Below are 53,284 nucleotides of genomic sequence, written 5' to 3' on the forward strand. Positions count from 1 at the left end.
TTGACTTTCCTCTCCCAAAGCATTTTATTAGGCACCTCCTTCATGTGTGAATTCTTCTAAGTGGTAAACTTGACAACTGCAGTGATGGTATTGTGATGTGCTGGTTTGTGCCAAAATGAAATGCAAATTACTTCAGTCTATAGGTAGTTTATTATAATTCTTAGCTATGATATGTACCATTACAGATACTGGTAAAAATCTGTTATCTTAAAATTATTTGTTAAGGTTGGGATGCTGCTTTCATGTTAGGTTTTTTTTTGTGGGTTTGTTGTTATGTGTTGTGTTTTTTTTTTTATGATGTAAGGGTTTTGCTCTGGTGTTTCTGTCCTTTTGGTCATGTAGATAGATTGTAGCAGCCCTTGTCTTCAATCAGCCTATTTCTGTTGACCTTTGAATGTAAGATAATCAGCTATATATTGTAAGTGGGTCGAGGATAACAGGTATGTTTTGTTGTACTAAAGGTTGATGTGGTTGTATGTAAACTATGGATGGCAAATCTTAATTAGGCTTTAACATAATGCCTCATTAAGAAGACTGGTTTGAACCCTTTGATACGTGTGAATCAGTTGCCTAGACTAATACTCCTGAGACCAGTAGCAGGAATCTGTAGGCTTGCTTTACGTGTGCACTCTTTAGATATGCTTCAAAACAAGTGATGGCTTTAAAAATGGTTAATCAAACATTTCTTGTTCTTTTACAGTAGTGTTGAGGAAGGGTCTAGCTGAGAAACATGGAAGTCTTGGTATTAGAGGTATGCTGGCGTTTTTTAAAGTCTAAGGGATTGGTGTTTGTTTACTTCAGTGCAACTCTGGAAGTCAGATTTACAAATGGTGCCTCTATTTCCGTTCAGCAGCAATTTCTTACGTGTGTGGGGTCATATATGGACTATACATGTTTTGCCATTTCTTTTAGGTGTTTATATTGGTTTCCTCTCAAAGAGGTCAATAGGGATGCAGTCAAAATCTAAAATGGAAAATGTGCAATGTAATCTTTAATAGTGTGGTATAGTACTAGATTCTACTGAATTCCACAAGAGGTCATGGAAGAATCATTCTCCCAGCCAGGCAGGACAGCTGACCCCAACTGACCAGAAGGTTATTCCATACCAAATGGTGTCATGCTCTGTAATAAAAGCTGCAGGGAGGGACCAGGAAAGGGGAACACCTGCAGTTACTGAATTTGTCTTCCCCAGTGAGCGTTATGTGTGATAAAGCCCTTTTTTCCTAGAAATGGCTAAACATCTGCCTGCCAACGAGAAACAGTGAATGCATTCCTTCTTTTGCTTTGTTTGCAGGTGCAGCTTTTGCTTTACCCATTCAGCTGGTTTTATATCAACCCATGAGTTTCCTCACTTTTACCCTTCCAGTTCTTTCAATCATCCCACTGCAGGGGAGTGAGGGAGCAGCTGTGTGGTGTTTAGCTGCCTGGTGGGATTAACCCACAACAACTGGCAGCCCAGATCAGCCGGAAGACTGGGATATAAAGGTTTACAAAGGCTGAGCAGAAAGCTATGACCCCATTTTAAAGAAAGTTGTCGTCATGAAGAAAAGTCCATTGTTGAGATTTGTTGTGTGTTTTGGGTTTTTTATACATACTTCTGGAAGACCATATGGAAATAAAAAGCTTTATGTCTTTGCACTTTACCCACTGTTTGGTTTAACCAACTTTTTAGATAATGCTTCTATCTTTTAAACTACACATGCCATTAAGTGCAGTGCTAAAAAAACTTGCAAGTCATTTAACTTACTAATGGTCTGAAGTTGAAAGTTTTGCTTGTTAACATTCTGTATGCTTAGTATCAATCCCCTTAATTTTTAAGGTGCCTTGCTGAAGTTTAAGTTTTCACATTTGCTGCTCAGACGTTCTTAAATATATAATTTTAGCAGGAGTTAATAGTGTTTGTTCTTGTTATCTACCCCTTGCCCCAGATTGAAGATCCAGGTTGCTTTTGGGTTACTATGAAAGGATGTGGGCCTTACGTAGTTGATGAAATAGAATATAAAAACCTGAATGCTGAAATGAATCAGTTCTATGACAAATCTTATAAAGATGTGGATGCAGTAAAACCACTAACGGTAAAAGAAGGCCAGGTAAAATCATTGCTGTATTGTGTAGATAGAGTAATCTGTTATTTGCATTAGTTTGGGGGTGAAGTATCCAGGATATGCATTAATCTTTTTAGTATCGCTATGTAGAAAAGTAGATAATGTCTTCTATGTGGGTTATCTGTAAACTTCGTAACTACATAAGCTGCAATGCTAGCATTTAAAAAAAAAAAAAGAGGGCTGTATAATAAATAGTATATTCTTTCCTCTAACAAAAACTTTGAGTGTAATTCGATCTATTTACAAGAACCTGCTGTCTTGTTCATTCTCTTTCAGATTTATGTGGTTTTCAGTGAGGAACTCAAATGCTGGTGTAGAGCGGTTATTAAGTCAATCAAGTACTGTACAGATCATTATCAAACAGAATGTTTTCTTGTGGATTATGCCAAATACACTTTTGTTAAATCAAAGGAGTAAGTGTTTGGATTTTTTGACTCTCTCGCAGAAATGTATTTGTTACCTAATGCATGCAAATACAATTTATTTACTTAGACTGATAGTGGCAAGGCTTTGGTTTAACGGACATGTGGGTTGGGTCCACAGGAAACTGCTTGCCATGTGATAGGCCCTTGCAAGCGTGGATACAATCCAGTCTGTTTTGTGAAATTTTAAAGATGCTTTCTATTGTAGGTTTTGGTTTTTTAAAGATTAGAAATTGAAATAATGGCACTTCGTTATGTCTGGAATTTACAATTGCCAGTCGTCCCTTATTAAGTGATTATATACTAAAAAATAAAAAAATATATAGCCAGTGAAGATCATTCACAAATACATGGAGGCAGGCTTCACTTGCTGAACCAGCTTTTGACATCTAGACACAAATATGTGGGTTTTTTTTCCCACTGCAGTCTACTAGCTTGTTTACGAAGAGCTGACAGTCTGTCTTGGTTGGTGCAAAAAGAGGTGAGCTTTCACAGGTTCACAGTTTTTAATAACCCCACTATGAAACCTACTGTTTCTGAAATCTTGAAAAATGTGTTTCAAGAAATAATTGTTCTGGCCCTTAGCTAGATTTAAAGTTCATTTCTCTAATAAAATATGCAACTATGAGTACGAGAAGCTTTACCAAATTTTTTTTCAGTATTCCACAAAATTAAGAAAGCTTATTTAAAATACTTTAAATCTTAAATTAAATAATGCTTTTAAATTGCATGTTTCTTTATTGGAAAACAACTTGATAATGCCCTGAGTTTAAAATATGTTCAACTAGAAGTAATGTGTGATTTACTGCTTTTTCACTGTAAAGTAAAAATTTGAACAAAAGCAATAAATATATGAATCTTAAAAGCTTGCTATATACAGTGTCTTGCTGGTTATTAAAAGATAAAGATAAGATAAATGCTCCAGTGATAGCTTTATAAAGAATAAATTCTTTTTTGGAAAATAAGTACAAATGCAAAGTAGTGCATTTATTTGATTTCCTTATTGCTAATGTTAATCATATCTGGTTTCTCACACAGAAGTGATAACTGCAAAATGGAATATGCAGTGCCAGGTGGTATATGTGGTAGTATGAGGGCTAAATATCATGAAAAAACCAAGCTGTAGTGGAAAAAGATCAGAAAGATTTCGAGTGAATAGGAAGCGTATTCATATTTGGAGCTCATCTGCTCACTAATTGCTCCTGGTAGCACCTCTCTTGGAGAGAAAAGTAGTGCAGCGGTTCCAGGGTATTCCACAGTGGGACCCAAATTTCTTTAAGAAGTGTGTTGACAGATACAGGGTAACAGAAGGATGTGTTTGACACCAATGACTTCTGAAGAATAAAATCTGATCAGTAAAATGAGATGATTTCTGCTTTGTTTTTAAGCATTCGAGTTGCACTGGAAGCATTTATGCAGATCCCATATAGAGCAAAAAAGTGTAGACTGTATCGCACAAAGCCAGTGACATTGCGTATCAACTTTTGTGAAGATACTGCAAAAATAGTGTAAGTAGAGTTTAATAAATGTATTCTATCTATAAATTTCTTCAGTGTAAAGTTTTATTGCAGAATTTTTTTTTAGAAGAGATTATGTTTCAAGAAGAACATAGGAAATCAGATTGGGAAAGCTGTTTCTGTTTCAGAGGAGCAGTTGTTAAATGGAAATGCTTCCTTAACGATTTCTTCTTAAAGATTTGGGTTTTATTATTCACCTGTTTGAATCTTTTGATATGTATTTAAAAACCTTAAGTTTAGACAAGTTTCTGGCAGTTTTTGTCTTTTGTCTGTCATCCCAGAGCTGTGCTTCTTGATTCCTAGCACATGAATTTATTTGCTAATCTATCCTTATGTGCTGTCTTAACAGGTGCTCATCTTACTCTTGATACTCTCTTTTTCTTTTTTTTTTTTGTGGTAGTTTTATGTTTAGCTGAACTGAAGTTCTATAGCTGTTTATAGGTAGCTTTGTTTTTCCCCAATGTGTCTTTTTCTTGCCATGTTTTGGATTCGTGTTGTGCTTTCCTTCTATTCATGTCAGTTTTTTCTCACTGCAATTTTGAAGGACTTGAATAAGGTTTTCACTGGGGTTTGGTGTAAGGAGAAATGTTTTTGTATCCTTGAGTTCCAGGATGCTATTGTCAAAGATCCTGCCAACTTGAGAGGGACATGATTAGATCATTGGGGAATGCAGCTCCACAGCAAGAAAGCCACTTGGTTTGTGTCATTAAGCAATATTCAAAACTGTATGTGGTCAAGCAGTTTATGTTTTAATATTCTTGTTTGGAAGAATAAATTAGTATTTTGACTTCTGTCATTCTGGCAGAACAAATATTAGCATAGTTTGAATAGGAATAGTGTACATCTTGAGTGGGCTGTCGTGAATTATCACAAAAGTAGTAGATTGTCACATTTTGTTTACAGTGCTCTTCATTTGATTCTTTTTTATTTTATACTTAAAAGTTTGTACTTGAATTTGCAGAAGATGGTGAAGAGTGAACTTGATTTTCTGCTACAGACATTTTGGTCTTCAGCACTTCACTGTTTAAGTGCTTGTTCAAAATTGCTCAATACCTACTTAATTAATATGTTCTGCAAGTGGATTCTTGCTTTATTTTTGTTTATTGTATTTAATTTCTAACCATTGTATTTTATGTTGGAGGTAAGCCATTATACCTTGACAAAGTAATATCCAGTAATTTTTGATCAGTTTATTTTATTGATGAGCTGAAACAATGTTATCAAGACTTGACATTACATTGTAAGTAGTAAGATTCTGCGGTTGTGTCTAGTTGGTGCACTTCCTTAGATTTGTCATGACTTAAATGATTTCTTTACGTGCATTCCAAGTTTTTTCCGAAATTACCATGGTGTGGGATAACTGGTTGTGTTTATTTTCCTAGACCAGCCAAAAGATGGGATAGTGCTGCTACTCGGTATTTTCAGAACCTTCTCAAAGGTAAATAAAATATATTCCCAAAATCCTAATTCCTCTAGTCTTCTATTTTGGGGAAAAATACTGTTAGAGAAATATCATACTTGTGTTTATATATTTAATTATATTTAAGAATGTTGTATATTAAAAATAAAGGAGCTGCATAAGATTTTATTGTATGGACTGACTAAGGCAGAAATATTTGTGGAGCTGCATCCTTAGTACTGTGGGCTTCCATGCTGCATAAATTTCAGTAGTTGACCAGATGGTATCTGGCTCTTTGACAGGCTAAATAAGGTAGCACTTGTGTAACTTCTGTTTTTAACAGTGGAGCCTTTCCTTGTGTTTAAAGTAGTTTAAATGGTTTAAATCTTTGAATAGTTTAAATCTTTGAATTGACATCAGAGCTGCATTTTCATAGTTTCGTACAGAGTTGGCAAGATCTGGCTTATGTGTTTACCTTTTCATTTGTTGCTTGACAAGGTTGTAAGCACCAGCTCAGAAGAGGAATATCTCTATTATAGCTCATGAAAGCAATAAAATGTCTTTAGCCTGATAATTTTGCACACTGACTGGGATGTAGCACTTAAAGAATCATAGAATGGTTTGGGTTGGAGGGAACCTTAACGATCATCTAGTTCCACCCCCCTGCCCTGGTCAGGGACACCTCCCACCAGCCCAGGTTGCTCCAAGCCCTGTCCAACCTGGCCTTGAACACTTCCAGGGATGGAGCAGCCACAGCTTCTCTCGGCAACCTCGGCCAGTGCCTCACCACCCTCACAGTCAAGAGATTAGATATCAGTAAGAAATTAAGTCTACCCTCTTCCAGTTTGAAGCCATTACCCCTTGTCCTATCACATGCCCTTGTAAAAAGTCCCTCACTACTTCTCATGGTTTACTCTTTTGTTTGTTTTTTTTTTTTTTTTCTCCACACATTTGTCACTATGCAAAATAAAGGTTAGTAGGGAGCAATAATAACATTGAATTTAATTTCATAGATATTCCCAGACTGTACCATAAGTGCTAATACATACTTTTTTAATTACTAACATATCATTAGTGTCTGTAGAAGTGCTTCAGAATTTACTAACGGACTTTACCAGCTATGTTTGCCTGAATGAAGAGCCTAACCAGGCTATGCAAATGTGCAAATACAACTTCTTTCAAGAAAAGTAATTGTCAAGTTTGGAAAGTACGCGTTTGTGTTACAGATTGTCAGAGGCTAAAAGTTAAACTAAGATTTTTAGTGTAGTCCTAAAACGAGTTTTTGTGGAGAGGTCATTAATCTGTTTCAGCTCTCAATCTTCCTTCAAAGACTAAAGAAAACTTTATTTTTGCAACTTCAGGTTTTTATTGCCTTGTTACTTTCTAGTTTAATTCAAAATTTAATAGGTTACATGTCTAATTGTAATTTCTATTTTTGTCTCTCTAAAAGTACGAGTGAAAAATATTGATAATTTGATAAGGGTTTAATCTTTTTACTTGTTCTTGTGTTTATTACTATATTTAGCAACTACCCAAATGAAAGCCAAGTTATGTGCTGTAGAAGATAACATATTTGATGTATTTCTTTATGTGACAATAAAAGATGAAAAGGTGAGATACTTTTATATGTACAAACCTGTTCGTGCACTTTGCTATGTAAGTTACAACTTTGCAATTAGTTTAAAAACTGAAAAGCATTACTTGCAGGTGAGTTGTAATTTCTGTCAGATACAGTAGAAGCTGTATCATATACTTATTAGAGGTTTTGTTGTAGATTTCTCTTCCTTGTAAACTTCCAGAGGAATTCCAAGAGGCAGAAATCCCATTTTTCTTTGTGTGAACCTCTTATTGGAAGATATTGACAAGCAAGTGAAGTCCAGCATGTACTTCAAATGGACAACTATGTGAATTATTTAAGTGCACTTTTGCACCCTTTTGTGGTATCATACTTAAAGATGTTTCAATAAGGCAGTTGCATAATATTATAAAAATAAATAGAAGTTCACACTTGTGCTAAATCTCTGCTGTAGATACTGTCAGACTTAAGCAGCTGTATGGTAGATACAAATCGATGTATTTGAATGCTGTTTCAACTTGGGACTGTTTTACCCAGGATTTTAGCACTGGAGCTGTGGTCTTTGCCATAGTCTATAACTTTGAAGGTACATGCTAGTATGAATATCTTCTCTCAGTTCAGAGTCCCAATTGGCGATAGCGTCGCTGATCTCTGAGCTAATGGCGTTTAAGAAGTTTTAGGTTTAGTACTACTTTTTTCTGCCAGCTTTTGATGCACACCGAATCAAGAAGTAAACCAACTTGACTTACTAACAGGGTTTTTTTAAATTTTTTGAGGCTCATAGAAAAATCTATTTGAGAGCAGAATTTTAGGCAGAAGCATGAAACTGACAACTAATTAACACCTGTTTAGAGAACATACAGGAAGATACGACTGACTTTCTGTTCTGGACTTAATAATCTTCATAAAGCATTCGCTGATACTGCTTCTATCTTATTGTTGTTTGAAGCTTCAAATAAATTCTAAACAAGTATGTGGTGGTATAGTTTATTGCTTATTGATACTGGTCAGTAAAGATCTTGTTTTCTTAGGTGTGCGTTAATGACGATCTTGTCTCAAAGAACTTTGCTCGTTTTGAGGAAGCTAAAGAGGCCACAGGGGGTTCTGCAGATTATCAGGAGAACCAGACATCGTTAAATATTGAATCTCTTCCAGTGAAAATTGTTAATCCCGCGCTTACTTTCAGGCCAGTGGTGTTTCAGGAGAAGGTACCAACAAATCTGGAAACAGGTGGGAACCATGTTTCTCAGAAACAGTCATACATGCAATGCGTCACGTGTCCTTAATTGCATATATTGAACATGAACCTGTTGTCTCAGTTCGAGTTCAACAATTGGATCAAATTGTATCCTTCTAACAAACGATCATGATCTATCAGACTTTACAAAGACCAATCAAATTATCAGATGCAGGAATATGGTGAAGCTTTCTGTACTAAGACGAAGGCTGAGGGTAAGTTATACAGGCATTTGTTGATATGCTTAATAGCATTAGATATTGTTGAAATTACTTGTGGTGTTGATCAGTGATGTATTACTGGTTTTTTGAGTTGGGAGGGTTTTTTTTGAACAGAGGTACTTTTAAAACTAGCGTTTAGGATGAATTGCCTCATTTATAGTGATTCCAGTCTGTCTTTTCTGGATAGTAGTTATAGAATGGTTTGGGTTGGAAGGGGCCTTAAAGATCATCTAGTTCCAACCCCCCTGCCCTGGGCAGGGTCACCTACCACTAGACCAGATTGCTCTTTTGTTTTGCCATTGGGAAATTATACAAGCAACTAAACAAGTCAGTTGCAACCCACTGTAAATAAAAGTACTGGCTTTTTATGTGTTCAGATAATTAAAGATGTGTTTATGCACTTTTTACTTATCTTTCTAGATCCTGCTGTTTCCAGTTCCTGTCTTGAAGAGACTTACCAAAGGCCAAGCACAGGTCTAAATGAGAATACTGCATCTGTAAGTATTGCGTTTTGAATTAAATTGTCAGAGATGAACTAAATTAAACATATGTAGGACAGATTAGGAATACTGTAGTCATCCAGCTTGTTCTTCTGTGTAACGTAGGTCTGGGGGACTGCACTAATTCTTGATAAATGTACTACAGGCCTTGAAAAGGTTGTGCCTCCTTTTACACTCCTTTGCCATAGTTTTATAAAGGTGACAGCTGTCTACACTACGCAGTTTTCTGAGTATATTAAAATGTAAATTTTAATGTTTCCCTGAAAACAAAGTAGTCCTTATGCTGTACCACAGTAAACATTCATTGGAGTCTCTTCTTGTTTCTTTAATCATCTAATACTTTAAATGTCTCATCTGGTTTCTTACAATTTTCTCTTTTTTTTGCTTACTGTTCTCTTCTGAAACATTTTTGGAAGGTCAGCACTCATTCTTGAGTGTTGAGTTGTGTACTGAATTGCACAATTGGCGCTATTACAATTTCCATGGGAGAAAAGAAAAATGAACCGGTAGATTCTAGTAATAGTTACCGCTGAGTGTATCCAATCTCAGTTCTTTTAAAGACACCATGTGCTGTTCCGTGTCCTCTTTTTTTGCTTTAAAGGAGAAGTTTGCTTCTATGATAGCAGTGGAACTACTTCTTCTGTCAGGTCAGGGAAAAAAGGGAGTTTTACAAAAGCTATTTTTCAGTTCTGCTGAGAGTTGAAGGATGATAACCGCTCCTGAACTTAAATTGTAATACCTTACTAAAATATTTTTGAAAGTATGATCATGAAAGCAGAGCAGCACTACCTTTATACCCTTCTGCAAACAGTCAGCTGAATTACCTGATGCAAGTCTTTGACCAGGTCATCATGTTTGTTGACTGGTGGTGACTAATGATGAACACTAGAAAATCCCCTGTTCAGAACCAGACATCTTTGGGGTAACTTGGTATCTGCTACTGGTTACTCCCTTGAGGATTTGCAGTGTTGTTCAATTTAAGTTCATGTGCTTTGTTGTGGTAAGTTTGCAGCTGGGTAACCTGGTGTTGTTTTTACTCCTGTCTGTGGTGTGCAGCCTTTCCATCATTTTTCTTAATTTTGTTTTAAAAAGGAAAAAGTTTAAAAACTGGTCAGTATATGTTCGTACTACCTCACATCCCCTGTTACAGCTATAGCTTGAGATTTGACCATGAGCTAATTATTCTTTTGTGGGGGCAATATTCTTGTTTCATGCTTGATTCTCAGTAAAGAAAATACTGTTCTGTAACAAGTTAGACAGTTTACTGAAGTTTGTTTCATCAAAATTATTGCCTTATTCAGACAAACTTACAATTTGTAGAAAAATTCTCCAAAATGTTAGGAGAATCCCAGAGTAAGGTAAGAAAACCACTTCCAACTCAGTGGACTCAAAAAATTATTTTTCTAAAATGTTGCTCTTGAACAGTATTTTAGCACTAAAAATGTGTTTGTCTTTTCTTGATAGATTGTCAAAGCAATTCCAGGTTTGCCTTTCAAGGAAAATATAGCAGTTCACACAGACAGGTATGATGCAGTGTGTTAAATATTTCAAATGCTTGTGTAATCAGATAATTAGGAGCTGTAGTATGTTTCCAGTTACTGTTCTTAAGCAGATAAAAGGGCAGAGAGTAAGGAGATGCATACACATCCTTTTTGGGAAGAAGGGAATTTGAAGCTGCTGATATTTACCCAGACTACAATAAAAATAGCAGTTCTTAAAAAATAGCTTGGCAACAAGAATGTGATGGGGGAATATTTCTTCTGCACACTAAATGTGTTAAGTTGCTTTGTTTTATTCTTAGTGTGATTTATAAAATTTTCAAATGTAATGAAATATGACTAGAATTGATTTGTGCAACACATCTACTATGCTGCCTGTCAGTTGATGCATATGTAATAAACCCAAGGAGTGTTTTTTAATTCAGTCTCTAACTGCTGCAAAGATATATTGTTTCATTTTTTGAAACTTTAAGAAACCTTTTTTCTACAGTCCAGTCTGATTTTTTTATTTTTTTTTTTTTAAAGTTGAAGAACCTACCAATTGTCTCTGTTAAATGTTTTCCTTGGAATTATTTTCAAATACTTAAAAGCTAATACTAAGTTTTATTTTCAAAATGGTACTTTTTGATATTTTCTTTCATGTTTGAGGATTTTCTTCCTTGCCATAGGCAATACATCAGAAATATTTTGTGAGTGAATTGCTTCATGACACTTCAGAAATATTGCTGATATTTCTAAATTACAATTTACTTTTGCATTTATGTTGGATTTAATATTTGTATGTTTCTCAGGCTTCAGCAGTTCTTAAATTCTGATCCTCTGAAGACTCGAGTAATTAAAGATGACCAACAGGTATTTCAAGCATTAACTTCCATTTAACTTCTCTTGTGCCAACATATTGTGCGTATGTGGAAGGTTTTGGTAGTGTTGGGGCTGCAGAGGTGGTGGTCTTTGTGGAAGGAGATCAGGGGCTGATTCCAGCCGCGTTGGCAACAAGACCTACTGCAGGCCAAAGCTGAGCCAACCAGCAAGGTTGGTGGTGCCTCTGTGAAAACATATTTAAGAAAGGACAAAAAATACATGGGAGTGAACAAAAAAAAAAAAAAAGAGAAATGGTGGCGATGCCAAGGTCAGAGGAGTAGGAGGTGTTCCATGCCAGAGGGACTGCAGTCTGTAGAGAACCCACAGTAGATCAAAAGAAAGAAGTGAGAGGGAAGGAGCAACAGAGAGAAACTGCTATGTTCTGACTGCAGTCCCTGCCTTGTGCTGCTCATTGCCTGGGACTGAGGATAACTTGTATTGATTATAAGGGAAGAGGAGGGGAGTTTGGAGTGAGGTTGAGCCTGGGAAGGGGGGAGTAAAGGTGTTTTTCTGAAGTGTTTGTTTCTTTGTTTTTGTTTCCCAATAAGCAAATCAGCACTTGTATATATTAATTGGCAACAAATAAAGTTAACCTAAAATTGAGTCTGATTTGCCTGGGTCAGACAACAGCCCTGTCTCTTTTGACCCATGAATCTCCTTGCTCACTGTCGCTGTCTTTCTCCCCCATCCCTCTGGAAAGGGAGAGCGAGTGAGCAAGTAGCTGTGTAGGTGCTTGGTGGTGTGCCAAGGCCAACCCACCACAGCAAATCTTGACTAGTCATCTTTTAAATTTGTATTTATTTTTTTTTATAGCTGAGTGATAGCTGTACGCAGAACATCAAGTGCGTTCTCTTGAGTGGTATAAGACAGTTGTGTTAAGGCAATCTTGGTAAATCTTTCTTTAAGAAATACTGAGTATTTGTCTCACCACTGGTCTGTGTAAATTAGCATTACATATGAGTAATAACTAAAATGTATTTATGATTGATTTGGCTATTTTTCATCAAAATACTATATTTTTTTTTTAGATACCATAAATTCTTGTTGTATGTAAGCTAATACCCTTTTACTAAGTATTGCCTTTGTTGTCTATTTGTCATACGGTTTCAGAGTGTGCAAAGTCTTAGTGAAGAAAGAAATTTTGTCTTTCTTAGCAACAAAATTGAGCCATCGTCAATTCTGCAAACAGCACCGCTTTTTGATGATCTGAAAAAGGTAATGCTAATGCAGTACATTATGCTGAGTATAAATAGTATTATAATATAATAACGTTCATGTGGTTGAATAAATGAAGCTTCAGAGAGATGCTGTAAAAATTGTACACTTTTCTTCTGGTATATCAACCATTGCCACAAGTCATGGGATTTGAATTTTAATATAATAAATTAATTCCTCAGCCCAGAAGAAGTTTTTTTATATTGCATGTTGAGGACATTTATTATGTAATGGGTCAAAAGCTTTCAAATCGCTCAATATTGTGTTTTGTCTTGTTTTGTTAGTGTGTTTAAGTACACAGTTTTCACGTGGAACTCCTTATTTCTCTTTCTGTAGGAACTTACTCGGAAAAAATTTTTAGGCCCTAACTTCACAGAATCTTACTGTTGGCCGCCAGTAGCTCGAGGATGTGATGTAGTTGCCATCTCATATGAGGGAAATAATCCTTTTTTATATATTCCACCAGTTCTTACATTTTTGCAGTCGGGAAGTTGCTACAAAGCCTTGCCAAACAGGAATGGAGTATGTATATATTAGAGTAGTAACAAGTTTTCTGTTCTAAAGAGCAGATGTAGAATAATGATCCAAAAGATAGTGGATGTTTAGAATGTATACGTTTAATATGATCTTGGTGTATGCCAGTTTAAATAAACCTTCTGCTTAGATGCTTACAGAGATGGACTGCGTGAATTTGGGAGTCTAAAACTTGTTTATCAAGTAATGTAACAAGTGGTTAATGTCATATCATTGATACTTAATGAGGCTTTGTTTTTAAGGTGATAGTATGTAGTCATTAAATAGAAATTTGTATTAGCTGTTTTAAATACTGTAATTCATTTTCTAACTTGTATTAGATCACAGAAACATAGAATTATTTGAATTGTAAGTTACAACCCGAAGTAAGACAATATCCTTCTGTTGAATTTTTGGACCTCTTACTGTATGTTGCTGCATGCATTTTTTCTTTGTCTCCAGGTAGCCTGGTGTATGGTTCATTTGGTCTGTAACATCTGCATTTAGGAGGTGATATAGTACTAAAGCTTCAGTTTGGAAGTACTTAAAGGCTTGTACTGCAGATTTTGTTTTTGCCCTAGATACTGAAGTAGTACAATTCTTAAGATTCTGAACTCTTGTCTAATACTATGGTGTAAAATTCTGTACATGTATATATAGCCACTAGCACTTATTTTATGTCCTGGGTGGAAGAAGGCACAACTTGTTTTTGAGCTACTGAAAACGTACGAGAGATGCTCCAGACAGCTTCATCCAATGTTGATAATACTTGGGCAGAACAAAGAAGAAACCAGAAGTGTGAAAATCCAAGGATGTAAGAATACTTTGTTGTCTTAATTATGCTTGAAAACAATGTGGGCTGCCTTAATTCCAGGAAATTGTGAAAGAAGCACTTTATACTTAAGTTTTTTGTTCTATGAAGTGATAATTCCATTCCTTTAATGCTGTAGAATCATAGAATGGTTTAGGTTGGAAAGGACCTTGAAGATCACCGAGTTCCAACCCCTCTGCCATAGACAGGGACACTTCCCACCAGCCCAGGTTGCCCAAGGCCACGTCCAGCCTGGCTTTGAATACCTCCAGGGATGGGGCCTCAACAACCTCTCTGGGCAACCTCTTCCAGTGCCTCACCACCCTCACAGTGAAAAACTTCCTAATGTTCAATCTGCACCTGCCCTCTTCCAGTTTAAAGCCGTTCCCTCTTGTCCTATCACTACATGCCCTGGTAAAAAGTCCTTCCCCAGCTCTCCTGTAGGCCCCCTTTAGGGACAGGAAGGCCGCAGTAAGATCTCCTTGGAGCCTTCATTAGTGCTATTTAACAGTAAATGGTATTAAAGTTGTTCAAATATCTACAAGTTCAGCATCTCTTTTGTAAGTTCCGTAACAATTATTTTTGAGCCAAATTAGCAGTAGAAGTTTGCTGAAGATCATGCTGAATTAGAATTAATTGTGGTCTTCCTTGATTTAGAACCAGGTTTTACAATACTTTTTTTGATATGTGAGCATCCATTGCTGGGCAGTGGTACTGGGTCTGTCAGGGAGGGAGTTAATTCTCTTCATAGTCTGTGTGGTGGCGTGCTTTGGATTAGTAGCTGGAACAGAGTGGATAACACACCAGTGTTTTAGCTCTTGTTGGGTATCACTTGCATGGCATCAGCAATTCTTTTTCCCAATCTGCCACCCACTGAGTAGGCAGTGGGTGGGCAAGAAGCTGGGAGGTGACACAGCCTGGTCAGCTGACCCAAACTGACCAAAGTGATATACCGTATTGTATAATGTCACACTCAGCAATAGAAACTTGAGGGCTGGGGATGGTCTGATGAGTGGCTGTGCATCTGCTTGTTGGGATGTTGTCAGTGTTGCCTCTACACTGCTTCACCCCTCCTGCCTTCACTTATTACACTGTCTTTTTCTTGACCCATGAGTTTTCTCAGTCTGGCAGTTCCTGTCCTCTCCCCTGTTCCACTGGGGGTGGCGGAAGTGAGTGAGCATCCGTGTGCCTCTTAGTTGTTGGCCACACTCAGCCCACCACAGTAATGCATATGTATATGTTCTTAAAAAATATTTTTAACAAATATGTAAGTATTTCAGGTGCATGGATTTTATTTTTTAGAATGGGCAAATATTTAGGGCACGTCTCGTGCCTCTTTGCTGCTTATATACGCTTAACACAACTCTTCTCTATTCTTAATATTAAAATAATATTGGAAAAGTGAAGGATTGAAAAGGTTGTGGTAGTTCTCTGCAGACAAAGTTGCATAAATGTCCAACTTAAATGTTAGTTTGAAGTATTTTTTTTTTAATGGTGGTTTCCAATTTTCTTGTTGCAATAAATTCTAAGTAATTTTTGCATAAAACTTCAGTTGTATAGAGAGAATACTCCATAGAGAAGAGGACAAGTAGTACAAGTAGCAAAAGACCTGTTGGGAGACTTGAGCTACTTCAGCGTATTTACTTAAAACACTTAGTTTTATTACTCTTGTTTGGTCTTTTTGTTAAGCCCTAATTGATAACTGCATCTTTAAAAGTGGCTGTTTTTGTCAAGGAAGCAAGAAATACGGATAAATCTATGAAGGGCTGTGTAAAACTTCTTTGGTTTCAGCAGTTTATATTCTTGTGTCCATCATTCAAGTTTAAGAGCCTGGTGGATGAATTCAGATCTTTTATTAGTAGAGCTGTTGGTATATTTTCATTTTTATGGATATAATAGTGCACACGCATACATGTGTGTAGATGGCTACAATGTGTGCGTTATTTCATTTTTGAAACTGAACTTTTCTAAAGGCTGCTCTTGCACGTATTTAAATATTTATCTTCTGTCTAACTGGTTCAGAAGGTCTTATCTCTACTTCCATTACCTTATTGGAAAATGAAATGGCATCCTGCTTTGTAAACTTGTTAGTGTTCAGACCTTTCACTCTTTCAAAAACTCGGAATTTTATCCACTCAGGTCTTGAAGACATGCAGGGGTAGAAAAATACAAGCAAATTAAAAATGACTTGGCCAGAAGTCAGAAAATGGAGTTCAGTGTTCTCTATTTAAAAAACAAAACAAAACAAAGCTAGCCCCCAACTTCAGGATGATGCATCTGAAATGCAAATGTGGCCTTTTTAATAAAACTACCATGTTGTATTGTGGCTTATTAATATTCTTATTAATATTCATAAGGTAATGTTAACAGTCTTTTCTTCCTCCTTGTAGGTGAAGTAATTGTGACTACACCATATAGCCTCCTGAGACTGTTTGAACATCACAATTTATTGTTTTGTAGACTTTGCCATCTTATTCTTGATGAGATTGAGGTACTGTTCTCTGATGCTATTGAACAGGTAGGTGGCTTATACGTTCATACAGTAAAATGCCATTCCAGTTGTGCACCTGTCTTGAAAACAGTGGCACCTACTGTTAAAAAACAACCTTCCTGAAGCCCGGAAGGAGAGTTGAGAAGAGAACAGAATTAAAAAAAATCACATCTCTCTACTTCTGGCAGAATGAAACACTGGAGAAGTGGAGCTGTAATCTATTAAATCGGACTTTCCCTGCTGCTTTTTTTTTTTTTTTTCTAATCTGAGAGGTCTGTTTTGTGAGCTCTGTCTTGTCCTGTTCTATGCTACTGCTCCATTATGCTGTCGTCTTTTGCTGTGGATGGTTTCCCAAGGACTTGCATTTTTTTCAATAGTAGCAGTAGTTTCAGTGTAAGGGGTCTTTAATCTACTTTAAAGACTTGCATCATCTGTCTGGAAGGAACTTCCTTTTCCCTCTTATCATTGCTGTTTGAACAGCTTCAGTTCAAGAAATGTCGTTTTTGGTAAGTTCCTCACTTTCTGCAGAATGAAAGGCAGAAGTGAATGATCAAATAGTCTTGGAAGCAATCATGAAAACTTCCCTTGGGCATTAATGTGTTAATGTCAGTGCAGGCAAAAGGAGAAAGTGACTCCAACTCAAAGAATCTTGGAAGAGGAAGAGCATTAAGTTCCGTGTTGATAAGGATGTGTATATTGTATCACTTTTAAAATTATGTCTTAGAACTCAAGTTTGAGAAAATTCAGGGTTTTTTTTTTGTTGCTGCTTTGAGGCTTCATAGGACAGATGCTTTCTGTTAGTACTACAGCGTATTACATCATCAGTATGCAAAAAAACAGCTTACACACCTGTTTTCACTGCCAGATATTTTTAAATCACTAACTTACTAACTGTTTAAAATTTGTTGATAAGACTAAAGGGCCGTGTTTGTAACTGTGAAAAGCTAGAGAAACTTCTTTATGGAGACATGTTGTCCAGTTTGCTGTATGCGAAGCTGTTAAATGTGTCTTTGTAGCAGCAAATCTGAAGTCATAAATAAGACAAAGTGTTATCCTTATCCAGCGCGACATTATTCTTTTCGGCTCAGGCTGTTCTTTCTGTTGTGCTCCTGTACTTCTTGAGACCGAGTGCAGGTATACCATAGGAAGATGGTGAAAAGGTAGTTTGTAAAACACTGCGTCTATCTGCCATTTCTGTGGGATCTTCTCAGCTTTTCAAAAACATCAGTCTTGAATAGAAAAAAGAGGAGGTGCTCTTTCAGGTGGAAGTGATCATTTGATAATGTTTGGACGATTGCAGCTCTTCTAAAGTGTTATGTTACAGAAAGGTTACATCATTAAAAATATTGCTGCTATGGGTAAATTTAGTGCCAGGTTGAGAGAGATCTCTTAGAATTGTGCCAGAGCCCTAGAATACTTCTCAGTATGGTAGTGCTTTGCCAGAAGTCCTCACGTTGTTCCACAGCTGGACTGCTTGTCATTTACGTAAGGTGGTGTCATCAGGAATATATGCATTCTGTCTTAGTGATTTTTATTTTTTTTTAATAAATGATTTTACGGCACCCCCCTTTTTTTTTTTTTGGCAAATTAATGCATTGGCAGGTTGGGCTTATTTTTTACTAATCTCCTAGTTTTTGCTGACTGCCTCTGACCTCTTGGATCTGCTTTTGCCTAGGTGTAGTATTTTTCAGATTTCAACATACACTTTTCCTGGTATTTCCGTCTTCTGGGCAGAATCCTGTGTTATGATCCTCTGTGTGTGTGCATGCTGTCCTTTCATGCTGTCCTGTTGCTTTCTTCTTGCTTCAGAAGTAGTTCAAATAATAGGATAATAGTGCACAAACTGAACACTTTGTTTTGGGATGTGAAATTTGTGTTTTACTGTGGTGGTGTTTTTGTGACTGGAAAAAAGTGTGCTGAAACAGTGTACTTTTCATTGCTGTTACACGCTCATTGGAATAGGGTAAGAGGCTACAAAAACCCTTTATTTTCTTTATAGGTTTTTACTATATTAGATTGTTATAAGAAAGCCATTATTACTGAAGAGTGGGAGTATTCACCGCGTCAGATTATTGCTGTTGGAACTTGTTGGAATAAACATATAGCACGCTTGATAAAGGAGTTTATGAATGATCCTTACATTGTGATAACAGCTATGGAAGAAGCTTCCATCTATGGAAACGTGCAACAGGTAAAAGTTTGGGCATGATGTCACTATTTTTTTACTAAGATGTTTTGCTGTTTATACTGATGAAGTTTAGTATAAATGGCTGCTGATTGTTTAAGTGGGTAGTTCTACAATCTAACTCAGGCTGTTAGGTGCAGCTCCCGTGTATGAACCGAGGTGACTTAGAAGACCTCTGCAAGTTGATCACTGAAGCTGAAGGTCTTATTTTGTGTTGTAGGACTGAGATGAAGATAATCCCTCAACTATTTCATTGTTAGTGCAAATGACTCTGAATTTTATGTGAAGTATTCATAAATGATATAGTTTGTGACCAGATTTTTATTAGCGTTTTTGCAGTTGTTAATTGTGAGTGGCAGAGCTACAAGCTAAGTTATCCCAAAACAGAGCTGGTAAAATACTTGGTTTACTGTTGGGTGCCACACAATACTGAACTTAATTTGACCTAAAATTTCAAGAGAGTAGCTACATGTTGTTAGGTGTCTTCTCATTTAATTTCCAGTCAATGTGATGTAGTCCTTAAGAGAATAATACAAAATGTTGTATGATCTGAATTATTCTGTGTCTCAAACTGTAATAATTTAGGGATTGAAATTGTTGGGAAGTCTCTAAGATTAGGCATTCTGAGCATGACACAGAACTGAAAAAACACCTCTTTTTTGCCAGAAGTCTAATAGTTTGGCAGGACTGAAAATGTCAGTGTTTTGATGCTTTAGTTATCAAGTATTTCAGGTGGTACAGTATGCTTTTGGGAGCATGATGCTTTTTTAGTGGTATTTGAAAATGCCAAACTTAAGGATTGATAAATTCTCTAAAATTAAATGAATGAAAAATCTTAATGTGGGATTTTGATTGTGTGTTGGGTTTTAATGATGCTTCTGGAAGCTGTCCTAAATGCATGCCTTTTGTGAGAGTTGTATCTTCTGTATGCTTACCAGAACATCTACCACTTACCAGAGATACCATTTACTGGATTCTCTTTGGTATTATATAACAACGTCTAGTGCTTGCTATAAAGGAAGAATTATACAGTAAAATGTGTATAGGTTACATGAATTATCAGTCCTCTGCTTCGTATCTAATTCTAGGTTGTGCGACCTTGCACAAACAATGAGAGAACTGCCGTGTTACTCAAAATACTGGATTTTACCCACAATAATCTTCAGAAGGTGCTGGTATTCACTAATTCAGTAGATGAAGCAGAAATGGTTCATAAGGTAAGAAAGTATTTAAATTTGCATAGATAAGAGCTTCTTTTAAGTGTTAAAGGTATGACAAATTAAAATACCTTGGCTCTTGAGAGTAAAGGAGTGTGAATTTGGAAGTTAATTATTTCTGCTAAAAATAGCCCCAACCCTGCTCTTATGCTACCTAGAAGAAAGCCGAACTGACAGGAATGTCTGGCATAGAATGCATTTGTTACGAAATTCTTTACTATGTTCTGTCAGGTTGGAACTTTGAGTTGAATCAAACTGTCTTTTTTCCGGTAATGGTTCTGTCTGTCCTTTTAATTTTATTTTTTACTGTTTCCAGGAGTGGTATGGGGGAAAACAACTTAAGCCACAGTGTTAAGAAGTTCTGTTCTGTTGCTTTCTACTCTGGAGTGGTTGAAATTGTAGAAGGCTGTTTCTCTGATTTGAAAGAAACATTTTTCTGTCATCCTGGAAATGTCTACCTGAATTAGTTAAGCATCAAGTCATAGGGCATGGGGGGAAGGTAGCATGCTTGATACATTTTTTCTTAAAAACTGGCATAAAACTGCTTCAGAATTATCTGTAATAGAGCATGCTTCAGTTTTACACGTTTTACACCAGCATTTCAGAGGTGGAGACTGAAGAGTTTTCCTGCAATAGTTCTTTCTTCAGATATTAGAGCAAGGAATATATATGTAAATACATAGCAGTAGAGAAATCTCTTCTGTATTTTCAATGTCTCTTTGCTGGTCCTCCAACAGTGCAAAGAAAGAGGAGTGCAATCTGATTTGACTGGGAAGCAATTGATGGGAAGCGGTTCTGTTAAGCCTGGGTAGGGGGATGTGGATGGTGGGAATGATATTGCTAAAGGAGGCAAGCTAGGAGGATGTGAGAATTAAAACCTTTAGTGATAGCCTCAAGGATGGGATACCAAAAGGATGTGTGGCTGGATTGTTCAGATGTTATAGGAAGAGACATGTCAGTCCTGAAACATGGGCATGTATTCCCTTCAAGAAGCTGGAATAGATCCTGTGATATTTAAAGGAGTCATTTTACGTAAACACTAGTGTATCTGGAATGTTTAATGTTTGATGATTGTTAACGGAAGCAAATCTAACATGTTTTCCTTTAATATTTGAGGGTTAATTTCTTAAGCATATCAAACCCAACCCACTTAAAAAACCAACCACTCAGTATTTGATTATATAGAAGTATTGAAGCTGTTTATAGTAATTCTTGTGTACACTAACTTCAAATACCTTAAAAGATCTACAAAAATATTTTAAGTGTTAACTGAGTTCGTTAGACATGCCAGTTCACCAAATAACCCAGGCTTTTGTAGTGATTAATTTGTGAACCTTGAACTTGACAAATACATAAAGCATTTTTGAGAAGGCTACATTCGTGCAAGTTAAGTATAGGTAGGTCAGTGAGGGGTTGTTAGTGCTTTTGCTGAGAGACTGAAAGATGAGGCTGCATGTTGTTAGATGACAGAATCCACTTAAAATAGAGAGGACACCTTAATGGTGGGAAAAGCTTCAAATGGAATTTGTACCTTCTTAAATATCTGTTTAATGTATTAATCTATAGGAACCTGAGCTTTATTAGTTTTTTTTTATACAGGAAATTAATAAGCTTAATCTCCATATTTTTTTGCATATAAGCAACCTAAATTTCACTAACTCTTTCCCTCAACTCTCTTCACAGTAGCTAAGGTATGCTTGATACTAATAAGATACTCTGTTTATTAGAGCAGTGATTGCTGTATTGGAAGAATGTTTAAGTTTTTACTTTGTCATCCAGGCACTAAGGAGCAACTCCATATTTTCCTTGAAAATACATAAAGAGAGTGAGTTTAATTTCAAGTATATCTTAGAGCAGTGGACAAAAAAATATAGTTCTGGCACTCGTGTTGTGTTAGGTGAGTATTTTCTTTTTGTCTAGTTGTGTTTATGTCTTCATGGTGACTCATGTTCTACACTGAATACTAGCTTATCTCATCACTTTGGCAGGGTTGGTTCCCTATGAATACTTTCTAGGTATCACTTTACTTATTAGTGCTACAGCTAGTCTCTTAGTCTCTTCTCTTTTTTTTTTTTTTTTGGTTGCTGTTCCTGGATTCCAGGGTTAACTGCTGTGAGGGAAAACCTTACTTTAATCTTACTTTAATTAGAGGTTTTTTGATGCGTTAGTTAAAAGAACTACTAGTACTAGTACTTTCATAGAATCTCCATGTATTTCGCAACTATCTCCTACTACAGAGGATATTTTCAGTTTGAAATAATTTAGATACTGCAAAGACTTATTGTAGTGTTTTCTCTGCAATTCAAGTGTTTTCTGTCTTATTCTTGTGAAGTACTTGGCTGTAGGCAATTCTATTTATTCTATGGTACTGATGTGAGATACAGAATTGTGCTAGATTATTACAGACTAACGTGAAATACTGTGTCTGCCATATGCTTATGAAATGTATTGACTGAAGAAATGTAATGCCTTATGTAAGTGTATTGGGAAGACCTTTTTATTAAGTCAATCGATGGGGAGAAGGCAACAGCCATTGCTAGCGTGGTGTAATATTTCACATGCTTGAAGTATTACAGTTACCTTATATATGTGTGTATAAAACATGTGCTTAGTTTTAACAGATGAGTGCATGCAGTCTTTGGGAATTACAGATGCAACTTGCGTGATACATTTCGGTCTTCCTTCTCCAAGAATATTTGGTCAACGTCTACACAGCATGTCTGACAACTTCTGTAATGGGATAGAGGTTTGAGCAAATCTTTAATGGATTACTACTGCATTTGATTATTAAGTGGTGGATACATAAAAGCTTTTAAAAAAGAGATTATTTTTTTTTTTCAGGATTCTTCTGTAGATCAGGAATGTACAAAGGCAAGGTCAGTCATTCTGCTAACAGAAAACAGTGCGTGTCATGCACTTGGGATCCTGCACTATTTGCAGCACGCAGAAGCTGAAATTCCACCAGAACTGCATGATTTTACTGTCAAGATGCTAGAAGCTGAAGAAGATACGAAATTTTCAAGGCCACTGTGTGCCTATCTTAAAACATTTGGGATTTGCAAGTGAGGAAATGCCAAGTTTTCTTGACACCCATACTGACACAGGAAGGTCCTGAATGATGAGTGCTTCTATTCGCTTGATCAATTTTCCTGTTGGATACTCTTATTCAAACCAGTTTTTGGTCATGAGGGTTTCCTTATTCTTTGTTTCTGTTGACTGTTGCATCTGTTTCACTCTTAGGTACTTTTATGAAAACAAAAATACTAACTTTTTTGTGGAGACCAATCATACATAATCTGACATAGTAGCATAATTTGTTATAACTCCTGCCTAGATGTACTTCAGGGAACTTTAAGCCATTGTTTTGATTAGTATTATAACCGTAGTTGCACAAAGTTTGTGCTTTACTCTCTCCCCTATTGTCTTGTGTCCCTCCAGAGCAGGTAAGTAGATGGTGACTTCTCTGAGCTGTGTGTAACTGGATTGTAAGTAGTGCCTGAAGGAGGAAGCTAAGGTGTTCTTGGGTATGACTTCTAGTGTAGGTAACTGTTGTTGAAAGTAGCAAAAAATTCAGTGTTAGTGTTTGTTTTACTCTGAAACAAGTTTTCTGGTGTCTTTTGTTTTGTTTTACAAACTTTGCCACCAAGAGGTTTTTGGCCATTTCTGTCTAACCCCCAGAGTCATTGGTGCTATTTGAGACAGAAATTGAATATTGAGAGCTGATGAAATTTTAGCGTTTGAAGCTGTTCTAAGTCACATCAAAATAGTTTACAACTGAAAACAAAGTTGGGTTTTTTTTTAAACTGTTGTGTTTGGGTTGTTTTAATACATAGGAATAGAACAGTGTGTCCAGATCGTCATCAAATTAATTTACAAATAGACGTGCCCCAGAATATACCAGATAAAGTTACAGAAACACCTGCATGTGTGACGGTAAGTTAATATTTTCCTTGGTTTTGGGTACCAAGAAGGCAGGTCTTAAATAGCTTCTTAGCATATTACTTTTTTTTTTATTACTGTAATACTACTGTAGTATGTAGACTATGTCCTTTGGATATTTGCTATTTTTTTAGGGTTTTTTGTCTCTCCCTTGCATAAGTAAGTGTGCCAGATTTTCCCTTAATCTTTAGCTTGAATTGAAATTGTTTCGTGGGTGATTCTGAGTTTACCTCAGATTTTCTTAGGCACTGAAGATTCCTATTTTACGGGAAGAGAGCTTATGTTCTGTTTATTCCTTCCCTCTGTAAATTGAGACCCTATACCAAAACTAACAAAGGTTAACAAACACTCCTGTAAATGTCAATTATATTTATTGTAGAGGAAACACAAATTAATCTTTGGGAGTAAAGACAAGTTGAAGATGATGCATGTTTTGTTGGAAGTGCGGATTTTTTCTTAGCTGACGTGTTCATGCAAATTTGTTGAAAAATGAGCATATTCTGGCCGTGTCTTACGAAACTAGTATTTCTGTTTGCAGTATCCACAGAAGATGGGATACGGCTCCTCCCTTACCTTCTAGATGAACAGTTATTTCCTACTACGATGTTAATGCTTTCTGAAAACACTTTTGATAGAGAGTGCTATTCCAATTGGACATTTAGTTTCACAGGCATGAAACCTTCATGGTTACTGGGTTGACTTTGCTATGGTGGTTCTTCACATCCCAGTAACAGTTTGTATCTCCATCTCCCTTCACTGGACTTTTCAGTCCCTTCTATACTGGAGTGTCTTTCCATATAGCAGTATTGTACAGTCTCTCTTGTCTCCTTGTGGGATGATTATTGGTAAGAGCAAGTGTGTAGACATTGGTGCTTCCTTTCAGAGTTAGCACTTGGGTCTAAGAAGTGCTGGATGCCTTCCATTTGGATGAGCTGCTTCCACCCTTCTTCCTGTCCTCCCTTTTGCGTAATTCAGGTGTCTTCAAGACATGCAGTTAATTGGTGTTACCCATTCCCGAAAGTCAGGTTGTGAGAACAGAAAATAAGGAGAACTGGGTGGATTCTTTGGCATATTAAATAAGCTTTTGTTGGTAGGTATGGGTTCAAACCCTTTGACAACCTACATGTATCCAGTTTTAGCGCCTGAGACCGGGACAGATTTCATGACACTCATTCCAGAAACTTGCACATATCTGTGGTGCCCCCAGGACAGCAGTTGTGCCTCTTCCATTTGCTCATGTGCTTCTGCTGACTGCAGAGCAAGGATGTCTGTCTTAGAAATCAGTTACCACTTTGATAAATTGTCACTCTTTTTTGTTTGGAACCCAGTATAATGTTTCCTTCCTTTAAGAACCTCAGGTTGCATTGTGCTCTTTTTAGGTCTTCTGTTAAGTGGAAATTACCTTTCTAGTTCTCTTACTATCCTGTCTGGCCTCATACACCCAGCTGTATCTCAGTGCTTCTGCCTAGCGTGACCCTTTGGATGGAATGCACGCAGTGTTTTATGTGTTGGTGTTGATAGTAGTATATTCATAGTTTTTCATTTAAGTAATTAGAGTGCAAAAAGAGTGAAGGCCTGATGCTTTCGCAGTCATTTCTTCTAAAACACACTGTAGGGTTGGGGAGCACTTAGAATTTATCTTGAATGGTGTGGAATGCCGTAGTGGTTAGTAGCTTGGCAGGTAATAGTATAGTTCGCTGGTGTTCATTTGAGTGGAATACCACCAACTGAGACCTAAGAGTTCTTGCTCTATAAATTTCTGTCCACTGCTGACTGGTCTATGGGAAGCTAGTATTATTCAGGATCTTAGGAATAATATAATAGTAACTCATAATCTTCTGAAATGTGCGTATGCAGCATCATCTCTGTCATCTCTTTGGGCTGGAAAAAGGTAGGTTATCTTGAACATGAAAAGTTACATTTTGTTAATTTAAGAAATCATCCAGTCCTCCTTTCTTCTAATGTATTTTATGATTTCAGATAATACCTCTCCACATTGTAAATGCAACAAACTACTTTGGTCGAATAGTAGATAAACAAAAGGACGAATATACAATTCTTGCTGAGGAAATTAATGAGTATTTTAAGAAATCTAGTAATAGAACTTCTGTTAAAAATGTGGAGAAGCTAGCGTTTTATGGATTATGTGAGAAAACACTTTTCCACAGGTAAAAACATTGCTGTTTTTTTAAAATTGTTGATGTGCGCTATATAAAGTAATTTCAGTTCAGTTAAAAAAAAAAAGTCAACCTACCCCCCCCAACTAGCAGAGAATCACAGGTATTCAAATCATTCTCTAAAAAGCTGTCACGCACTCTTTAAGTTACTGAGCGGAAAACAGAATGATTACCCACACGTGCACACATAATTAGATATTTTGCTATGAAAATAGAATATTTTTAAACAAGAGTAGATTAAAAAACTTTTTACAACATCTGAATAATAATTGTGTTTCCTCTCTTACTGTATAAAGGGTTCAGGTGGTAGAGATTTACCCAAAAGAGGAGGAAAACTTGTTCTTTAACGTCAAAATTAAATATATAGATGAAGGCAGAACAAGTCAAGTTCCGAGCCATCAGCTGCTTCACTTACCTGCAAGGTTTCAGTGTCTGCCACCTCAGGCTGTGGAATTTGTAGTTTGTAGAGTGAAACCCATTGATAATGAAATTGAATGGAATCCAAAGGTAATATTTATCAGGTTTTTCATAATACTTCCTTTACGTTCTTTAATTTCTCTCTGTGTGTAGTTTTTCTGCAAGAAAACAGTTACGATCTGAAGAACTTGGCTATCAAATTTCATTGCTTATTAGTATGACCAGTAAATACCTGCTATTGGGCCACATTTTAAGAATGCAGTTTCCTTGTTTGTTTCTGCAAAATAATGCAGTGAAATTTATGGGATTTTCTGCTCTGATTTAAATGGCTTCTTCCAGAACAAGTTACTGCTGCTTTTAAATCTGTGGGGAGTAACAGGGGAAGGGTAGCCTCTGTAAATTGACCTGTGTTTGATTATTATTTCCATTAAGAAAGCTCCTTCCTTGAAGGCTACCACTGTTTTAACCTACAGTGAAATTGGAGTATTTCACTAGTTTACTCAAGACTTTTTTTATTTATTGAATATCCTTTTCATTGTTAAGCTCAGAAGATTGTTTCATTATAATTAACTTTAAAATTATGTTGGTATACATCTCAAGTGCAGTGAAAACTTGCTTTTCCTAGGTAACTCATTATATTCATCACAAAATTAAAGGAAAACTACATGAAGCAAAAATAGTATATACCTTGGGAAATACAGCTTGGGTTGACCCAATGGTAGGTATAGAAATGTAGCATTACAAAATATTTGTATCTAAACCGCTTTATAAGAAGAGCACCCATTCTTCTCTTTCCCTCTGTCTTTCACTTTTATGATGTTTCTTAAGAAATAACTTCATTTTACGAGTAAGGAGTTCTGTGAGGAATTGTGATCAAAAGTAGCTCACAAGTTGAGGGGTTTTGTTTGTTGTTTTTTTTTTTTTATGGTCTGGACAATTTCATCAGAAGGGCCTCCCTCTAGCTCAGGGTCATGATGTGCCTCTTGTGGCTGCTTGGTCCTGCCAAAGATACAGTAAGTTATTCCTGTGCTTTGGAATGCATCATGCTGTGTTTTTCCATCTGACCAGTCAGCTGAAAAATAAAGATATGGAAGTATTTCTCTTTAGTAGCTTCCGTTCCCACATGGCATGTCTCAACCTTTCTCTGACTTCTATGCTTTTGTTTTTGTTTAGGGTTTTTTGGGGTTTAAAGTCTTGCTTAAAGAACAGCTTACAGTTGGAGAGGGAGCTTTATGAACTACGGTTTCCATTTAGCGTGTTTTGTAATTCAAGGTCCGGGTTACCAGACTTAGAGATTTGAAGATGTCGATCAATGAATACAATGTTCGATCTGAGATTTTGTCTACGGGTCTGGGAACTGACAATCCAGAACATATAACAGAACTTCAGAAGTTGTGTGGGCATGTGAAAGTATTAGATCATGCAAAGAACTTGGAGCCTTTGTAAGTGTTTACAAATTTTTTTCAGCATATACTTTGCTAAGAAAAAATTCTGTTGTTTATTTTTAACTTGGTATTTTTATGTTTACTGAATGTGGTTTTTATTTAAACACAGAGATAGGTTTGTGATATGTCTGCTTTCCTTTAACTATTTAGCCACATAACCATCATGGAAAGAAAAATATCAACTCTAGAAAACGTTAAACTCGTATTTGATGCAGGTAGACAAGTTCACAAAAAATATGCAGCCTTAATTGAAATTCTGTTATCTTTTATTATGATCAGTGGCTTTTTTTGAATGCTTACCAGTCAATGCAATAGAGTATATTACTGCTGTTTGTACAGCTGCAGAGTTCAAGCTGGAAAATTTAAACAGTTACTTTAAATGTGTCACTGTAATCCTTTAAATGAGTATGGCTACATGATGGTTTTTGCAGTATCAGCACTATACAGTTTGTGGGTTTTTTTCCTTGTCTTGTGAACTTTTAGAACTGAGTGAATACTGTACATGGTAGAAGGTCACATCTCACTGTGGTCTGTCCCAGATCCTAGGACCCTTGATTTAAAATGCTTATGAGCAAGAAAGAGATCTGTAGCTTTTTTTGTTCTGGGATCTTTGTGGCACCTTGTTCAGGAGTTTCTTTAGCCACTTATTCTTCAGTTTGGAGAGCCATCATTGAAAATATAATTAAATGCTTTTCTCTGACCAACCGAGTTTTTTTTAATATTTACAAGGAAGAGAGAAATCTCAAAGATTTTCTTTCAGAGAGTAAATATTGTTTCATAAACAAAAAAAGTCCCTGGAATACCATCATGGGCACTGTATGTGCTGTGTCAGGGTAGGGCAAGTTTAATTAAGGCTGTCGTTTCTGTGACTGAGCCAGTCAACAAGCTGAGGAAGCCTGACCCCTCCAATAGTCCATTTCTGTCTTAGATTCAGGTTCCTGCATTTCTATGTAGAAATGTACTGGAGTTTAATCTTAACCAAAAGATTTGTTTTTTCCCATATTTAGTTCAGCCTTAAAAATCAGTATTTGAGAACAATGTTTGCACTGTTGATACTTGAAATGCTTTTTTTCAGGTTTTATTCTTTACAGAGGACTCTTGGGCTCTGAGGTTTCTGCTACCTCAAGCTCAATCTTTTTAAATTTGTTTCTTCTTTCATGCTGTTACTGAACAGGTAGGTTGGTAACCTCCTTATGGTCACCAGAGCACATGATACCAGAGACCAGATAACTCTTATTGTGGTGCTGTGTGCAACATAGAATCATAGAATCATAAAGGTCTTTTCCAGCCATAAAGATCATCAAGTCCAACCATTATCAAACTCTACCAGGCCCACTTCTAAACCATGCCCCTGATTCCAGTTCCATCTCAAATATCTGTAATGCGACTGCCTGGATTACTTCTTCTAGATTCACTAAACCTGATACTACTGTTGAAACGTTTAAACTGACTGCAGTCTTTTTTAGCAAGGTACTAGTTAAATGAAGGGGACTCAAAGAGCTCCCGTAAGGTGAAGTTGACCGAATAACTTCATTTGTATGTTTTGCAGGAATGTCTTCTCCCTGTTTCAGAATATGCGTAGCTACATGTTGGTTATGCAGGGTTCAGAATCTTCATTGCGGATTTAGATTTTATAAAAGAAACTTACACTTGTTAGTAGGTGGCAGATCACTTTGCTTCCCCTTAATCTGTGCTGGTTCAACAAGTGTTCTGTATTACTCTGGGTTTTGTCTAGGATTTTTGTGTGATGTGGTAGTCTCTTACCTGTTGTCCTTCATGGCTGGGAGTATGGCTCATTACTTAAGTACCCATGATACTTACATCATCCTGTTTTTCTCTGGTCATGATAATTGCATCGAAGAATGCTTCTGCCCAGTAAAAATTTCATAAAACAACACAAAGATAAAGGATACTTTACATGCTATTTTGAGAACAGTTGTTTTTCTCTGAACTACTTGGCGAATTGCTGCCTATGTTGCAGAACTGCCTGACATCAGCAGCTCAAACTATCTCCCATTAGCGCATCAAGCAGCGCTCGGTGTAGTGGGTAGGTTTTCTGTTCTTTTGCCTCAGCCACCCACTTCAATTATATCCTTGCTACAGAGAGCAAGTCTATGGATATAAGTGGTATCCTTGCTTTGGCATAACCCATCAGTTATGAATAAAGCCGCTCAGTCTCTGGGTCTTCGCTCCAAGTCTTGTTTGATGACAACGGAGGAGGTCACAGCCCACCTCTAATGCATAGGCAGCGCTCTAATTTATTACCGTCCTGACTGTTCAGTACATGCACAGTCAAAGCACTAAATGCTTCAGTCTCTTTACACAATCTTTGGATATCGTCCCACGAAGACTTGGCAGATACTTCAGTCACTCCTGATAAATGGTGTTTGAGAAACACGGGCTGTCCTTCATTGCAAATGTTTCCACAGTTGGAGAGGTACTAGGCCTAGGTTGAAAAGAGGATTTCTTTTTTGCAGGATATCTTCTTGTTGCAGAATATGCAGTTACATGTTGGTTTTGTTGATTTTGGGTGCTTCATTACAGACTTCACGTACAAAGTTTTTGCTGAACCTCCTAGTCTATTTGCCCAGTTTTCAGCCCTTTCCCTTTCAAGTCCTTCTTCAGCTTGTGAGGCACCTCCTTGCTTGGTGGCTGTTTCTAGTGTTTCTGTGTGGTTGTGTGAATAATTAAACATTTCTGTAGAACTTTGATTGCTTTATGGTAAGATTAGATTCTCTCAGACTTTGGCTTTCCAAAGCTATGTAGTAAATCATAGGAGACTTGACTTTTTTTTAAAAAGTGTTTGGTTACTTCAAGGACATAACTCAGAAATAGTTTCTAAAAAATCCTGTAAGTTGAATTTGCTGTGCTGTATTTTACCTAGCCTCGAAGAATTGTTTGGTTGGAATTGTTCAGAAAAGCTGATAAGCATTTTTTTTTTTTTTAATGTGGAAGTGGTTAAAGGTATCTTGCATTTAAGATTGAAATTACTTTAATCTTACTAATTTACCTCCAAAGTAATTAAGGTAAGATGTATCAGTTCTGAATAAAGGTGAATGCACAGGTGTTTAATACTAAATCTTCAATATGTTTTTTTTTAAAAGTTAGTATTTATTTATGCAGACTGTAGCATTGGGTGATGGCTTACTGGAGTGGTTTTAGTCCTCTTATACCACTAGGTGTTTGGAGGCAGTGGAATAAAGTACTTCTAATTTGGACAGATGACTCAGTGTTTCAAGAATTATGTAGCGCTGTGTTCTTCTCAGTAGTGTTTTAACAGAGACTTCCAAGGCTGTTGCAGAGCAGAGGGTCGTGGTGCCTATCTCTGAGCTCTCGAGTAGATGGACTCTGCAGCGTTTCCTGAATCTTGAGTCCAGGTGGTGAAGCCCCTAGCTGTACAGCTGGAAAGCCAGTCTCTTGCTTATAAGTGAAGAACTTTGAGTGTTCCGAAACTTTTTACTTTTTCCAAGTCAGAATGAAGCCCCCAAATCTACTGGAATTCTACGTGAAAGGAAATAATTTTCCTATCTAGGTCTGTCACACATAGGAAGGCCGATAGATTTTTATGATTCAAAGGAAGTGCTGGTACCATCAGAATTTTAAATGTTCTAACTTGGATTTCTGTATAAATGTGTCTTACTGAATTACTGAAGTTCAGCAACTCTGTGGTGAGATTTACAGTTTGCTAGAAGTGCATTTTATTGTATTTTGTGTATATATTAGAGTGAAAAACTTAACTTCAAAAGGATTTCCAACTATGATTAGGAATTCTTTAAATATTAAACATATTTAAATCCTTTCTTTTAAAAATGTTTTTTTCTCTGTTCAGAGTCATAAAGGAGGATACAACTGGTCCAGAGAATGTGTCCAATCCACAGAATATGTCAATACAAGAAAATACTACTGAAAACTGTAATTCTTCTAAAATTACTTTGGGGAATAATTCATCTGGTAAGCTTTTTCATAATTTCCAAACATTTGAAAACTTTAAAGTTAAGTGCTTAAATGTCAAAGTAATTTTACCAAATGTAGACTTCTCTGAGTATGGAGAATAGGATCATATAGCTAACGTTTACGGTAAGCCACAAATACCTTATAGTTAGTAGCCTAAGATGCTGTGATAGTAAGCCATATTAATATAGCTGTACTACTGTTTGGGAAATACCCTGTCCTTGAGAGACCCAGAATTGTAGAATTATTTGGGTGTGAATGGAATGTGTGAGCAGGAAATTGCTCCTGCAGAGAGGACGAGCATTTTGCTGGCTAAGGCCATAAGGTTTAAGGAAGCTGAAATCTGTTGAAATACAAGGTGAATAACAGCATTGCTCTCTGGGAGATTCACGGTGATAGTAAATGCCGCCTTTTTTTTTTCTTTCTAATCTAATGCTCAAGGATGTGGTATTCAGTCAGTAGAGGCTTAAATGCACATGGCTTTGTCAGCCTTAGAAAGGGGGACAGAAGGTGATCTGGCAGCAATTGGCATGTGAGTTTGGAGTGGTGAAACCTGAATGACGTGATCTGGCAGCAATTGGCATGTGAGTTTGGAGTGGTGAAACCTGAATGACTAAAGTTGCAGCAGACAGATCCAGGAGTGCTTATCGTGGAAGGCTTTTTTCCCTGGTGTAGTAGAGTGACTGTAATGCCATGTTTCAAGCTGTGATAGTAACATCAATATTAGTTGTTTCATCCCTGAAAGTCTTAGACAATTTCTAAAATGACATGTTTCAGTTTTCAAATAAATAATGTCTTGAAACTGGAAAAACCTTTTACCTGACCTGGAAAACTGTATTTTTGGTTGGTTTTTAAATCTTATTTTACCAACTATAATACTCTTTTTAGTTAAAGTTTTCAGTTGAAATAATAACTTTATGAAATCTCCCAAATAAGAAGTACCCAATATGAATGCCAAATACATTCTTGCAGTAGTAATTTGATTGCTACCAAGTTATTTTTATGATGGTACCAGGGTATTCTGGAAGTATCTGTTTTCTGTAGTACAGAGAAGTATAAAATATCTTTCTGGATTTCTTATTTTCAGGTGGTGTAGCTCAAAGTAGGGAAGCAGAAGACTCTACCCTGCCTCAGCATAAATGGTACAAAAATTCAGTCATTTGTTCCCATGCTTGCTTTTTAGTGTGAACTGCGTGAATTGTGTGTGAACTGTGAATTCTATGATTCCATGACAATCATTCTTGCTAAGGCTATCTGTTTTGTGAGTAAATTCGTATCATACAGGCAGAATTAGTCTGTTACATCAGTGTTGAGCTTGAGAGATTACTGTTGCTGTTAGATACATAAACATATACACACATCATCTTGTGAATCCTTAAGTAATTTAAATTGCTCATGAAAGCTAACTTTATCTGTTGAAATTATGTAATCTTTGATTAGACACCTTATTACTGAGAAATGAATGAAAACAAACACTTTTTGAGCTCAGTCCATGGGTATAAGCTCTGACTTTCACTTGACAGGATTATATTTTAGTCAGACTGTCTTATTTGATGTCTGCATTGTAACTCCTACCCTTCTGTCCCTGCGTATTGGTATTTCATGAGATGAATCAGTTTTGTGTCTCTCCCCTTAATACGATTCTGTTCTTAAAAAGAAAAAAAAAAGTCTGATTTTATTTTGAGAATGTCTGCAATACAGAACTATGGCCTATTTTCTCTTCTTTCTTTTTTCTCTCTCTTTTTTTCTTTTTGTTTGGTTGAAAGTTGATCCATTAGCTGTATTCCTTTGTGGATAGGACAATTTCTGCTGATAAATAATTTGAGAAGCTTGCAGTACAAATGAATGCTAGGTTTGGTTTTGATTGAGTATGCTGAGGTGTGGTTATCTTAGGTGTGGTTTGTGGGGAAAGTCAGTAGATAGTGGATCCTAAGAAGTTTTTTAAGTTTCTTACACACTTTGGGACTAGGCAGTGCTTCCCTTTGGTGGCTTACTCTTCTACCTATTAATGCTAGTTATGGATGACTAACAATTTCTTGTGCAAGTACCAGAAGTATTTTGCGTATTAGCCTTTTGGAAAAGTTCTTGGTAGGGTGATTGAATCCACACGTATCTTCCTGCAGCTTGGCTAGCACAGTTTAAGATCATCTCCATTATGTCATACACCTTGAGGCGTAGCTTAGCAGTTAAGTAAGGAGGGTTTGGATATGGCTGAGGTGTGATAAGGGAAGTAACCTAAATGAACGGATATTGCAGTCTGCTAATAGGATTTCTTTCATGGGTTAAAACCTTTCAGCTTTTGGGGCGAAGTTTGAGGCATAACAGCTGCAGACTAAGCAGCTGAAAACCTTGATGTGAAATGTGTATTTGTGTCTGTGGTCAGTTGAAAAGTTTACTTTGTCTTGCAGGGGTTGCTCTTGCTACTGTTGCCTTTTCCTTTGTTATTTCAAGATTGGACTGTGATAGCATCCTTAAATGAGGCATTTTGATTCCTTTGGTTATCAGAGTTAATGTGGTGTGTTTCCCCTCTTGAACTAGTAGGTGTGCTCCTCCAGAGACTGAGATTGGAGTGGTTTTGTAGCAAGCTTGGCTGATGTCCTATTATGTGTTTTCTTGACACTGTTATTCAGTGTCAAATTATTGTCATAGAATCACAGAATGGTTTGGGTTGAAAGGGACCTTAAAGATCACCTAGTTCCACCCCCCTGCCATGGGCAAGGGCACCTCCCATTAGACCAGGTTGCCCAAAGCCTCATCCAACCTGGCCTTGAACACCTCCAGGGATGGGACAGCCACAGCTTCTCTGGGCAGCCTGGGCCAGGGGCTCACCACCTTCACAGTCAAGAATTTCTTTCTAATATCTGATCTAAATCTACCCTCTTTCGGTTTAAAACCATTCCCCCTTGTCCCATTGGTCCCCTCCCTGATCAAGAGTCCCTCCCCAGCTTTCCTGCAGGCCCCCTGTAGGTACTGAAAGTCTGCAATAAGGTCTCCCCTGAGCCTTCTCTTCTCCAGGCTGAACAAGTCCAACTCTCTCAGCCTGTCCTCACAGCAGAGGGGCACCAGCCCTCTGTTCATCTTTGTGGCCCTCCTCTGGCCCCACTCCAACAGGTCCATGTCCTTTTGTTGTTGAGGGCCCCAGAGCTGGACACAGCACTGCCGGGGTGTCTCAGGAAAGCAGAGTAGAGGGGCAGAATCCCCCCCGCCTCACCCTGCTGGCCACACTGCTGGGGATGCAGCCCAGGATGCGGTTGGCTTTCTGGGCTGCAAGTGCACATTGCTGGCTCATGTTGAGCTTCTCATCCACTAACAGCCCCGGATCCTTCTCCTCAGGACTGCTCTCCATCCATTCTCCACCCAGCCTGGATTTGTGCTTGGGATTACGCCAACCCACGTGCAGGACCTTGCATTTGACCTTGTGGAACTTCATGAGGTTTGCACGGGCCCACCTCTCAAGCCTGTCCAGGTCCCTCTGGATGGCATCTGTTCCCTCCAGTGTGTTGACCACTACACGGCTTAATGTCATTGGCAAACTTGCTGAGGGTGCACTTAGTCCCACTGTCCATGTCTCCAACAAAGATGTTTAACAGCACCAGTCCCAATACCAGCTCTTGAGGAACGGCACTTGTCTCTGCTCTCCACTTGGACATCAAGCTGTTGACTGCAGCTCTTTGAGTATGGCCATCCAGCCAGTTCCTCATCCACTGAGTGGTCTGTCCATCAAATCCATGCGTCTCCAATTTGGAGGCAAGGATGTTGCGTGGGAGAGTGTCACACGCTTCACACAAGTCCAGGTAGATGATATCAGTTGCTCCTCCTTTATCCACCATACCGTAACCCCTTTTGTAGAAGGCCACCAGATTTCTCAAACACGATTTGCCTTTAGTGAAGCAGTGTTGGCTGCCACAGATCACCTCCTTATTTTATGGTTGAGTACACCTATGGATGCTGAAACTCAGCTGGCTGTTTATAACCTAATGGAAGAATTCTGGCTATATGTGAGACAGCTTGTCTAGAACTCGGTTGTTTTCTATTTTGGAAAAAATACAATTAAACTTTCTTTATTTTAGCTTTTATCCGGAAATAAAGTGGTTTCAAAATGAAGAGACTGTTACAGTGAAGGTAAAAATAGCAAGCGTAGCTGACTCTAAGTGCGAGTTCTCTAAAGAGAAGGTGGTTTTCAGGTAAGTTCAAGAAATTTAAGTATAATAAATATTTGACTGTCAGCTGCATCTATTTTTTTAAAACTTTTTTATAATGTAGTGCTTGTTCAGGAGACAAACTTTATTTGGCTGACATGGAGCTGCATCAATATATACTAGCAGAAAAGTCTACATGTCTGATTAAAGATAAAGAAGCTATTATCGTTCTCATGAAAGAGAAGAAAGGAGCGTGGTGCAAATTACTGAAGAGCAAGGTGAAGTGGAAGCTTGAGAATTATTCAGTGTTCTGAACATATTCATTGTGCATCAGTGCAGATATTTCAAACAATGTTTTTGTCAACAGAATCCTCATGTGTCTTTTGATTTTGAACACTGGGAAGATGTTGAAGATAAAGGCCCTTTTCCAGTTGGTAAGGAATGCATAAAATGAGTGGCATCCTCATTTTTGCATAGCCTTTGTCTGAAATACTCGTTTATTTCAGATATGTGACGCTTGCTGGTGTGCTCAAATTCTCTGAAAACAGATGAAATGATGTCTAATAGCAAACTGTAGGCAGCAGGGTATTTTTCTGTCAGAACAGCACAGACAAAAAGCAGTTTGAAGTGATTTTTAGTGTTTTGGTCTTGTTTGTAGTCTAAAATATGCTTTTTTTTATTTTGGGTTTGTTTTTTTTACTACTACATATTTTTTCTGAAGCTCTTGTTTTTTCTTGCTTTATAAATGTTACACTTTGTTAATTACTTCTAGGTACTAAAAAACTGTATTGCACTGAGGCAGTAACTGAAGAATTGGTTGACTCCTCAGAAGACAGCGGAACAGAAAGTGATGAGTAATTTGGAGATTGATCTTTTTCCTCTGATAAGAATTATGCTTCAAAACAGTGTCTCTTGCCTAAGTATTTCCACTAAAATTAATTAAACATGTAAGTTGCAGAACTGTCCATAATTTTAGGAGGAAAATAGTGAACAAACGCCTTACCTTTGGGCTCTGAGAATCTGAAGAATTACTCCATAGAAGAACACTACGTAGGTTTTCCAGTGTCTTCACTCTAAATTTGTTGGCTTTAATGATGATGTGCGCATACATATGTATGCCATCCAGACAGTAAAATCTAAAGATTGAACTTGGGTTGTGAAGCAGTTGAATTTACTAGTAATTGCAGAGCTTCTAGTTTACTTTATCTGAATGAATTTGCTGTGTTAGCTATAGTTAGTAATTTTTGAAGTTTCACAAATCCTGATCATCTGTTGATTGTTTCTACCATATCCATCATATTCAAACAGTATCAATTTGTTGGCAATCAACACATTTGTCAGTTCTGCATAAAGAAACGCGTTGACTCCAGTGGCATTTTTTTGTTACTTGACTGGAAATATGTTGACTTGGTATGTGATGTGGTGCTCACTGTGTTAACGAATTGCTGTACAGCTCTTGTGGAACGAGCGCTGTGATAGTAGATTCACTTTTTGTTTTCAGTTTGACATTTTCACTTTACACAAATGCTTTTATTTAATTCCCTCTCATTTATCTAAAACTCTCTTATCCTTTGCAAATGAGCAATAAAATCTTGTCTGTTTAGCCCTAAGGCTTTACCTTTTAATATACCATCTCTCAGTAAATAATTAAACTGTTACATTTGCGCACATCCAGAACATCTTGCAGTGAAGTAGTAGTGTAAAAGATATTTATAAGTGAACCTAGTAACAGTCTCTTCGTATCTGTAGATTTTGAGGCACATTAGTTTCCCCAACATAACACCAACATATGTGGTGATTTAGAATAGAGACTTAAGTTTACAGATTTATTTTAATAAACCTAAAATTTTGTTGTGTTCTTGACTAGGAAGAATATGCTTGGTTGTTGGGGATCATTTTTTCAAGAAGCATTGGGATGCCTTTGTTTCAAGAATGGGAGAAGGACTGTAGTAATATGTTTACACTGACAGTTACAGTTTTTGTAGTATTATAATAAAGCTTCTTCTTTCTCAATACTTAAGAATATTGCTGATGCCAGTGGAAAACTGCCATGTGACAGAAACAGTTGTAATTGTTAACATATGGTTAAGAAAATCAGTGCTGCTGGGAACCTGACTACAACTGAGCTTAGTTATAACCTTCACCTGAGTACAGGTACTTGCAAAGCTGTAATTGTTGTAAAAGTACTTAATAAAATAGTTAATGTAGCTGTATTTTGGTCTTGCTCTGCATTGTGATGCAAACAGAAGACTGGCTAATCACCTAATTGAAAAAAAAAAAGTGATGGAGCAGGATGTTTTCCTTTGTGTGCTTTGTTCTTTGACTGTTCCGGTGTCTAAATATAAAGTATGATGATTTTTGTGCTGGTAGATTAATGTCTATTAAATAACCTGCTCTATTTATTATCTGTAATTTTTGTTTGAAAAGTAAGACACCTTATATAAGGTAGAAACAAAAGCTGGTTTTAGCCATATAAAGAACAGTATAAAAGAGAAATGCATTCCAGAATATTCTTTTGGCCTCAAGCAATTTTTGATCGGGGTCTTCATGAAGAATAGGTTTTCTGTGGACGACTTACTTCAATTTGTTCAGTTGCATTTTGGAGCCTGTGTCAACTCCTGACATTTCTCCTGCACCTTATAAGGAACGCGGTAGTCAAACTTATTTTGTGAAGAATTTTTTTTTTTCCTGTGTTTTGAAGCCATCCCTGCTCTGTCTGCTTGAATTCCTGTATTTTCAAGATGTAACAGAAACAGATAGCTTGCTTCTCCCACTTTGTTGTCGCTGAAGACTCCACCTGTGGACCCCTATCGTCATTTTTCCTCTCATTCCCCAATTGCATGTCTCTGTTTCAGCCTTCAAAATGGTAGTAGTCATTCTGCGTAATACGAAAGTATTCTGTTCCTGTAGTCTTTCCCTGAAACTTACAGTTCTGTTTGAAGTGATGGTTTACCAACAGGGGTTAGGGCAACAGCAGTTGTAACAGTTTGACTGGGACAAAACACTGTGGCAAGTAGGTGCTTCATGTGTAATGACACATTTACAATTTTGTTTTGTTCTCCATTGCCTTCCTTAGTCATTCTTAACCACCTTTTTGCTTTTGTTTTAACCTGATTGCACATGTAGCTTGTATGTTCATGGATCTGACTAAAATCACAAAATCTCCTTCAAATGAATCAGAACCCATCATTTTTGTGGTTTGGGTAACCATTTGGGACTGCTTTTCCTTGTAGGTAGATGCAAAATGAAATATATAGGAACTTAAGTTTTTGTTTTATTTCTTTGAAGCTGCAGCATGATAGAAATAGCTTCTTCGGTCAAATTTGCAAGGCTAGAGTTAGTATGAACTTATGATCTTCAGCCAGTTGCTTAATATTCTTGTGTTAGATATTTAGGATAAATGCGCTTAGAAGTGGTTGAGAGGACTTGTGTTTTCAGTATAAACAGTCTTTCTCAAATTGATCACTTCAAAATGCTGACAAGTGACTTGATAGAATTCATTTCTTTATACATTTGCACTGAGGGAATATAATCATAAAGAAAGTTACCCAGAATCCATAAGTTTCTTGGACAGGGAAAGTAAAAGCTGCTTACATCTACATCTTAATGTAGTATGTATTTTTTGTATTTTGTTTTCATCAGCTACCAAATGGAGTGTTTCTGGGATGATGAAGTTACCTCTGCAAAGTCACATTTATGCTGAGGATAATTTCTGTGGCATGCACTCACTGTTTTGTAACTTGGGTGGTGTTGGAGAAAACAGATACCCGGGCAATTAAGCTGTAATTGATTATCTTGTTTTAATTATTTATTTTTTTTAAATTGGCCTCTTCCTGTTAACTGTGCTTCACATTTTAACTTGATTCTCACTTCCTCAGTCTTTAATGTTTTGGTAACTAGTGTTTGGTCTGAGAAACTGAGAATGGAGGTAGTCTAGTTTTACGTTATTTCTGTCCTTTCTGCGTGGCCTGTTGGATGTGATGCTGTAAATAATAGCTACTTCATTCTTTCGGCAGTGTGATCAAAAGCATCTTGACAGTGTTTCTGGTAAGTTTTGCCATCTTCATAATTTAAAAGTTGCTCTTGTTTATTTTGAATAATTTTAATGCCAAAACCAAGATACTGTAACATATTAGCAACCAATGAAAGCAGCTCTGCTGGACACAGTAATCTTGCTCAGAAATCTTTTATTCTTATATATTTAACATTTTTCAAGTACTGAAGTGTTGCAAAAATAATACAGCAGTATGAACATAAGAATTTAGAAAGTATAAATGTGTGCCAAACTAAATTGAATCTTGTTCAACCAGTATAGCACTTAAAAACAACCAGGCACATACAAAATATTTTATTCAGTAACATCCTCTGCTGGAACAACTTCCAAAAGCATCTGAAGGTGCATAGTGATGGGCTCTGAGGAAAAAAAATATTGTTAGACACTTTATGAGAGAACAAAATTTCTATTCAGACTTATGCTTTCTAAAAGCGAAAATTATCCTTGGGAGTAGTTGTCTGTCTCTTATATATATATATATATCTCTCAAACTTAAAAAATGGGGGGGGGGGGGGGGGTGTCTAAAAACGATCTTAAGATCCAAGCTACAGCATTCTGGGGATTCTGAACTTGGTCTTAGTAGAGTACAATTGTTCTAATTGCTTCACTGCATAATATTTAATAATCCTGGGAGATTGGAGAGAGGCGATGGCTTGTTTTAATGTCTGCCGAACTACTAATTCTTTTAGAAAATCTGTGTATCCTGTTTTCCCTGAGGCAATTGCAAAGAGTTTCTCTTTAGCCTATGCAAAATCACTTTATAAATGGTCACACTGGGTTCTGGCAGCTTTCAATTTAGTCAGCAACACTGTGGTTATTTTTGGTCTCAATGCTGTTAACATTTTCTTTAGTAAGTATAGTGAAATTGATAACCTGACCTAAAAGCACAGTATTTTGTGGCATAAGAATACGTCTGCTAATTTTTAGTTAATGGCTAAAGCAATGTTCTGAAATATGGACAATTGAAAAACTGATTTTACAGATAAAACAGTTCTGTTCATTTTAAGTCAGTGTCTTTGTCCTACTACAGTGATGCATTGCTTTTATTATGAATTCTCATTTTTCCTGACGTCAGGCATCACTTTTTTCACAGGAAGGAGTAAAATACAATCATTAGTAAAGCTTACTGTATGCCCCTCACTGTACGTCTGGAAAATTGCCTACCTCCACACCCCGCCTGTGATTTAGATGTGATGGACCATATAATGAGCTTCATTATGGTAATTAATCTAAAGCTTAGCAATGTTATGTTGAATTTGGAGCTGGCTGAGGTATACTTACTTGATATTTTTTGGGGCCAGTTGAATTTAAAATGGACAAAAAGTACGTAAACTATAAGTCCACTAAGTATAAATAAAACACAGTACAAATAGGCCAGTTCAGGTGCACTGATGATTGGTGCCAATACCAGTAGAACGGAAACTAATGTCACTATGACTGGAATGATGATGGGTACCTGCAAGATACAAAGCACAAAATTGCTTGTTTATTCTTTGGCTGTTCTTGCGGAAGTTGGATATACAAGAGAAGAAAATTTTCACTGCCTTATGCAATTTTCCCTTTCAATTGCCCCATCTAATACCAGAAATTTTAAAAGAGTAGCAAGAATATGGATAGGGAAAACTCTTCTGCTGAATCATTGACCAAGATCTTTTAGTCTACACTGCAATTTGCAATATAAAAACTTGCATTTTAATGCGTCTGGGACCTGACTCCAGAGCAATGACCTCGGGCCTTATTTTGGGTACTCTTTCAGTGGTAGTCTGCTGACTAGTTTCCCGTCCCTGAAAATCTGGCTTGTGCCCATGGTCTGTGCAAGTAAAAATAAATGCTGTATAATCTTTCCCCAGTCCTTCTGAGCTTTGTCCTAGTGCCAAACTGGGACAAAGAGAAGAACTATAAATAAATGGCTAGGTTTCAGGTAAGGGGAAGGAAACCAACCAAACAAGGAGTTGTCTGCCTGAGGATGTTGTTCAAATAGCCAAATATTTAGGATGAGTTGGTGTTTCAGTATTTATGGGAGTGGAGGTAAAGCCGTACCGAATGCTGAACTTACCTTGATTGGTCTCTTCAGTTCCTTTCTTGTAAACCTCATAACAATGAGTGCAAGTACAGTTAAACCATAAAATATCCAGACTGCGAAACTAAAATAATTTATGAGTGTGTTGATGTCACCAGGGATAATATAAATAATAGCAATGGCCCCCTAAAAATGAAAATAAAAATTAGTGTAGCCTATTACAAAAAAAGGCTAAATTTTACTTATGTGCGTCAGTATGGGCTTATGTGTTCCAGAGTGTGATCTGTGAATGCTTTTGCTTAAACATTTGGGTGTAAGTGTATTGCAGCTCCTTTAAAGATGGCGTCCACATCCTGCCATCAGGTGTTTCCTTTTGTGTGCAATCCTAATTCCATTTTAAGTCAAAAGACTTAATTTGTATGTGTTAATCTGCTTTGTTGTTGACTGTGTATCTTGGAGGAAGTGAAGATACTGAGTATATTTTTAGGTTATTAAAGTTACTGGGAGTCAACAGAGCAATTGAATTTTGAATTTATCTTGGTTTACCTTGAAGATAAAATAAATGGGTAAAATACATAAAAATAACAGGATATTCTAGATTTATTTTAAATTGTATTTACCGCATAGAATTTCTTTTGTGTGAGATGTAAGTACATTCTTACAGGGAGGAAATAGGGAAGTAATTGCTTGCTTTCAGGGATCCTGTGAAATAAAAGATTTGCCTAATACATTCATTTAATTTTTTAATTTGTTTTCATGATGTTGATTCTTAAAAACATTTTGATTTTTAAATCCAGTTCTGGAATGAAAGTGTTCAACTCGATGTTGGGGATTTTTATATATTCTTTTTTTCCTGATACGTATTTAGCAATTTTCTTACCTATATAGTCAAAGATGTGTGTCAGGATGGCTGGTAAGAAATGGTGAAAGCATGTGTTACTGGAGAATTTTTGTTGGTAACTTTTCTGTGCTTAGAATATATACTTACGTAAAATATGATAGCAGGTGCTGGTGTTAAGCGCTTAACACTAATGTAAGACAGCACCTTTAGCATGTGCCCTTCACGACCTGCAACATAAACAAGTCTGAGGAAACAAAAACAAGGCAATCTAGTTAGTGTGGCACCTAGACTGTAAGTGGCATTACTTTAAAAAAAAAAAAAAAAGTACCATTCATTTTCAGGTTTGTTTTATTGTATGGCTACACCTGACTATAGTTTCAGCCGTATTTCCTTTGATATGCAGTGGTATTTAAGGAATATTATAGTAGCCTGAAATAAGCGAAATAAATAACCAGTATTAAAGCTATGAACTTGAAACTAATTCTGAACCAGCATTAAAGTAGTGAACTTGAAACTAATTTCAGAATCATTAGTTTGCACATTTAATTTAAAAATATTTTGGAAAAGAATACTAGCTATTGTGTTCTTTTTTTATTAAATTTCGTTTTTAATTTGCTTCATACCAAAAAGCTACGTTCACAACCTTCTGTCAAAATATTGGTCTTCACAGCCTTATCGTATTCAGATGTATTTGAAATTTAAAATATTTTTAAATAGTAAATGGAAGCATTGAACAAGTGATGGGCACAAGCTTGAACATAGGAAGTTCCATCTTAACATGAGGAGGAACTTTTTCACTTTGAGGGTAGTGGAGCACTGGAACAGGCTGCCCAGAGAGGTTATGGAGTCTCCCACTCTGGAGACATTCAAAACTCGCCTGGACGCTGTCCTGTGCAACCTGCTGTAGGTGACCATGCTCTGGCAGGGGGGTTGGACTAGATGATCTCCAGAGGTCCCTTCCAAGCCTGACTATTCTGTGATTCTGTGATAGAAAAGAATAGCTTCTCTTATCTTTATCGTTACTGGTGTAGTCGTGTTCTTACTGGTAATTTTTTAACTTTAGCTTTAAACTCGATGAAAGGTGGAAAAACCCTTCTGTTCTATACCTGCTTTGAATTAAGAATAAGAGACCTTATTTTCTCACTTTTCAAGCCTGCATGGCCACTGCTTCTTTTTGAAAATTAAACAGTATAGCTATATTTGCAAGTACTTTTTTAATTACTTTTTGCACATTTGGATCAGAAGATCTGTATATCTATATGTGTGTAGATGTATAAATGTATATATAAATTTTTCCATCCTTTAAAAATTTTCATTTTTAGATATTTAGAATGGGGGCTTACCTGCCTGCAGTAAAACAGGTCCCATTAGCAGATCCAATTGTAGAGAAAGCCACGAAGAGAGGAACTATCCAAGAGGCTGGATAAAGGACTCTGTCTCCGAATGTCTGGGATATGAGATTAAAATGAACCGTTTTTGTCATTTTAACTACCATTCAGTAATGTTGGAGCCTCTTTAAAAGTACAGTAAATGGGTATCTAAGGTATGTTACCAATGAAAACATATTTTGTGTAGTTATTAAAGAATGCTTTGCCAAATGAAGATCTGGATTAATTCATGAACCACTTTATAGAGTGGAGTATTGTTGTCATCGTGTTTGAGCTGCAGCATCTATAGGAGACACTGGGAGACAGATGTAGAAATCATACAGAAATTAAATTCTGTTTAAGACACCTGGTTTGGGGATGTGTCTGCAAAACAAAAAGAATGCTAGCATTGAGCAGAGCCCGGCACGCACAAGCTGGTTTCAGCCTAGGTAGGAGGAGTAACACTGGTAGGGACAGCACGAGTACCTAGGCTTAGGGGTGAGCAAGTAAAGAACGAACCTGCTAAGGGCTTTCACTACTCTGTTTTCACCTGTGCCGGGGTTTGTTGGCTGTTGCTGCAGGATGGATTAGATCTGATGTAGGTATGTTGACCTACTGTAAATGAATTAGAATTAAAACTTCCTTGACAGGTAAGTTTCGAGTTTTTAGTTGGGGGGTGGTTAACTGTTTTAGTAAGTCAAGCATGAAGCGTTCTGGTTCTGCCCAAGTGTAATGTCGGTGGTGTCTCTGTGCCCAGCAGTAGGACACTCATCAGTCCTTAGCATAAGTCTACTTACAGATGCATAGACCTCTTTATACAGCACGCTCCTTTCGCTGTTTGCTCTGCTGCCTTTGCACTGCTCGGTGGCAGTTCTGAGGTTTCGTTGTTAGTTTAGTCTGAGTTTGGTGCTAGCTGATGGATTGTAAGTTTAGTGGCCCATTGAAGAGGGCTAGTTCTTAAACAAGGTATCACTTCATATACATTGCTGTATCTCCTGGCGTGAACAAGATGCTGAAATGTACCAAAGTTCTACACTTTAAAAGATTTTTTTTTTTTTTTTTTTACCTTTTTAAGTATTTCTACAGTAGTGTACTACTTCAGTATGCTATGCTGGATTTTGCATGCATGTTACATACTGTTTTTTTTTCCAGAAACTAACATTATGAAAAATTGCTGCATGACCTCTCGACAGCTGTTTCGGAGACCAGTGTCTCACGGAAAATTCCCCAAGTGGAACTGAAGGGACAGATGGGTTTATTAAGATTTTTAGAAATTTATACAGTCTTTAATATTGTCTGTAATACTATGTCTTGCAGTAATGTAAAAAGGATATTTCCTTAGCTTTGCTAAGAAAAAATACGGAGGAAGTGAATTATGGACCTACTTGCTGTTATCTCCAGAATGACAAACTTTGATCTACTGTCATTTTGCATGTACTTATTCCTCAGAAATACTCGAAGCATGGAAAAGGGCAAAGCAGCAGTCAGATGTTATTTTTCCTGCCATCCTTTTGGATGCTTACGGAAAACAGTCAACCTCTGAGCTGCAGTGTTTACAACATGTTAGCTGAAGACTGGATGCAGTCCTGAGTAATGTGCTCCGGGCAATCCTGCCTTAACAGGGGAGTTGGACTAGATGATCTCTAGAGGTCCCTTCCAACTCTGATGATTCTGTGATTCTGTGACTGCATTACTTTTGCCCTTTTCCCCCCCCTTGGGATATGACAGAACTACAGTTTAAGTTAACATTACTGAAATAAATTTTAGATTAAGAAATGACAGTAGATAGTGCGGAAGAAGGTGACACAGCTCAGAAATAAATTGTATTTTAAGAAAAATTACAGGTTCCTTTTTGCTCATGTTACCGCTGAAGAGAGTTTAATGCACACAGCCTTCTTCAGATGCTCTATTACAAAATAAAGTGGCTTACCACAGCAACTGCCTGGGACTGCAGGAGTTCTGTTGAAGTCATTACGGTGAAATATGAAATGTTTATCAGAACGTAACAAACTGTAACCAAGGGGATTCCAATAATTATAGATAGCGGTAGATTTCTAAAGAATGCAAAAGTAAGACTCCATCAGCATTGCTGCATCATTGGTAGAGTTGTCATAGTAAACTGTGGACTCTTACTTTTCCCCCTATGCTGTATTTACATTTCTTTATTGTAGAGCCATGGGAATTGGGATTTTAATAAAGGAAAACCACAACTCTATGCAAGCCTGTAATTGATGCTAATTAGGTCTGTCTGTTAGTGCTCAAACCTATAATAACTATTGCTTTTAAAATCAAACAAAAATACATGCCTGCTTGTACAAAAATACTGTGTTTGATTTCAGTTTTACCTGTAAGGATTTTTAAGTTCTTCTGTGATGTAATTGAGTTGATTCCTGGAAGGAAAAACATTCATACAATGTTATTAGCAGTCAGGTGTTGAAATACTAACATTATGGTACAACCAATCTTTTTAAGTGGTAAAACTGCAGGACAAAAAAACTACGTGAACTTCTCATCCAAATGTCAACCCTTGATTCACCATCTTTTTCCCCCTCGCAGTTTTAGAAGTATCTCTGAGATTTGGAAATCACGTTGTCTTAGTTCCTAATATATCCAAGAATAATAAAAATTTGGCAGGTATTTTTCTCAAACTTAGAAGATTGCCTTTGAACTTCAAGGTTTGCAATAGCAGAGTCTTTTCAAATAAAAGCATAAGCGTACCCATTGCAGGGACTGAAGCGAGTCTGCTAATGTTTCACAATTGTTCTTTAAGTCGTATTGTGTAGAAAACTGGCATGAAAAACTTTTTAAAGGTTACACCTATCAGAATTATGGTTTCCAAATACTCGTTTTTGCTAGAGCACATAGAGCAAATTGAAACAAGATACTTTTTTTTACTCATCCACTCCTGAAAATGTGAGGAGGAGTTGGTGTTTACTGTTCAACAGGCTCATTTTCAAAGGTTGGTTCCTGGTATTTACGCATTGAAATAATTATTTGGACGCCAGCTTCCCTGCCCCCTTAAAAAAATCTAGGTGACTGTCTGAATTCACAGACTTAAATGCCTGAGTTGAGACGCTCAGGATTGGAAATAGTACCTGAAAGGGTATTCCATTTAAATATGAATTCAGTTTTAAGCACCTAAGTGGGACTTTCATCGTTGTAAGTTAAGACTTATGCTCTTAATTCCTTCCAGAACATGGATCTATATGCAAACCTTTACAGTTTGAACATTTAAGAATAGCGTTAATGGACCAGACCTTGATCTTAGATTTGTGCCAGCAGAGCCCTAGGCCAGTTGACATGCCTTTTAGTTTCAGAAAGTGAAATGTGTAAACTATTTTCTGGACTGTGGCAGAGATTAAGTTAAAGATTCCTGCCAGTAAATAAGTTTAGCCTTGCAGATATAATTCTGGAAAGCACTCTTCCAGTGTTAAATATAAATGCTGTATGTAGAACATAAATGTAAACCTAAATCCATCCGTATTTGTGATTATTTTCAAATGTGGGTGTTTTCTTGAATCTAACATGGTAGACTGTAATGGGTAAACAGATGTAGAGATTTAACAATGAAAGCTGCTCTGGGAAGAAAAGGTCAATGTTTTTACATTAATTCCAAAGGAAACTGAATAAGAAAAAAATTGGAAGTTGAACTTTCCGAATTCTGACAATGTGGGGGCTTTTATGTCCTCCTGTACTAATCAAACACTGCTACATATTTCACAAGAAGTGGAATTTGATGGGGTAGTCTGTAGGGGCTCTGGGAAGGCTATTCTGTGTAACACAACAAAGTTAAAACTGTGTTATATTCCCCTTATTACCCCAGTATCTCAGAACCTTCAGTAGCAAAGCAGTAGCCCTTTCAGGATCTAATACAGCGTCTTTCCCTAATAAGCAGTAACCTGAGGATTTGGGGTTGGGGGAGCGGGTGGTTGGGGGTGTTTGGTTTGGGTGGGTTTGGGTTTTTTGTTTTTTCATTAACCAAACTGGTGTTCTTTTTCCAGAATTCATTAAGAGATTCTTAATAACAAGTCAGATGTTAACTTTTTCTGCCCACATCTGTGAGTCTAGAGGGAGAGAGTAAGCCAGTTAAAGGCGGTTAAACTGTGCCCGTTAAGGCTAGTGAAGATACCTTACCATCCATCGTACGCCCAGAGTCCATTATAAAATGCCAGGCCGATAGAGCTAACAGAAATTTTACTGTCCTTGAAAGAATCTTCAAAGTTTTCAGTTTTTCCTGCAAATAAGGTGTAGATGACTGGTCAGTGTTGAAATTAACTCCGTTCATCCCCACCAGGTGAAGAAACATTCCAACATCTGTTTCGTGTTTTGAAACATCTCTGTTAAAATCGATTAATAGCAATTTTTATGAATTGATCTGTAGTGTTGTATTTCCCACCCCGCCCCCGTTGTTCCCAAGGGATCTGGAACCAAAAACTGAATTAAGCCTCATTGCGCTGCCACTTCTGCCAGTGGGAAATTTTTAAATGGTCATAGCAGGAGCTAAAATAATTCTCGTGAGTAAAGCATATTTAATTACCTTGTGCAAGGAGAACAATGCCACTTACAATAATGATTGTGACAATTATCATTTTAGCAGCTGTGAGGAAATTCTGGAGATAGCTTCCCAGCTTCACGCTCAGTGAATTCACTGTTGTAATTACCACTAAAAGAAAGAAATTCATATTTCTCCATTAAATTTGTCAGAATTGAAAGAAAAGTTGTCTCTTAAAACCTCTTTTCCCCCTTAATTTACTGTACTGCTTTTTACTCCCGCTGTTTGTCTGTATTCCTATAGGTTTTTAACGTACTATGTTTGGATAACTTTTTAAAATAATGAGGAAAAACAGTTTTCTGAATTGAGATTTTGATAGTACCTTTAACAAAAAAAAAAAAAAACAACCATATTGAAGTTGTGTGGCATTCTGATAAATACAGACATAATATCTCCACACTCAATTTTTCCTCCTCTTCTGCCAGAGATAAGCATTCATTACACAGCTGTACCTGTCTTTACAGTAAAGAACAAAAGAAACTTGGACTAGGAACGAACCATTTGTAAACCTATCCCTTTTTGATGTTGAATTGGTTGCTGTGGGAAGGACTTGCTGCGCGGCGTTTCAAAGTTTGCTGTTGCTTTCAGTGTAGGGCCACTTCTGGTGCCTTCACGCAGCCTCACCTACTGCCGGCTCCCTGTGCCGAAACGCGCCCTCGGATGGGGCTGAACGGAAATCGCTGTGCAACTACGGATCTCGTCTCTTGCCTCAAAAGTGTAAGTCTTACCGATGGCAGCTGCTGCGAGACACTTGATGACAACTTGGGGTGGATCACAGCCTGGATAAAAAGGAGCCGATGCGTATTCCGCAAAGCTGAGACAAATGATTGCGAATGAACTGGGCTTGGTGACGAGTAAGCTTGTCCAGGAAAACAGAAATGCGGGAATTGGGCCAAATGCCTCCATCAGGTAAGGATATTCTCCCCCGGATTTTGTGATCATTGTACCAAGCTCAGCAAAACAAAGTGCACCTGCATAACAAGAAAAGCACTTACTGGTTCTTCAGTTCGTAACTAGCTAGAAGAGATTATCACTCTTCATAGGTAGAAAAGTTAAGGAAATGGGTATATATAATGTATCATTACTGTTTCATGTTTCTGTGCATTTTACTGTGTTTGCAAAATAAAATTTTAATTACTTACGAGCAACTAGGAAAAAAAATAAACTATCCAGAATTTACTACTATTGGTGTTTCGGAGTTGAGCAAATAAAAGTACAAACATCCTAACTTCCTATTAGATATCTGTTAAGAAACCAACACTATAAAAACCATTAAAGTGACAGCTGCGCTGGCTGACCTACCTTTTGGAAAATTGAAAAAAAAAAAAAATAAAATTGAACAGTTTTGAAGTAAAATGTTTACTAAGCTCAGCTTTAAAGTACAGTGATACTTGTAGGTTTATTGCTGTAGCTGGCATCTTGCGTAAAGGGGTTTTTGTGTATGCGGTGTACCTGACATAATGCCTAAAAAAACTCCTCTCTGTTTTGCCTCTTGAAATATTTTGAGGTGCTTAGTGCTAAATGTTCAGATGATACAATTATATTTACACAATACAAAAATAGCAGAAGTACCTAGCTCACTGCCAGTACATTTCATGTTTTGCCTGTGTTTTAAGTAGGAAGGTATTCTCTCTATTAAAGTTAGTGGATGAAGTAAGCAAAACTAAAAGATGGTTTTAGAATTAACTGAAAATGTCCTTTACAATTTTAAGAACCTAATTTATCTTTTATAAACAGCACACTTAAAATTTTTGCCTGAGTGCTGCTGCGCTCATCGGGGCATGATTGGTTTGTTCTAGGTGCAGTTAGCTAATTTGTGAAGAGGGAGTAGCATGCAGAAACAGTAAATAAGATTTTAGCAAAGATTCAAATTCTTTGACTCGTTTACCTAATGTTGCAAGAATTCCACAGGCTGCCCAGATGGTTAAACAAGGACCCACAGCTCCAACATTGCCAAGTACCGATTTTGGAGAAACAAAGATACCGGAGCCGATAATTGTACCAACAATCATACAGATTCCGCTGATGAGTCCCACCTGGAAATAAGAGGAGACATTTTGGGAAAGGAATTTCTAATACTTCAGTAATTTTTTCCCGGTATAATACGATTATCGTAACTGTCGTTACTGACTCTTTTGCCAGGCTTCAACGTACAGCTTCTACTAAGTAACTTAGTAAACTACGTTGAAGTTTCTCTTTCCTTTGCAAGATGCAAACACGCCCTGTGGCATACCCCCGCTGTTTCCAAAAGCACAGGTACTTTGACACTGCCTGTCTGCGTGTTACTAAACTGCCCTTCGGAGTATGTGGGTCTCCAGTCTAACCCTGTACAGGTGAACATCCTCTTTCCACTCTTTGATTAAACTCTGAAATTCTTTGTTAGCACTTGAGGAAATCTGAATTTCAAAAACTTGCTCTCTTAAACGGGGTCTGTATTTTTTTTGTTGTTCTTTCAGCAGTTGTTTTCTTGTCCTTGCCTCAGGTGTTTGTGCACAGAAATTCTCTTTGTGCTGCCAGGCGGTGAAACGATCACGTTCTCCTGACTTTGTGGCGACCTGTGCGTTGCACGAAACTACTCCAACTCGCGGAGTCTCCTGCGGAACGGAGAGCGGCGCGGGCTGCCTAAACGCGCCTGATAGTTGCGGCTGGGCTAAGAACATCCGCGCCTCGGCGCCAGGCTACAACCGCGCAGAGTCCTTTCCCAGGTTACTGGATTTTACAGGGGAATTCCACTCCCTCCTTAAGAGCAGGTGGCGTATCTGTTTCCTAAAGCCCCCGCGATGTTCCGGAGGAGACCGGTTTTCACTTGTCTTTCTGTTTCTGTGGCTACGCGGAAAGCAGTAACGGTTATAAAGTGTTTCGCTTCGTTAACTAAGAAGTTACCAGAGGTAAGAGTAATTCAAATATCTAAAAATATGTATTCTTATTTTTGAATGGCGTTGATACGGGCGCAGTCTCCTAAAGCGTGCCCCAGGCGCGGCCCGGGGCGGCCGGGACCCCGCTCCCCCCCCCCGCTCCCCCCCCCGCCCCCCCGGTCCCCCCGCCGCCCCCCCCGCTGTCCCCCCGCTCCCCCCGCCGCCCCGCCCGGGGGAGGGTTGCCTGCTGTTGTAGGTTCAGCGTTTGGGGTTCCTGGCTCCCAGCGGATCGTCCATCCTCGCCTCCTTTGTCCTCGCCTTTTCTTTTCCTCAGGCTCCCTTCGCCCATTTGGCGTACCGGTTGGAATCTCTAAGGAAATTAAACAAAGCATCAGTCGAGCACGTTCGGGTTTGCTCGTGTTGCGGAACATATGGGTCCAAAATAGCGTGGTTAAATATTGCCAGAAAACGCGATCGCACGCGGCGCGTACCGGCGGAGGACTCCCGGCTGAGGAGCTGCTTGGCGGTTCGCTCGGGAGGGGGTTAAGCGTCCTGGGCTCCTCCCTGGGACCCGCTGCGGTGTCCCCCGACCCGCCGCAGAGCGGGGCCGCTCGGCAGAGGCTCTCCTGCGCGGCCGGCCTGGGGTTCAGAGCGGGTCCCGCCTCCGAACTCCTGCAGAGGTCCAGACAGATTAATCCTCCCGAAAGCTACTCTTGTTTTCTTATCTAGGGGGCCTTCTTCCTGATCGTCGTTACATCAGGCTTTGTCTCAACTCCGCGGAGATGCAAGTATCGGCTAAACCGAGTGTTACCTCCTGTAATTGTCTATTAGCAGCTCTTTGCCGGTCTTCTCCGCGTTGAGTCAGGGTGAATGTCTTCTGCTGAGCGTTTTGTTCTGTGTAGAATTAGAACGTAATCAGTTTGTTTTCACATGTAAACTTAGACTTGGGGTTTTTGTTTCTGAGGACTTTGCTTGCTTCCCATAGTATTGGAATAAGAGACAACATGAGATAGTGGAGGAAATTACCAGGTTAGGTCCCGATTCTTAAAAGTTGATTCAGTCAAAAGTCTCTTCTCTCCTCAGACCCTCCAGCTGTAATTACGAGAATCTGAATGCTGAAGATCATTTGGCAGTTAAACAGACAGTAGTTTGGGAACGTTTCCTGTTTAGGCGACTTAGCTAGTATCCAGTCACCCTTGGCTACAAAAATTGTAGCATTTTAACTTGACGGGATGCTGATCTCAATACCAGAAACATTTGGGCTATAAAGAGATCCAATTTATGTTTTGAATTAAAGATTTTTTTTTTTTAAAGAAATCACAAATCCCACTTTTAAGATTAAACCTACAATAGAAAATTGCCCACGTAAGGAATGCAGGGCTTGGGTCACTGAATTTTATTACGGCTTTGTGCCCAACTTCTCTCTTTAAAGCCTTGTATTTAGAATGTTATAATCGTTGCCTTTTAGCAATTCGTACTTACACTTACCTTATTTGTGTTTATTTGTTTGGTGTTAATCAGGCTCCAGGAATCTTTGTATAGTGTATTTCTTTATTTCTCCTGTTAGATTTGCCAGCCAGTTAGACGGCAAGACATGGCCATGTCTGAAACCAGAATACGCAGAAGCAGCAGCAGCTTAAGTACAGAGGTTATAAAAGGTAATCATTAAACCCATTCTCAGCCAAGAAGCTTTGAGATAGGAACTACAGGTAAACCAATAGTCCAATTAGTTTATCTTTAAAAAAAGAAAAAAAGTCT

The 53,284-nt window shown here is 37.6% G+C and overlaps 2 protein-coding genes across 2 annotated transcripts; one reads left to right on the top strand and one right to left on the bottom strand.

Annotated features, from left to right (window-relative positions):
- Window positions 1-730: 730 nt before the first annotated feature.
- Window positions 731-36,695, top strand: TDRD12 (tudor domain containing 12; the record flags this gene model as incomplete). Its single annotated transcript, XM_082489573.1, has 30 exons — window positions 731-751; window positions 1,929-2,090; window positions 2,382-2,518; window positions 3,916-4,035; window positions 5,427-5,482; window positions 6,969-7,054; window positions 8,051-8,249; window positions 8,898-8,974; window positions 10,442-10,500; window positions 11,268-11,328; window positions 12,448-12,552; window positions 12,889-13,074; window positions 13,726-13,879; window positions 16,267-16,394; window positions 18,367-18,558; window positions 19,641-19,769; window positions 21,549-21,666; window positions 22,382-22,515; window positions 22,611-22,831; window positions 23,603-23,702; window positions 25,689-25,876; window positions 26,182-26,392; window positions 26,928-27,020; window positions 27,575-27,744; window positions 31,577-31,698; window positions 32,786-32,840; window positions 35,769-35,882; window positions 35,962-36,115; window positions 36,205-36,271; window positions 36,610-36,695. The coding sequence occupies 30 exons, from the start codon at window positions 731-733 to the stop codon at window positions 36,693-36,695; spliced, it is 3,705 nt and encodes a 1,234-aa protein (XP_082345699.1).
- A 3,490-nt stretch (window positions 36,696-40,185) lies between these two features.
- On the bottom strand, window positions 40,186-51,875 carry SLC7A9 (solute carrier family 7 member 9; the record flags this gene model as incomplete). The annotated part of the gene is made up of 12 exons (XM_082489287.1): window positions 40,186-40,250; window positions 41,173-41,347; window positions 41,948-42,097; window positions 42,900-42,996; window positions 44,096-44,199; window positions 46,050-46,173; window positions 46,465-46,509; window positions 48,254-48,353; window positions 48,657-48,782; window positions 49,400-49,642; window positions 50,560-50,707; window positions 51,771-51,875. 12 exons carry the CDS (start codon window positions 51,873-51,875, stop codon window positions 40,186-40,188), a joined length of 1,482 nt encoding a protein of 493 aa, XP_082345413.1.
- Between the last annotated feature and the right edge of the window lie 1,409 nt (window positions 51,876-53,284).

This window comes from Vanellus vanellus (assembly GCF_965231255.1).
Source record: "Vanellus vanellus genome assembly, chromosome: 12".
NCBI classification, from domain to species: Eukaryota; Metazoa; Chordata; class Aves; order Charadriiformes; family Charadriidae; genus Vanellus; species Vanellus vanellus.